The sequence below is a fragment of the Acomys minous genome (assembly GCF_964271855.1).
Source record: "Acomys minous genome assembly, chromosome: 5".
NCBI classification, from domain to species: Eukaryota; Metazoa; Chordata; class Mammalia; order Rodentia; family Muridae; genus Acomys; species Acomys minous.
This window is the reverse complement of record NC_140494.1, coordinates 120,330,413-120,402,085: the sequence shown is the minus strand read 5'-3', so window position 1 is coordinate 120,402,085 and position 71,673 is coordinate 120,330,413. Positions and strand designations below refer to the sequence as shown.

General features: G+C 49.9%; 1 long non-coding RNA gene across 3 annotated transcripts; it reads right to left on the bottom strand.

The window, feature by feature from the left end:
• Positions 1-32,808: 32,808 nt before the first annotated feature.
• Positions 32,809-49,390, bottom strand: LOC311597229. Of its 3 annotated transcripts, XR_014779142.1 has the most exons (7): positions 49,290-49,390; positions 44,418-44,511; positions 44,064-44,141; positions 39,999-40,078; positions 37,068-37,150; positions 35,103-35,210; positions 32,809-32,918 (listed from the first exon to the last, which is right to left on the bottom strand). It is a non-coding gene; the product is annotated as an uncharacterized lncRNA (long non-coding RNA). The 3 variants fall into 3 exon arrangements; XR_014779143.1 differs by lacking the exon at positions 32,809-32,918 and having other exon boundaries at positions 35,047-35,210; XR_014779144.1 differs by lacking the exons at positions 32,809-32,918; positions 44,064-44,141 and having other exon boundaries at positions 35,047-35,210.
• Between the last annotated feature and the right edge of the window lie 22,283 nt (positions 49,391-71,673).

Genomic DNA, 71,673 nt, shown 5'->3' with positions numbered 1-71,673 from the left:
TCTTTGCTAATATCCTCCCTGATGTCTATAAACCTCCCTGACCTGCAAGGTACCAGTACTTGACATTTTCTGGAGCAATGAGCATTGCAGGAAGCTTGCTGTTCAAACCGTGGCTAAGGCAGGAAGAGGCTAAGTATTGCTACATGGAACTTTCAGGCCAACGAAGGTGTTGGGCTCGGACATGGCTACACCTAGGAGCGTTGTCATAGTGATTTCTGCTTTTTTTCCTGCTAGCTTCAGCATCAGGGGCTGCATAAGCCAACCGGATGATGCCAACCGGAACTCACGAAGTCACGTGGCTTCCTACTGATTCCTTTTAAAGTTCCGGGATGTGGTATGATTGGACGGTGAACGCCATGCGGCTGCGTGGATGCCGCAAAGCATTCCTGATTGGATGATGCATTTTGGTTCATTTCCTGCTGCATATGCTAAAATGCCATGAGGGAAAATGACTTATAGAAGAAAGAGTTTAATTTGGCTTTCCGCTCCAGAGTAACGGAGTCTGTTGATAGCATGCGAGCAGGAATCTATGAATCACGTGCGGGAAGCAGAAAGAGCAAGCAAAAAGTGAGGGACACTAGAAACCCGAAAGGCTGTCGCAGAGATAGATGTACTTCCTCCAGCCAGGCTCTACATCTTAAAGGCTCCATAACCCTCTAAAGGGCGCCACCAACTGAGGACCAGGTGTTCACATACCTGAGCCCATGGGGACATTTCTCATTCAAACCACCACAGATCCCCTTAGGGTGCACGGCCACTTTACATCACAGCAAGATGGGAGCTGAGGCTGAGAGTGATGCCTCCTCGGTGCCTCCAGAGGGCATCAGAATGTGAGAGGAAAGTCGCCACCCGGAAGTCAGCAATCTCACAAGCGTGCCTCCGGCCTCTGCTGTGCCTGCCAATGTTAGTGTTGTAAAAGTCCTGCCTCCCTCCCGGGCGGGCGGTGGGCTCCAGAAGAGTGGTCCTGTCCAACCATCATCACGAGGAAACGTGGTAGAAGACCACACTCTCAGGCCCTCCCCTCCAACTGAAGGAGAGACTCAGGAGGGTGAGGTCTGGGAGTTGGCATTTTCACACACTTTCTGGACATGTCTGATGGTCTGAGGTCCGGGAGTCAGCATTTTAACACACTCCGGACACTTCCGATGGTCCGAGGTCCGGGAGTCGGGCATTATAATACACTCCAGACACTTGCGATGGTCCGAGGTCCGGGAAACGGCATTTTAACACACTTTCCGGACACTTCTGTGGTCCGAGGTCCGGGAGTCGGCATTTTAACACACTCCGGACACTTCCGGTGGTCTGAGGTTTTAGGACTTCTGCTGTAGAACAAGTGCTGCCCCATCCGCACACTCTTGCTGCCCTCGGCGGCCACGCTTAATGCTCTTTACACATCATAAGCAAAGACGGGAAGGCTGGAGGGTGGCCTGAGCTGCTCCTGTGAAGATGTGAGCCTTTATCCTGTAAGAACTTACAACAGCGACCCATTCCTGCTGTCACCAAATAGCCCGCCATCCTTTGTTATGGAGGGGCTGGGGAGACAAGTCAGCTACTAGAGTGCTGGCTGTACACACACAGGGCAAGTTCAGTCCCCAGCACTGACATAAAAAAAAAAAAGTATAGATGGTCATGCACATCTATAATGCTAGCAATGGGGAAGTGGATACGGGAGGATCACTAGGGCTCATCGAAGAATCAACCAATGGATGTGAAGGCATGTTATACTACACATGCACACACGTACACATGTGTGCGTACACACACACACACACACACACACACACACACACACACACACACACACACGACACACCTAGGCTTCCAGCTCTTCCTTCCTTGTCTCCAAAGATTCATACCCACATGACACGTGCACATCAGAGAGACCCTCACTCCTGCCTAGGCACAGGCCTGTTCTGTGCAAAACAGATGCCAGGCAACAAACCGCCATGCCATCTTCTTCATGATAGACACAGGCATGTGACACAAATGGCCTGGAAGCAGCAGGCCACTCATAGAAGGTGGTACCATGGCCGACTGCCCTTGGAGGAGAAGGCCAAGTGCTGAGCAGAGGTCTGGGGGCAGGATTAGCCCCGTGTCTGAAAGTCACTGGCTTGGCACGCCCCAGCCTGGGCCTCCCTCCCCACAACCTTATAATCTGTGGCCTGAGCCCCAGATGTCTGAAAGCCCATTTTATCAGTGTTTGTTCAGTGGCACAAACAGGCAGGCTCGGGGATAGGTTGAGACAGTGAGGGTGACACTCTGATTTGATGCTTGTTTACCGGACCAAGTTCCCAGGGCTCAGCTCCTAAACAGCAGTCCTGTTTTGTAGCATTGAACCTGGTTGTGTACTAGTAAAAAAAAAAAGAGAGAAACAGAATCTCAGGCCAGGGGAGGGGCGGGAGAGAGGCATCTCTCATCCACGTGTTCCTTTGTTTCATTAGCAGACACACTCACTGCCCAGCTGCTGCTCTAGCTTGCCTGCTTTGGGGGCCTGAGCCTTCTCAGACGCTCACTACCAATGAGCACCGGGCATTTAGACTGTGTTTCCACCCCTCACCCGCCAGGTAGGAGAACTCAGGCCAGATTCAGAACATGCAAAGGGTCAGTGGCCTGGCTTGCCGTGCCAAGAGCAGGTGTGTCTCCACCTGCTCAAAGGAAATGCCCACGAGAAACTAGAGGGTGAGTGGCCCCAGCCCCAGCTGGCGGGGGTGAGGCAGTAGGCACAGTCAAGGACCAAGGGCAAAGGCCGAGCAGTCAGAGGTCAAGCATCCACAGCCCAAGTGCAAGACCCGGCAACAGGCAAAGTTCAGCCGGCTGGGCATGGGGTGAGCTCAGTGGGTGGCTATGAGGGACAGAGGCCTGAACATTTGGCTGGAGAGGCGGGTGAGGATGAGGAGGATACTGCACTGTCACACCAGACATTGTGGTCAAGTACTTCAGGGGCAAGGAGAAACTGAGGGGCTGGGCTGAGTCCAAGGGGGGTGGGGCTCTGTAGGGTGGTGGAGTGAGAGACTGTTAAGGCTGCGGTCCATCCGTCCAATCAGAGGGCAGAAGGTAGGGACCATCCCAGGACTGAAGATGGCCTAGAACAGGCCAACGGTGCATGCTTGTGGTCCCATAGCTCAGCAGAGGAGGGGACCTCAGTGCTCACATCAGTCATGCGGACAGCAACACAAGAATAAGCTCGCTGGGGCACTTGGCACTGCGTTAAAACCCACACCCACTGGCTCGATAAATTCTAGCAGTGAATACATCTCCATATCACAAATGTGGAAACCAAGGCACAGGAAGCTTGGGCCTTTGCCACAGAGGTAGGAGGCAGAGCTGGATTTGGACAGGGGTAGCTCCAGTCTGACGTCCAGGCCTGGATGGATTCCTGACCTGTCCTGTACACATTTTCAAATATGTACGAGATAGCTACACGGTTCCTTAATGGAGTCTCAGCGGCCACTTTTGATATTATTTCTCTTTTGGGTTTTGTTGTTTTCATTGAAATACTGGAGTGCCAGGCAGGGCACTGTGAGGAACAAAACTGATAGAGTGAATATATATTCAAAGGAGATTTATTAGGCTGTCTTACCTCATAGGGGCTGGCTGATCCAATGGCAGCTGTCTGTACAATGGAGAGTTGAGGGGCCCGAAGCCACTCAGTCCACAAGGCTGGGCGCCTCAGCAGAACTAATCTGGCAAGAAAGGCCTAGAAGGCTCCTAGGAGCCACTGGACCTCAGTCCTCACTCCAAGGCTGAAGAAACTGGGCCCCAGGGTCAGTGGGACAGGCAGAGGTGACAGCAGCAACAGAATCCGTGGCAGTGGCTCTCAACCTTCCTAACGCTGAGACCCTAGAGGCAGAGGCAGGCAGATCACTGTGAGTTTGAGGCCAGCCTGGTCTACAAAATGAGCCTAGGGCAGCCAAGGCTACACAGAGAAACCTTGTCTTGAAAAACCAAAAAAAAGGAAATATATATACCTCCTCATGTTGTGGTGACACCCCAACCATAAAATTATTTGTAGCTGTAATTTTGGTACTGTTGTAAATTGTAATGTAAACACCTGGTGTGCAGGATACCTGACACCCAACCTCTGTAAAAGGGTCATTCGACACCCCCCACCCTGCAAAAGGATCGTGACCCACAGGTTAAGAACCACTTGTAAACACGGTTTGAGAGCAAGTAGACAAAAGACTTTCACTTCAGACCTCCTTGTATCTGGGCTCCAGGCAGAAGGTGCTGCCTGTGTTTAGCACGGGCCTTCCCACCTGACATCTCTCCTAGGGGCGCTGAAGCCTTGCTCTTAGCTGAGTCCTCTTAGTTAACCGACACAGCCAGGGATTGAACTAGGCCTCCTTGCACGCCAGGCAGATGCTCTGCCGCTGAGCTACAGCTTCAAGGTGCCCACTCTTCCCAGCGTTCGACCTGCAGACCATCTACTTCAGGAGGAGGCTGGAGATTTTAAGGCCAATGGCCGCCATCAGCATCAGCCCTGACCCCTTCAGTGTTGATGTCCTACAGATAGCATTCCCTTCCCTGCACCCGTTATGCCCCCGTCACACCGCACACTGTGCCATCTGCTTCCCAGCCCAGGATTAAAAGTTCTCTGGCCATCTCAGTAGCACATCTCTTGACACTTGATTTCTTCTACCCAAGAAGGAAGTAAGGGGGCTGCAGAGAGGGCTCAGGGATTAAGTCTGCTTGTTGTTCACTTGTGAGGATCTGAGGTCAGATCCATGCTGGGTGGCCCACAATGCTAGTAACTGTAGCTCCAGGGGATCTGATGCCCTCTTCTGGCCTCTGCCTGCAACTGCACACACATATGTGAATACACTCATGTACACAGGCATGCACATACACATAGACAAATAAAATAAATATTTTTTTAAAAAAATAACCAGATGAGATCTATCTCTTAGAGCAAATGCTCAATTATTGGACTCTCTCAGATCCCCATTTCCCCTCCCTCACTTCATGCCGATAGACTGTCACACCTTATGTAGGTGGGAAATCGAGGCATGCTGCTAGGTCTTTACATGAGCAAGGGACAAAGTCATGACCAGGCCCTGGCTGGGCCCACAGTTCACCGGGACTCATCAGAGCCCCACTCCTATTTATTCTTGTCTATTTTTGCACAAGCAGAGAAGTTAGTACGATGGGCATCCTCCAGCGTGTGAGTTCTCAGGATATAATTCACTTTAATCTTTTAAGCATTTGACAGTATTTGCTCGAAAGAAGGAGCAACAAGTACATAATTATTGCACTAATTAAGCTGCCAAAAACACAGGCGTGCAGGAAGAGCACCTTTGAAACGGGAGCCCGCGACGCATTAGCATCTGCTGTAAGCTTATTAATCACCTAACAGGCAATTAGCAAGCTGTTACTGTTTGAGGCTGCTATGTAAATAAATTCTTGGGTTAATTTCTTCCTCTGATAATAAAGAAAACATTATGAAAATTAGCTAAGCGACAATGTAAATGATCTTCACTGTTAATTATACGACAGTGTTACATATGCAAGGACCCCAGAGCTGATAAGGGCCCTGGCTCCCTCTCTCCCCATTGCCCACTGCCAGCCCCCACCTTGGCTGGAATGCTTTAAAAAATAACAGTGTTGACACAGGTAAGGAGTAGGGGAGCTTTGGGGACTGGAGTCACAGCTGTTGGCTTGAAGCTTGCCCAAAGCAACTGTCAACTCCACAAACTGGCATGCTCCATGGCCTCAGCCTTAAGTGTGGCCTTGGGTGCTGCATCAGTGGCTCCTTCCAGGAGCAGAACAAGGGAAGGGGACAGAGGGCCAGACCCAAGGTTCCCAACTCAAGGCTTCCAATCCCGAGGAGCCACTCTGCAGTGCTGGATGAAAGCCTCTGGGCTGGTATCATTGTCACTGTCCACCGTGTGGCAATTGGCATCTGCTAGACAGGTATGGGAGATAATGCGGTGTATACCCTGACACCCAAGTTCAAGTCTCCACCACTCGGGCTACAAGGCCTCAAAGGATAGTGCTTCCTTCGGTCTCAGTTTCTTCTACAAGATAGAGGTGATGGGCTGCATCAGGGTCGGGGTGCAGTGGGGGGTGGACCCCTTGAGTATAGGACTAGTTGGGAAAGCTCAGATCCTCAGCACTCACATGAATGCCTGGTGAGCATGGTGGCTGCCTGCAAGGCAGAGATCCACGGCACATGGTGTTGGTTAGATTAACTGAGTTCGTGAGCTCTCTGTTCAGTGAAAGACCCTGCTTTGAACATAAGAAGAAAAGCAACCAAGGAGGACACCTGGCATCAGCCTTAGGTCTCCGCATATATGTGCATGCACTTGCATATATACCATGTATGCACGCAAACACAAATACACACGTGCACACAACAATTACTACTACACCACACACACACACACACACACACACACACACACACACACACACACACACACACTGCTTCACTAGAGGTGATGGTAACACACTTCCACAGCATTGTCTGTGATGGACAGTAACACAGGGTAGTCTTCCCAGAGTCCTGTGGACAAAGCTGCCTGCACTCAGAGATCAGAACCAGTTCATTGTCATCAGCTTGGGTCTGGCCATTCAAAGTGACAGCAGTTCCACATCTGGCTGTGAGCAATGACAGGAGGAGAGAGAGAGAGAGAGAGAGAGAGAGAGAGAGAGAGAGAGAGAGAGAGAGAGAGACTGGGTGTGTATGTGTGTGGTGTGTGTGTGTGTGTGTGTGTGTGTGTGTGTGTGTGTGTGTGTGTGTGTTTGGTGTTATATTCAGCCCCACCTATCATTACAGCCAACCACAATGGGCAAAATGGGGACAAACAAAGCCAGACCTTGGCTTTCTGAGAAGTTGGGCCCTGGACACTGTTTAGGGGAGCCTGGAGAAGTCCTGTGAAACATTGCACAATGACTGAGAAAGGCTCTGCAGCACAAGGTAGGCTGGTCTTTGCTTACGAAGGCTCTCGGAGTGCACCCACTCATACACACAAAATGACATTCAAGCAAGCAGAAATATCAGATTCCATCTTCGCACTGGCAAACATCAGAAGGGTGCTGATGCTGCACTGGTGAGGACGGGGGAGGCAGGCAGCTCTTGCATCCCTCTGAGGGGGACTGTGGTCCAGCAGCTCGGGAAGGCAACCCTGATGGAAATACCAAGCGCACAGCCCCTTCTGCCTAGCTCTCTGTTTCATGCTTTTTTAGCCTAGCTGCTCAACTCCCGGGGCTGCAAAATGACTTATGCATGAGAATATTCACTGCCACCATAATTATAATACCAAGAGACTAGTGACATCCTAACGTCCATTAATAGGACACTGTAATAAATTACAGGCATCAACAGGACGGAGTGCCATGCAGCCCTCAAACACACTCCAGTGCTCCTTGTGCAGAGACACACTGTTATGTTCAACAGGGCCTGTGTCACAGAAGACCCCTATGTCTATAAAAAAAATAATCCTGTGCTGCATATATCATGCACATTATACAAGCTCACCCTCTATGGAAGGCTTTGCAAAAAACCAAATTTGCCACTGACCTAGGAAGTGGACAGCAGAGGGAGGGAGCCTTACTGGCCCTAATGCGTATGTCACAGGCCATCTTCAAGCAGTAATGGGTTCTTGTGTGCTCCAATCCGTTTCACAGAAGTACGCACCCCTTTGCCTCTCCTGTTCCCCCTTTCTCCCAAGCCCCAGCATCCCAGAGGACAATATCAGCACACTGTGCCCTGCCCACATATAGAATAGACCATATATAGCCCACTGGTGAAAGGGCCAGACCAATTTGTTCACTTGTTGTGGAAGTTTTGGGTTATATGTAAACATGTTTTTGTTTTAATCCCAGGTGTGGGATTTGTCCACTGCTGATAACTGCTTCCTGAGAGGGCACGTGATATTTGTCAGCTGTGAACTACCTCGTACAGGAGCATGGTCTTTGCCAAGGGGATAAAAGCCAGAGAGAGACAGAGACAGACAGACAGATGGACAGACAGACACACAGACAGACAGACAGACAGATGCACAGACACAGAGAGACTGGGGGCTCTAAGAAAGAAGAAGGCTGCTGGTGTTTCCCCCTGGTTGCTGTTGATGCAGATGGACTAGAAGAAGTTGAAGATCTCCTGAACCGAGGATTGGACTTGCCCCAAGGAACCTGACGACCCTGCACAGCAGGAAGTAGTAGCTAAGGAAAATTATGACCCCTCTCCCCACTAACCTTCCTTCTCTCCCACCTGGTATTGGGGTGTTGGAAGAGATTGGGATGAAGAAGGGAGAAAGAGATTTAAGAAACCCAAAATAAAATTACATTTTAAAAAACATGCCAACATTCTCTGTGCTGCTGATTCTGAAAAAGACTGTTAGTGTGGCTTTTTGGGGACTGGTGCCCTGCCATCAGCTGCACTTTCCTGCAGCCACTTCTGTCTTCGGTCCTCATTCTTAATCAAGGGACTTGGGCAAAGACAAGCTCTTTTGTGGTTTTGGATTTTTCCAGAGTCCATCTATTGATACCTATATCTGTAAATCACATATATGTACATATGCCATGCAATAGGATATAGCTCTGAATCCCCAGGAGACATCTGGGGCATAATACATATAGCCCCCTATCCTTGTTTGACCCTGCCTCCCCATTTTAAGATACACCACCCCTCACTGTTGAATCTTGGCTTGTTCACTGGGGCCACAGAACAGAACAAGCCTTTAGCTCCTGACAGCACCCTAATAATCCCAAGATGCATCTCACGCCTCTCATACTTGCCCTCGTTTTCCAGGCAGAGGTCTTTACCGCTCTAACAGGGTCTCTGGCAGGCTCCCCCAGGCCTTCCACAACTCAGTCGATCTCCTCTCTGCACTCTTCAAACCTTGATGTGCTTTTTAATCTGTGACACCTAGAAATAAGTGAAAACTCTGGAAAGCAGCCAAACAGCACAGGCCAAAAAAAATGAGGCTGTCACTCAGTGACTCGGGAGGTGAGGCCACTAAGAGGCAGGCCTCCTTGGGTTAACAGCTGGAAGAGAGAGAGAGAGAGAGAGAGAGAGAGAGAGAGAGAGAGAGAGAGAGAGAGAGAGAGAGTGCCCCAGCCTACCCTGTCCTCTACTTAGGCCTTCACGTCTTTAAACCTAAACTAAGGCCAACTCCCACTCCATCCAGGTTCAGATTCTATCCGTCCTTGCTGGACATTGCTCTAGTACAGGCCTGCCAGGGTTATGGAAGTCTCCATCCCAGAAGGGTGCTGTGGTCCTGTGCTGGCTTCACCACAAACCAAGGAGCCAAGGTAAGGATTATGTCTTTGTAAGGGAAGGAGAGGCGAAGTCCAGCCTGCCATCCGAACACCTGTGATTACCTCCTCTCAGGTTTATCACGCACACCTGATACTACATTTGCACCCACCAGAAGGAGCAGCCGACCCCCACAGGTGCCCAGGGGGCAAGGTGACATGGCCAGTGAGCTTTAGATTGAAGTTGGCTCAGCCCTTAATTTACTTGGCTTAGGTCGGGTCACTGAGCTATGAAAGTACCAAACGTTTATGAGCCAGCCTCTGTGGGTGTCTATCCCCTGCTCGCCCTTCTGTCTTTTGCTCCAACTGGCTCAGACTTGGGGAAGCACCCACTTGGTGGGCAGAAGTCTAAGCAAAGCAGGGGCTTGTTGGTTTCAGCTCTGCTGGGACTGTGGGCCAAACTCTATATTGATTCCATGTGCGTGTGTGTGTGTGTGTGTGTGTGTGTGTGTGTGTGTGTGTGTGTGTGTGTGTGTGTGTAGGCCAATGATTGGCATTAGGTGTTTTCCTCAATTACTTTCCACTTTACATTTTTGAGACGAGGGCTCACATAGCCTGGCTGACTTCTATCCCTTTGGGTAGCCAAGGGTAGTGTTGGCATTTGCTTTCTATTGCAATGATAAAAACCACGACCAAGAAACAACACAGGGAGGTCAAGGCAGGAACTTGGAGGCAGGAACTGAAGCAGAGACCATGGAGGGATGCTGCTTATTGGCTTGCTACCCAAGGCTCACTCAGCCTGCTTTCTTATACAACCCAAGACCAACTTTCCAAGGATGGTACCACCCACAGCAAGTTAGGGCAGCCTATATCAATGGGAAGAAAAAAAAACAAAGTTCTAAAGACTTGCCTACAGGCCAGTCTGCTATGAGCATCCCTCATCCTGGGAGAATCTAGCCTTGAACTCCTGGTGCCCCTGCCCACTTCTCCAGAGGTAGGGGTATGAGCACATGCTTCATTCTTGACTCATCTGTTCTCTTGCACACCTGTGTACACATATGTACATGTATGTGTATGTATGACCCCATATATCATATATGTTATCACAAAGCTTCTTCTACTGACCACAAGGAGAAGACTGATGGGTCAGCTGCTGGTTGCCTGAAAGCAACACTGGAAAGCTCCATATCAATGCCATTGACCTTGGATCAAGGAAAGGAACCGGCTCCCTTGTGTTGCCTTGGGTTGGATCTAGTTTTTACTCCCACTGTGTTTCCAAAGCTCAGTGCTATTTGAACAAGCATGCTGCGCACCTCAGGGAGCCCTGCTTCCCAAAGTAAATGCAGCAGGGATCAAGGAAAAGAAATAAAAGAAATGTATGTGAAATTGAAAACAGTACTGTGTCTGTGTATGTATGCACTTACACATGTGCGTGTGGGTGCACATGTAAACATGAGCATGTGCAAGCCAGAGGCCAACCTTGGCTGTCATTCCTCGGGTGTCATCCACATTGGTTTTAAAGACAGTCTCTCATTGGCCTGGCATTTAACCAAATAGCCAGAGAGCCCTATGGATCCGCCTGTCCCTCCTCCCGGCACTAGAATGATGTGTGCCCAGATTATTTTCATGGGTTTTGGGGCTCAAACTCGGGTCCATTTGCTTTACTCATTCTCTAGTGACTGAGTCATCTCCTCAGTCATCCAAATTAAATGTTTTAAATTACTTATTAGTGTGTGTGTATGTGTGTGTGTGTGTGTGTGTGTGTGTGAGAGAGAGAGAGAGAGAGAGAGAGAGAGAGAGAGAGAGAGAGAGAGAGAGAGAGAGAGACAGAGACAGAGACAGAGAAAGAGACAGAGACAGAGGTGGGTGACAGGTGAACCATGGTGCACGCATGGAGGTCAGAGGATAACTTTATGGGGTTGGTTCTGTCTACCTTCATGTGGGTTCCAAGGACCTAAGTTAAGTCACCAGCCTTGCTCAGCACATGCCTTTACCCGCTGAACCATCTCTCCAGCTCCCACATTAAAATTTTTACAAAATAATAATTCACCCTCCAGAGTATTTATCCAATAATAGACTAACCCAAAAGAACCAGTGGTCCTCCTCTGTGAGGCACACAGCTGGAGGATAGGGAAGCTCATACGCAGCTGCCCACGTGGTCCCTCTGGGCACACTCTTGGGCGTGGCCCTTCCCTTTCCTCTCATGTTCTAGGATCTTGCCTCTGGTCCTCTGGGTGTTAAGCTGGAGAGACTGTCAGGGGCTGCTGGCAAATCTTCATTCCACCAAGGAGGCCCAGAATATGAAGGCAGCTCCCTGCAGAATCTCTCCTTAGCTCCACCCACCCAACAGGAGACCATCACAGAGTGGTAACAATGGCCAACATACATCAAATATCCCTCCTTCTCCTGCCCGACTCTGGTGTCTCCGTCCTCTTGCTCTTCTTGGTCGGCTGTCTGAGGCTTCTAAGCTGGAACACGTGACCACAAGGGCCAGGAAAGGTCCTGTGTCCCAAATCACAGCACATCAGCCAGAGTCCTCTGGGTCCTGGGCCTTGAACACAGGAGCTACTAGAACTATGTTATTTCTAGGCCTTGATAATATTCAAGGTGTGGGGGGCATCAGTACTTGTGTGTTTGAGGCATGGTTTACGTCTTATAAATTGAGCCGTTTAAAAACTGTTTTATTGGTTCTTGTGAATTTCACATTATGCACTCCAATTCTACTCATCTCCTTGTCTCTTTGTATTCACCCTCTGCCCCTTGCAACCAAAACAAAAATCCTTGTAAAACAAAAACAAACAACAACAAAAAAACCACTTCACTGTGGAAGGTGCAGTATATCATACAGTATACTTTTTTGCTCAAACATTTTTACTTGCAAATTTTCATTGCAATTAGCCATTGGTCTGGTTTGAGGCCTCTGGCTTCTGCTACACGACCAATCCTTTCAGATATCTTGTTGTTACCCTAAGTCAGGAAAATCCTGCAGCTCATAGATGGTGGGGTGGGCCAGCTCAAAGCCCTGGATACAAGCCTTAGTGGTAGCTGAGTTGGTCAGCCTGCCAGCTCTCCTGCACCCCCACCTCTAAGGTCAGCTCTACTGTGCTGCCTAGGTGAGGTGGGGGGCCCACTGTCCTGAGTGCCACAGGCAGTGAGGGGAGGGGACAGCTCTCCTGCTCAAAATGAGCCATTTTTAAGCTCATCATCTAGCGCTATTATAATGTTCAAGACATTGTGCAACCACTTCTATCTAGTTCCAGAACATTCTCCTCCTCATGCCTAACCCTCCCCATTCTCTGTCCCCTCAAACCTCCTGCCAGCACTGCTCTGAGTTGTGTGTTGGTGAGCTTTTCTAACTCAGAGCCTTCATTTAGATGGGATGCTATGCATCATGTGACCTTTGGTGCCTGGTTTCTTTCACTCAACATACGTTTTTGAGGTTCATGCATCTTGCAATATGGGCTAGTGCTTCATTCTTGTTTACAGTTGACTAAATGAATATTTCACTCAACCTCCTCCTAATAGAAGAGGAGGAGGAGGAGGAGTCTCACCCAATAGTCTCACCCAGGTAAAAACACAGCAATTGGTTATCCAATACCAACCATTCAGCCTTGAAAAACACATTGTACAGATTGAGCAGTTATGTTTAGGAATATATATATACACATATATGAGCATAACAACAATTAATGATAAAAAAAAAAAAGAGGCCATGAATTTGAAAGAGAGCAAAGAGAGGTATTTGAGAAGGTTTGGAAGGAGAAAGGGGAAGGGAGAAATGATATAATTATATTGTAATCTCAAAAATAAAAGCAATAATTAAAAAAAGAAGGTTGGGCCCATCCTATTTTAGTCAAGGGCTTCTTCCCTGTGGCCTCATAGGTAGATGCAGGCAAATGTGGATGGAGTTCAAAGAAGGAAGGGAGAGGGGAAAGGCTGTGGGGGAGGGAGGGAAGATTGATTCTTACGGAGCTTGAGAGTGAGCCCCTATGTTGGAAAGAGAGCACCACTCCCACCAGAACTATGGGACAAACCAGGAAGCACAGGCAAAAAGTTACATTTGGTAGGCACCTATGTTTGGGTAGAAGGTAAGATGCCGTGTCCCCAAGGGGTAGGGATCTGAGTATGCAGCTGGGGTCGGGGAGGACCAGGGAAAGAGGGAGACTTTCTTAGCAAGAAGGTCACTGCTGTTGTGATGAAACACAAATGACCAAAAATAACTTGGGGAGGAAAGCGTTTATTTGACTTACTCTTCCATACCTCCATTCATCATCAAAGGGAGCCAGGACAGGAACTAAACAGGACAGGAACCTGGAGGCAGGAGCTGAAGTTGAGGCCATGGAGGGGTGCTGCTTACTGGCTTGCTCCTCATGGCTTGCTCAGCTTGCTTTTTTTCTAGAACCCAGGACCACCAACCTGGGCCATGGCCATACCAGTAAATAGGCTCGGCCCTCCCACATCACTCACTAGTGAAGAAAAATGCCCTACAGGCTTGCCTACCGCCCAGCCTTATAGACCCCTTCTCTCAGCCGAGGTCCCCTCCTCCCTGATGACTCTAGCTTGTATCGAGTTGGCATAATTTAGCTAGCACAGAGACCACACACACAAGAACAAGGATGAAGCCGGGTCCTGAGGCTGGAGTAGATGTGGCTTCCAAAGCACGTGAGCTTTGCCCACGACACCAGAGAGGAGATAGGAAGCAGTGGACACCTGGCTTAGGCCCACAGAGGGACAGGAAGCCCGAGCATCCCTGGGTTTTCACACTCATGTTCTTATCCGCTCAATTGTCTCTGGCATGATTTTTTTTCTCTAACCTTCTGCTGGGGACTCCTTTCAAGTCACTGTTGCCACAGGGACACACAAACACACACAGAAAGTTACAGGGCTTAGTTCTCTGCAGATCCAGAGACTCCAGGCCCAGTGCTGTGGCATCTGGGAGGCAGGCAGCCAGACTGCATCCTGCCAAGCACCTACAGCCTGCTGTTACCCAGGTCAGGGCTCCAAGGGGGTGGTCCACTCAACACAGAGACACCCCCCCCCCGCCCTCTCCACCCTGTCTCCCTGGACTGTGGAGCCAGCTCCCCACACCTGGGCCTGGTTGTGTCAACCCAGGAGCCTGACCAACTGAAATATTGACCTGCGTCAGCTCAAAAGCCTTCGATGGTTTGTTTTCCTTAAAAGGTTTGGAAATTCTAAATTCTCTTCCGCTTTTACACCAGCCTGCTGAGGGTCTTTGCCTAGCCCCACCTGCTTTATTGGTTGGTAAGTGTGACTCACAAGAGACATTCACACTGGGGCCTGGCTCAAGAATCAAAAACCGCTTAGTGAGCTCAGGCATGGAGTGTGCAGTTGAGTGCAATTTGAGGCTTAGGTTCAGGAGGGAGGGAGGGAGGGAGGGGGAGAGAAGGGGAGAGAGAGGGGAGTGCACAGAGCAGGCTGTTCATGAGGGGGCAAGAAAGGATTCAGTCACCTTCCTGCTTCCATCTCTCTCTCCCACACATCCCAAACCCTGCTGGCCTGGCCAAGCCTGGGCCACATTTAGACCAGGAAGCCAGGCCTGAAACCTCAGTGAGTCTCCAGAGGGCGGCAAGGCGTGATTGATTTTGAAAGTGTGACAGCAAAACAGTTAATAAAAACCCAATAGCTCTGTAGAGCAGTGCTTTCCACAGCGCCTAAATGAATGCTATTCATCACAGAGGGCCATGGGTACCCTAGCCCTGTGCACAAGGGGCGTGTTTGTGTGTGTGTGTGTGTGTGTGTGTGTGTGTGTGTGTGTGTGTGTGTGTGTGTGTGTGCAAGCGCAAACATGCAGGACCACCTTCCTGTCTGCCTGAGTTCTCTAGTGAGGAACTAAAGCCTGCTTTATTGAGTGTGTCAAGGGTGTACACATCTGAGCAGGCGTATACATGAGTGTGGAGGCTACAGGACAGCACTGAGTACTGTTCCTTAGGAGCCCTCCAGCTTTTCTTTTGTGACAAGGTCTTTCTTTGGTCTGACGCTCAGCAATTAGGCAAGGCTTGGCTTTAGAGACAGGCTCTGGGGATCAGCTCAGTGCTTGCAAGGAGAGCTCTTTATGGACTGAGCCATCCTCCAGCCCACAGTCTGCCTTCTTCACAGCGGGAGTGCTCCAGGTGTGGTCCTCAGCCAGTGCCAGCACTGCTGCAGAGCAGGCTCCAAGTACCCGTTGTCCCCTGCCCTCCTGCTCACCGCTCTGCCGCCCTGCAGAAGCCCAACTCTGGGTTCTGACAATCAGCTCAGAGAGAGGTCAACGGTGAGCTCACAAGCTGCAAAGCCCCACAGCAAAACTCAGGTTTCTGGCCATCTCTCCCAAAGCCAGTGAACAAACTCAGACAGCAACACGGGCAGAAGGCTTCGTCCTCTGTTGACAAGCGTCCGTGCTTGAGAAGAAAAGAAGATGTCAAACAGCCAGGGATTGTGATCTAAATAGCGGCTGACAAGAAAGCAGCTGAGATGGGAGAAGGCTAGGCCCAGGCTTGACCTGCTGCCTCCAGAAATCAGGGTGTGAGAGGATTAACAGGGCAAAGGTCAAGGGTATGTGCCAGATGCCGACACTCAGATCTGGACATAGCCCAGGCCAGCTGTGCAACCTTGGGCAAGCCACCGCCTGTTTCCACTGGGTAGTCTCCTCAGGGAGGATCTTATCTTGTAGGGTTATTATAAGATAGACTCAATGAAGGCAAAGTTCTTACAACAGGCCCCTTCCTCTCCACAGAAGAGCAACAGGGTGCCCTGGAGTTCTTTCCTCCCTAGGGATGGAGCCATGCATCTCTGTTGACTGTGTCCTAATAAGCCTGGGCTTCTTGGAAAAGCAGAGAGCCCACGACCGGGGCTTGAGGATGGTACCGTGGCTCCACCGATGCCAGGTTTACCGCTGTGTTGGCCACAGGTGGTGGCCCTACCCAGCTGCTCCCCTTCTGCCTGCCAGCTCCCAACAATGGTTAGCAGAGGGTACCAGAAAAACAAAACAACAACAAAAAGGACGTGAGGAGAGATGAGCGGAAGAAAGCAAGGAGACATAAACAAGGAAGAGGCTAAGTGGAGGGTAGGGGTGGGGCTGGGTCACCTGGGAAGGCAGAGCCTCAACCGAGGAATTGCCGATGTCAGGCTGGCCTGTGGGCGTGTCTATAGGCACAGGTGTTTTCTCTTGATTAATGATTGATGTGGAAGGACCCAGTCCGCTCTGGGCAGTGCCACCCCTGAGCATATCATCCGAGCTAAGCAATTTCTCAATCAAAGCCTTTTTTCTCTTGTGACTATAGGCTATGCCAAGTTGGCGGTTAAAGCCAATTAGGACACAGGGTCTTTCCTTGGACTCGAAGCTCAGCGATGGCCTAGACTGGTTGGCCAGCAAGCCCCAGAAATCCTCTGGTCTCTTATCTCCCAAGTGCAGGGAACACAGGCACACCTCACTGCGCTGGGCATTTCTATAAGGGCACTGGAAATCTGAACCTAAGTCCTCAGCCCCAAGGGTTATATATCTGTAATTATATTAAGTCCTGGGGAAAGTGCCCAGATAAGCAAGAATCAAATCAACCATGGCAGCGGCACCCCCAAAAAGCACATTTGCCCAGTTGTTTGCCCACAGCAGCCTCAGCCAGGTAGGTCCTGGGAACTAAAATGGAACAGGCCATGCCTCCTGTCTGCACAAGTGCTGGTATGAGAGGACTCTGGACCTCAGTAGGACACACAGCCACTCTGAGTGCTAAAGTGAGTCCCTGAGAAAGCCCCTATAGCCCTCTAAGACCCCTGCAGCCTTATGAAATTTCTGCATGATCTATCTAGGCCAGGGCCACAGGCTGCTGAATCTGACCCACAGACGTGGGATCTGCAGCCTGGTTAACTCTCTTCCTTTCATCCACTTCATCTCTTTAGAAAAGAGCCTGCCTGCTGGTGGGTGCAACCTTGCCCCTCTCACTCTCTCTTTTCTCAACTGACCCCACAGGTCCCGGGAGTCTGACTAATATCCAGGAAGGACCATGGCTTCAGGCAGATCCCTCGGTGTGTCTTAGTTAGGGTTTCCCTTGCTGTGGTGAAACACCATGACCAAAGCAACTGGGGAGGAAGTGTTTATTCTGCTTACGTCTACACATCACAGTTCATCATTGAAGGAAGTCAGGACAGGAACTCAAACAGGGCAGGAACCTGGAGGCAGGAGCTGAGGCAGAGGCCATGGAGGGGTGCTGCTTACTGGCTTGCTTCCACAGCCTGCTCAGCCTACTTTCCTACAGAACCCAAGACCATTAGCCCAGCGATGCTACTACCTATAATATGGGCTGGGACCTCCTACTTTAACCACTAATTAAGAAAATGTCCTAAAGGCTTGCTCACAGCCTGGTCTCACAGAGGCATTTCCTGAATTGAGACTTCCTCCTCTCTGATGACTCTAGCTTGTGTCAAGCTGACATAAGACTAACCAGTACAGCTGGTCTCGGGGGGACATTGTGAAGGACATATGAATTCGGTCACCCTCAAGCAGATGGCCAGCCCCTCAGCCGGGGCAATTCCTTAGCTCCGCCTTGGGACCAAAGAATGGGCTGGCCTGCTCCCCCAGGGGTGGCCTCTGGAGATAAAGAGCCTTTGTGAGTAGAGGAAAGGGTGAAAAAGACACCAGGTGCAGGGAGGATCCTAGGAAGCCTCTGGGCTCTTCATTAGCAACTAACATTTAGAGGCGGGCGGGTAGGGACACGGAACCCAGGGCAGTGAATTTCCTGGGATCTGTGACCCTCTGAGTTACTGCTTTCCAGGCTGCTGGTTTTCTGGCAATTTCCCTATGAAGATGAGCCATCTAAGCTCCAAACATGATGGGAAACCTGAAGTGGGACGTGGGTACATCTGTATGGGGTGGTGGTGGGTGACTTTAGTTTAAGGAAGGCAAGCTGCAGCCCCAAGGGGAAAAGGAGGCTGTGTGCAGAGGATCTCCAGACCTCCCTGCCTCAGGATGAGCTGGCTCCAGAAGACCTCTGTGGACTGACTCTGCTGACAGAGGCCAGGCTAGCAGGGAGATGGTCAGGGTGAGAGGCACCATCCCTTCCAGGCTCCCCCTGGGACAACCCTTTCCAGGTACAACCCCACCCCGACCCGATACATGCCAGATGCCTCTTGTTAGCTAGATGCAGATGAGCTACGTCAGTTAGCCTTTTATTTTTGATGAGCCTTAGGAAAGGAAAGTGAGGCAGGCAAGCGTGGTGGTGCATGCTTCTAATCCTAGCACTAGGCAGACTGAGGCGAGCTGATTAGGTGTCTGAAAGCCAGACCCGGGCTACATATTGAAAGAGATGGGGTGGGAGAGAGGGGCGTGGATGCATCTCAGTCGATAGAATGCTTGTCTAGCCTGCACGAAGCCCTAGCTTTGATCCCCAGCACCACATACACCACCATGTTTGTAATCCCAGTACTTAGCAGATGGAGGCAGGAAGACAAGAAATCCAAGGCTGTCCTTGGTTACATAGGGGCTCTGAAGCTAGTCTGTGCTACATAAGACTCTGTGTCAATATAAAAAGAAAGAAGGGGGGGAGGGGAAGGAAGAAGGAAAAGAGATTCAGAGACAGACATATACAGAGAGACAGAGAGTATGTATCTCAAGATGGGTTAGTGGATTTATTGCCACCGATGGGGCTAAATTAAAGTGCTGGCTTAAGGAAACAAAACCAAATGTTTATTCAGGTGGTATGTCGGTAAGCTTAAAAGCATGGTGGGACATAAAAAGGCCAGAGTTTGGGAAACCTAAAACGGTTAAAACACCAGACAGCGGCACGTCTCTGCAGCTGGACTGTGGGTTGTTAGGTTGGACTCTGCCCAGCCTAGCGCTTTAACCGAGGCTCCAGCTAGCAGGCACTAAGAAAGCGACCGTGAGCCCAAATTTATGGAGGGGTGCCTTTCATGTCTCTTTGGCAGCTTTATTAAGTCCTTCACTCTTCAGGGCATGTTTTTGGGGTGCTGGATTTCCTAAGAATCTAACTGAGCACCACTGTGTTATTGCCCCCCAAATTGCAACATGGGGGCACAGAGGTGCTAGTGTAAAGGCTTCTGAGGTGGGCTCTGCAGCCTGGTTGTTAAGAGGTGGGAGGTACCAGGCACCAGCTGCAGGAGCTGGGGAATCCATGCAGCCCTCAGCCTGTCTGAGAGGCCCTCAGACCCCAGGCTACAGAGTGAAAAGCAAGATGACCCAGGAAGTGCTTCAGGGATTCCTTAGTCCTCAGGTCACAGGCAGCCCTCTGCTCCATAACCCAGATTCTCTCCCAGAATTCCTCCCCTAGGGGAGAAGGGACTGCTGGGTAAGGACGGATGCTACCCCCAGCACTCTGCAGCAGGCTCGTGGCTGCAAAGGTAGCTACCCCGATGCATTAGCCTGTCTTCGCCTGGGAAATTACTTCAGCCCAGCATCATTTTTTATGTGCCTGTTCAATAAAATAATTATTGATGGCCTCATCCATTTAAGTCACAATCAAAATAGCAGCCGGGATGGGGCAGCCCCGTATTATATCACCCGAGTGAGAACTATTTTCTATCAATTCACAAATACATTCACATTTAAGTGAAAAATTATGCTATCTGGGATCAAATATATCAGAGGCTGGGAGCCAGGAGGGAGGGGGCTAGGCTGTGAGGGTAGCTTCATTATTCAGTAGGAGAGCCTGTGAGAGAAGGCAGTGAGTGTCTGAGGGGCCCTCTGCCTGCCACTGTGCACCATGGAGAGAGCTGGGACTTCCCCACCTGGTTTCATTAGGAGGCAGAGGGGAGATTGCCAGTGGCTGAACCTCAGTGAATGGGACAGATATGTCAACTGACGTGCCCCACCCCCATCCCATGTTGGCAGTCATGTGCCAATCATCCAGCAAGTGCCATATGTGTCTAAGATGGCTGGACAGTAGGGGTGGAGCAGGGCAAAGGCAGAGGGGAGGAACAAAGAGAGAAAGACTCGAGAGTGGGTGAGAACAATTGCCATTCCTTCCTCCTGTGAGCCAGCCCCACCCTGGGGGCTTGTCACTGAGCAGCCTTGGTGCCTCTAAGAAGCCACTGAGGCAAGTCCTAGGAGGCATCTCCTCTGTCAGAGTGAGGGTATGAGACTCATAGAGGGGGATTCAATCTCCCAAATGTGGCCAGCTTGTCAGGGAGCAAAACCAGGTTTGGCACCAGATCTGCAGGATGTCCAAACATGCACTGGAGATGCCTTGAGGTGCGGCCATTGATAGAAGTGGGGGTGAGAGGTGAGTTGAGTGAGAAGAGAACAGGAGTCATTGGTTTGGTTATTATGGCTTTCGTTTTGTCTGTGTTTTGGAGGGGGATGTGACTGTTCTGGTTGTTTTAAGTGAGATCTTAACAGAATTGGGGAAAAAAAACCCAAAGGTCCCGCTTATGGCTAGATCCAGCAAGTGATAAGGAGGTGGCTGGCCAGGCATAGGCAGATTGCTTTACTTGCAGAGCTTTCTCCAGAGCCCCGCCCACTCAAGGGTGGCCCCAGACAAGGTCTTGTTTTTGTGCTAGCCTTGTTCCACCCACCCACCCCAGACCCTCCACCAGAGACCTAGTGGGTGAGTCTCTCTCGATTGGCACGTGCTCTGCAAGCCTGGCCTCTAATTAGAACTTCAGACCTGCAAAGGGTTTTGAAGATCCGGCCGTGTCTATCATCACCGCCTCCCTCTCTCTTTATCTCTCCCTGTAGAGGCATCATCAGGTCTGTTCAGAATGGGTTGAAGCCTGAGGTAAAGTGTTCCCATGGTGGGGGGACAGTGGGGAAACACTGGGAGGAGGCAACTCCCACACCGTGGCAGCCAGCCTGGTATGTGACCTTTTCTCGCCTCTTTTAATTAGCAAGAGGCCCTTTGTTGGCACGAAACTACCTGTCAAGGAATTACGCTGTCAGGGTTAATCTTGGAAAATCCTGACCTCGTGTACACACATCATGTCTCCCCTTGGCCCTTGATACATGTCTTGCCCACTAGGAAGAGTGTCAGTGACTCCATCATGATCGTCCGGCCAAGGCCAACAAGATGGCCTAGTGGGCAGAAACACCTGTGGAGGAAGCTGAGTCCCACATGCGTAGAGCCTGTGTGAAAACCTGAGTGCAAGGCAGAGCACTGTGCTTCATGCTCTTAATCCCAGCACTGAGGAGGCAGATCTTAGTCAATATGAGGCCAGCCTGGTGTACATAGTGAGTTCTAGGACAGCCAAAGCTACAGAGAGGATCTATCTCAAAAAACAAAACAAAACAACAAAACAAACAAAGAAATTTAAAAAAGGAAAAAAAAGAGAGGGGGAGGGAGAGAAGGAGGGAGAAATAGAAAGAGAAAGGAAGAAAGAAAGAAAGAAAGAAAGAAAGAAAGAAAGAAAAGCAAGCAAGACGGATGCAATGGGATGCTTCTTAAATCCCAGCAGCTGTAGCTTGGAATGTGCAGAGCAGAAGGTGCAAGAGAGACCCTGCCTCAACAAAGTGGAACTTAAGACCCAACTCACACCTCCAGACACAGTCACATTCTCACATAGTGGGAACAGGACATTAACATCCGAGCTACGGACAGGAAAGGACAGTCACTCAGCCACCCATCCAGGAAACGGCAGCATTAGAGATCGTGCCCTGTGTCTCAGAGCCATATTCTACACAAGCACGTTGTGACATTTGTACAGTTATGAATGGGAACAGGTGGTGTGAGCAGCCCCAGCCTGAGCAGAGGCCACCTGCTTAGCATGAGCGCGACACACACACACACACACACACACACACACACACACACACACACACACAGCCTCCCCCAGACACTACCAGGCTGTCACTGACAAGAATAAGAGGCTGGGAATGCTGGGACATGAATAGAGGAACCACAAACAGATGTCTGAGGAATGTGCGTGGTGTTGTGTGGCCCTGTCTAACCACCAGAATGCGTGTAATACAGCATGCATCTTTGAAATGCCACCAAGACTGCATGTACTAAAGAGGTTTCTGTTCACTTCAAGAAGAAGAAAAAAAAATGCTGACTGAAGTCAAAAAGGAGGGTGATCACATCCTACTTTACACCATTTCAGCATAAATACATTATCTTTAAAAAGAGTTCCCTGCGAACTCTCTGAAGAGGCTCTCCCTCCCTCCCCTCCCCCTCCCCTCTCTCTTTTCTTTCCACTTCTCTCTTTCTTATGTTCGAGATGGGATCTCAATACATGCTCCAAGCTGGCCTCATCATCTTCTCAGGTGCGAGGGTTCCAGGCATGCACTGCCAGAGCCAGCCTTGTGTATATGAGGTGCATATGGGTGCACATTCATGTGAGTTCAGTTGCGCAAACCCACAATATGGGTGTGGAAGTCAGAGGTCAACATCAGGTATTGCTCCTCAGATGTCACCTACCTCAGATTGTGTTTGTGGTGTGTGTGTGTGTGTGTGTGTGTGTGTGTGTGTGTGTGTGTGTGTGCATCCCCACCCCAGCATGCATGTTGAGGTAAGAGGACAGCATCCACCTTGTATGAGACACGGTCTGTGTCTTGCATATACCAGGCTAGCTGGCCCGGGAGCTTCTGGAAATTCTCCCGTTTCTGCTCCCCATCTCATCACAGGATCCAGGATTACAGACACTTGGTACTACTGTGTACAGCTTCACATGGGTTCTGGGGACCTGAACTCACGTCTTTTCACTTGAGCCAGCTCACATCTCCAGCTTTCTGTTTTTCTTTATTAACCTGTAACAAAAGCCATGTCTGGGAAGAAGGCCCTGTAGAGCCAGCCTGACTGTAGGAGCACTGAGCTGTTCCTTAGTCCCTCATTGTCACCTGGCAGAAGGCTAAAGGTTCCTGCCCTCATCCTGCAGTGGTGGCAGGGGGATCCATCAGCACCTGCGGAGGCCTCTGCAGCCACCCAGACTGCCTTGGAGGCCACAGTGACTTGTAAGCCAGAAACCTGCCCCTGATCTGCATGCCTCCTGCCTGGCAGAGCCTCCGAGATGCCCAGTGAAATGGCAGGGTCCCACCAACTGCCAGAACCCACACAAACACCCCATCACCTGCATTCCAGGGCTGGATAGTAAAGCAGTCGGTAGAGGCAGTTAGAGACAGATGCGGCAGGGCCCACCTGGCCCTGGGAACTCCCAGGCAGACAGAGGCTAACCACGCGGGGACACAGAGAGATGCCTCCCTTCCTTCCGTAGGAGGACCTGCAAGTGTTCTCACAGCTGGTAGGAGAGGGCAGGCATGGTGGAACACGTTCCCCCTGGTGTGCACAACACAGTGCCTCAGGTTGGCAGCAAGAGTGAGACAAAACACCCTGGAAGGTTCTCAGAGGCTTGGCATGGCCTGGGCCTGAGCAGTGGTACCCACTCCTTGGGCAGGCTTCCAAGACCCTACTGGGGCCTTCCCCAGAGGTGCCAAGTCCTGGCTTGCTATAGGCCTCGTGTCTCCTTTGGCCTCTTTCCACCCTGCTGAGCTCATGTGGGAGCCCACAGGGCTCTCCCCAGGGTTCTAGCTGCCTGCCCAGGGCACCAGCCTGTCCCCAGTCCACAGGTAGCCGCATCCTCAGCACTGCTCCCATTTAGGGAAAGAGCGTTTGGGGGCTTTGGTTATTCAATGAGGACTTGGCATTTTAATCCACCAGGGCAGTAGGAATGGGTCCACAGCCTGGATCGGACCTTCTGGACATGACACTAGCTGTGAACAAGAAGCTGCCCAGTGGAGCCCAAGGGCTGCCTTCCCCCAGGCAGGTACCTCCTGGAGACTTGAGGCCTTCTCAGGCAGAGAGACCTGCCCAATGCCACACGGTTACTCAGAGGATAAATAACCACTGCTGCTCAACCCTGAGCTCCTTAGCAGAGCTCCCCTCTACTGTCCCTGAGGTGAGAGAATCTGAAAGTCATCTGTTCATCAGAGGTAAGGCTCTTGTTGAAATCTAGAACAGGGAGGTGGGTAGGGCTAGGTGAACACGGCACTTGGTGGCTCCTCCCTGGAAGAGGCATAATGCTCTCCATGGGGCCCTAGAGATGACTGTTTACAACGTGCTGCCCCACCACAAGCAGATGCCCTCAGAAAACGGACCAAATGCCAGGAGAGTTTGAGTGGCAGAAATGGCGAGGTGTCAGGGAAGTGGGGCCTGACAGGTTCAGAGGGTCCCAAGCAGGGTGGACATAGCCATTGTCCATCTTCATAGACATCTCAAGCTATGGGAGATATCTGGGAGAGGACGGCTTAGTTGGTAAAGTTTCTGCTGTGCATGGAGGAGGACCAGAGTTCAGATCCCCAGCTGCCACATAAACGCTAGGCATGGTGGAACACATTTATAGCCCAAGTGCTGGGGAATAGAGACAGCTGAATTCCAGGATTTCTATCCAGTCAGTGTGCTCTGGGTTCACTGAGAGACCCTGTCTTTAAAAGGGGGGAGGGGTTGCAATAAAGAAGATTCCTGATATTGGTCTCCAGCCCCGACACCTCACCTGCACTCGTGTGTGTGTGTGTGTGTGTGTGTGTGTGTGTGTGTGTGTGTGTGTGTGTGTGTACACAGCTACCAGTCCTTTGATCAGCTTCCCCTGGGTCATCTTGGTGCTCCAGGCTCCAAAAGAGATGCCAACCCAGGTTCTTCCTCCTTCTGAAATGCTCGAAGTGGGAGCAGCCCAGTGAGTGCAGCAGCAGAGCTGACCTGCAGCCCCGGAAATCCTTCCTGAAGCTGGAGGTGCCAAGGGGGCACCAGAAAAACATGCAAACAGAGACTGAATAAACAGTTTACACAGCGCTCTGTTAGCACTCCAAATCAGGCAGCCTGCTGCCCTGTCTGAGGTCTCTGACTCCAGCACGCGGCCCTGTGTTCTTGCACATCCTGAGCTGATGGGTAGGGAGTGCTCCTTCTCCGGGCAGGGAGGGAGGAGCAGAGGGTCCTATTCTTAGGAAGGCAAAGGCCCCAAGGTCAGCTCCAGACTAGGGCCTTTTGGAAATCACCGTTTCTACCCCCAACTTCCAAAGCAGGTTGGAAAGGAGAGGAATTCGGCTTCAAGAGCTGGGCAGGCAAGTAGCCCAAAATAGGGACAGTGAGTGACATCAGTGGCCTCAGTGCCCACAGCCGGAAAAGGGAGGAGGGAAATCCAGCCAGGGTATTTGCCTGCCCATCACCTGAATGAGTGTCAGGCCTCTCACCTCCTAGGCAGGGACCAGGCGCCTACAAGTAGACAGGATCCTGGGAAGATCGCCCGCAGCAGCCACAGAGCCACTAAGACTGCCTCGTGGGACTCACACATGCTACAGTGACATGTCACAAAGTGTTAAGTCAGGTCTGTAGCAATGGAAAGAAGAAAACCCCCCATGCTCACAGGACTTGTGTCTTGGCAGAGGGAGTTTCCATTAGAAGGCAGGCAGGCTGGCACACACTGGCAGCCCCAGCAAGCTGGAGGCGGGAGTGGGAGAATCAGAAGTTTAAAGTCAGCCGGGGCCGCATGAGACCCTGTCTCCAAATGCACAGAATCTTAAACTTTGAAGAAAGAAGTGTGGCCATACCCAGCCTACTAGCTGAATTCAGTGACACGGGCTCTCTTCTATTCTTCTGTCTCCCTAGAATCCGCTGGCAGACCCTTCCTTCTGGGAATGTCCAACCTCCAGCTCCAAGCACAAGATCCCTGTTTCAGAACCAAGCAGTCAACTTACAAACACAAATTGCAAGCATGATGTGTTGAGGAGGCTTGCAATTTTGTGCTGGGCTGAATTCACTTATTGCTGGTGGGGGGAGGGAGGCAGGGGGGGTTGGTGCATGCGGCCTACGGGCCACAGGTTGGATGTGCCTTGAAGGTTGACCAGTACTCCAAGGCTCAGTACTCTCTCCCCATCCCTGACATCAAATCACCTCTCTTCTTCTCTCCCTCTTTCCCCTATTCTCCTCTCTGCCCCACCTCCACCTGCCCCCTAGTCTCCCCACCTCTCTCTCTCTCTGCAGGAGCCAAACTGACCCCCCCACCCCCACCCCCAGAGGGCCTCTTGTCTGACACTTGTCAAACTGAGTGGGCCTGGCTTCCCGAAACTAGGGTACCATTGAAGTCAGCCCAGTGGGTCGCTTGTGTCACTAGACAGCACCTCTCCTCCCTGGTCCCCAGTGTTTTAAAACTTGCCTCTGTTGAGTACTTATCAGCCAGCATCAGGACTCTGGGCTAAGCCCTCAGAAGCCTAGGCTTTTTGATAGTGTCAGCCGCCCAGTTAAGCAGGTGTTGGTTTTTATAACTAAGAATGCCCTTTCTAGCTTCTAGGCCCCAGCTTTTGCCCCATTTCAGCTTCCCTAACCTTTTCTCCTTGGGAACATCTGCCTTCCATTGCTGCCTAGCAAATCCCCTAAATGTGTCACCAGTTATAGCTGAAGCTTTATCAGTCCCTAGGAGTGATTGCATTTCTAGGCCTCAGTGGTTTGTTGGTGAAGTGAGAATTTCAGGCAAACATGGACAGCAAAGCCAAGAAAACAGAGGCTTCCCAGAGCCCCCCTGGGCACACCTGCAGGAGGCCCCCTTCTGCTACCCAGTGAAGCCCATCCCTTGTTGTCTCCTCATCTTGGCTCCTCTGTAAACCTTCAGGTCCTATTCATTGGCACAGGATAAGCAGGGATGGAGACATCTGGGTACAGTACAGCATCCTCTGCTCCCACCTCCACATTCCCCTTCCTGATACGTAATGTATGCCTTGTCCCCTGTCATCGCTTCTTGCTCCCATCAGAGCCTCCAGGTCAGTGCCCAACACCAGAAGCAGGCTGGGCCTTGCTAGGTGAGGTGGAGGTTACTAGTTCCCACAGGCCCCCACCACCACCTAAGGTCGCCCAGAGGCCCCCAAATGGCCTTCTCTCCCAGTGCTGTAGCTGCTCACTTTCTGTCTCCCTGTCTAGCAGCAGAAAACACAGCAGGGGCAGTCACCCCAACATACACTTGCTCACAGCACACCCCAGTGCTGAAGAGGCCTATCCATTGACCAAGGGCCTCAGGAGCCCCATCTCTGTCCTCAGGTCCTAAGAGATGATTCAGTAAGCTAGGCCAGCAGTACTTGGGGCCTGGGGAGACCACCCAGCTACACACATCTGAAAAGAGGCCTGGGGACCTAGAAGCTCATGAAGACTGGTGGGACTCATTCAGTTCCCCTGGCATGGCAACGGAGCACATGGTGGCATTGCTGGTCCAGAGAACAAAGACCAAGCAGGGCTTCAGAATCTTCTAGAGAGAGAGGGGTGTGGGGTGTGGTGGGGAAAAGAGAGAGAGACAAGAAAGAAGGGAGGGAGTCAGAAAGGATGGAAAGAAAGAAGGGAAGGGAAGTAAGGTGAAAAGGAAGGAGAGAAATGAGAGGCAGGAAGTAGAGGGAGAAGGGAGGGGAGAGGGGGGAGAGGGGGAAGGGGGAGGGGGGAGGGGGAAGGGGGAGAGGGAGAGAAGCAAAAGAAGAAAAGAGAAAGAAAGGGAAAAGAAGGAGGAAGGGAATAAAAAAGAGGAAGATAGGATAGAGGAGGGAGGAGGAGAAGAAGGAGGAGCAGGAGGAAGCTCTCCAGACTCTTTCAGCCTCCTCACTTCTCCCTCATTCAAGTGAAATATTCTCTCTTAAACATACACTCACACACTCTCATGCATGCATGCATGTACATACACACACACCTGCACATACACATGTACACACCTGCACACATACTCACACAAGTCACAAATGTGCACACACATATACACATCACACACACACACACACACACACACACACACGCCCTCTGCCTTTCTCCTTTTCCTCTCTGAGCAAGAGCTTTGTAACACTAGATGGCTGATCCGAAAATAACTGTTTTGCCCTTAGACAGAGGCGTTCTTTTTTTTTTTCCACGGGAGAAGCTGAGATATTTTGAAAGCCGCCCCTGAGGCGAGAAAGTTGTGCACAAGGCACTAATTGCCAGCACTCCCAAGGGCAACTGCCTGGCAGACAAGGCAGGAGGCAGGCAGGGGGAGGCAGGGCCTCCAAGGTCCTGGGGGAGTCTACCTCCAGCAAGCATGTTCAGCCAGCCCGAGATAAAACCCAGAAGCAGGGGCGATCTTACATAAGCAGAGAGGACTGAACATTTTCAGCAAATTACCCCTGTGATGAGTTCTGCCATAAAATCGCCTCGCAAGTGAATTTAGTTTTTCTTTCCTGCGTGCCCAATCAATTAGCACATGAGTAATACCAAGCCCATTAGGACAAACTGATGCCGGGGGAGTTATGTCATCTGTTCTAGAAATGATTGCTTAATATGCCAGTTGGGGGCTGGGCATGGTGGCGCACGCCTTTAATCTCAGCATCCAAGAGGCAGAGGCGGACAGATCTTTGCGAGTTCGATGCCAGCCTGGTCTGCATATCAAGTTCCAGGCCAGTCAGGGCTACACAGTAAGACCTTGTCTCGAAACAACAGAAGAGTTGGCTCTGAGAAGCTCTCAACCACACACTTCTGGCCATAATCAATACCAACAGGCTCTCTCCAACCAGAATGCTGCAGGGCAGAGCGGGAGGCAGAGCCAGTGTGGGAGACCCAGCCTGCTGAATGGCCCCAAATACCAAGGCCCACCTCCACAGACTTCCTCCGCCCTTCCTGTTCTTTGTTCCCCATGGCTGGCCTCCAAAGCCAATAGAAGCCTAAGGGTAAGAGGAAAGTGTGTAGAGACAGGTGGGAGAGATGGCAGTGCAATTCTCCCTGGGAATTGTGGGAATTTGCATCCAGGAAAGAAAAAGAGATGCACGAGGAGCAACTAGAGACTTGTGCAAGTTTGCAGAGCCTGGAGGTGAGCATGTTTGTGCTCAACGGGAGTCTGTGAGTGAGAGAGCACAAGTTGGGGTACACTGGCACACGTGGGCATGAACAGGACAAGCAGCTACACCCCTGAGTATGTGTTTATGCATAGTTGGGTAGAGCCAGCAGACAGGCCTGTGTGTGTGCTTGCACACACAGGGACACAGATGCTAGTGGACATATGAGCCCTTATGAATACATGCCTGCTTGCAGATGTGCACTTAGGCTCACAATACTCCTGAATGCAACACCCCTCCAAGAGTCACTGGTCTTTTGTTCTGTCACACCTATTTGTTCTCTTATGCTTCTGGACCAAGGAACCTAAGAATGAAAGCTAATGGCATCTCCACTGACCTGATGTGCAGAGGCTGAGCTGTACCGTGAGCCCCCTAAGCATGGAGGAGAGCTGCTTGGGCTCTGGAGCTGGCTGTGTTTGGCTCTGGCCCTGCTCTGCCCACTACAAAAGCAAGCCCCTTAATCCCCCTGGATCATAGTTGCCTCATCTGTCAAATGGAGGCAGGAGCGTGCCCCAGAAGCTGAGGGGAGGTATGCAGCCAGGCCCTCGACACAGCACTAAGAGCTATGCATGCACCTGGCTGTAGGTAAGTGCTCACAGGGACTCACAAGGCCTTACCTGGCTGAAAGTCTGGCATGTGAAAGAGAACCAGGGGGTGACCAGCACCAATGGTCAAAGATGACAAAGGTCAAGTTAAGCTGTCCTTATGGTGGGTCAGGACCATGGCCTAAGTCCCCAGCCAAGCCCACTACCAACTAGCCAGGTTAACATCGAGCCTCATGCCCTCCTCACCTTCTGTGCTGGGCCCCCATCTCTAGACCTATCTCGTGTCTTGGGAGGAAAACAGCGTCTACCCAGGGCTCCCATCTAACAGAGAGAAGTAGAAAGACTCAGAGCTGAGCCCCGCCGAGAACTTCTGCACGGTGACTGGTATGAAGCGGTCCTACCTCTTAGGACTTCACTCCTGAGGGGACCCATCACTTCCTAGGTCACTTGGGCATGGGGTCCAGGCTGTTGGCTCCATAGCCTGGAGTGTGACTCCTCTGCAAGCCTTCCTCCCGCCACTGAAGAGGGAGTCTGCTTTTTGTGCCATGCACCATCAAATAAGTGAAACTGAGTGGGCAGGGCCTTCAAGAAGAGGTAGATTATCAAGCCAAGCTGGCGACACCTTGTGAGCCGCAGACACACATTACCTTATTCACTTTGGCAGACAACATGACTTTCTTCTCCTGAAAAGCGACTCAGACCCACCAAAGACTTCTTACACTTCGATTGCCAGTTTGCCTGATTTCTTCCTGGTTTTGAGTCCTAAACACAAAGAAAAGGTGATGGCATCTATTAGTGACAACCATGTCACTTAATGTGATCTCAGGCCTTGGGCTCCTCTTCAGGAGCTCCAATGAGAGAAGAGGTCACTTGCCTTGGGAGGAGCCGCAGAGGCATGTTTGGGTTTCAGCCTGGAGGACAGAAGGGCTGAGTTCTGGGCTCCACTGTGCCCTGAGGTTTTATAAGCCACTAAACTCTCAGGACCTTGATTTTCTTAACTCCAGGGCAGGCACATTGCCAACCATCCCAACTGGCATAGAAGTCTTCCCAGAGAAGAATCCACCCTTAACCCCAGGCTTGCAGCAGAGTAGAGCCAACATGACCTTCTAGAACCTTAAAGGGCTAGAGGAATAATCCAGCGGTTAAAAATGGTCCCAGCTCTTCCAGAAAACCCGAATTCAGTTCCTAGCACCCACACTGGACAGCTTACAACCACCTGGAACTCTAGCACTGGAATTTCTCGTGCCCTCTTTGGGCCTCGGAGGGCACTACACTCATGAGCATATACCCCACACAGACATAACACACATACAGATAATTTAAAAACAAAATTAATGTTTAAGAAGGACTTTAGGAAGAGAAATAAAGAGAGGTAGGATAGCTCAATGGTAAGTCTTCGGTCTCTGCGTCTGAAAGAAGGAAATAAATCTTTCCGTAAAGCCTTTTCACCACCGTCATTATTGTTATTGTTATTTTACAGTACTGAGGTTGTGAACATAGGGCTTCATCTACAGTAGGCACGTGCACTCTATTCTTGACCTACACCCTCAGTCTCTTGAATCTTAATGCCGATCGATCGTCAACCTGCCCACTGCTGGGTCTTGAACCAGCTATTTCCTGAGCCTGCTTCTCCAGCGGGAAGATAAAACCTGCTCCAAGATGCAGGAATTAAATAAGCAATGGAGGCTACTCAGTGATCCCCCCCACATTCCTGGGGACAAACCAACAAGTGATAGGTCCCTGATGGTGGGAAGGGTACAGGGTTTTCAGACCTCATGGTAGCCAGCCCCCAGGATGGGCCCTGCACCTGCTGGAGATGACACCCCACTATAGCCCTCACCACTAAGCACCTTGACTTCTGTAAATGAAAAAAAGTTGGAGTGACTTCTACGGGTCACATGAGATATGGCACTTGGTCCCCATTCTCCACATCAGTGGTGGGAGAAGTCAGTCACCATGTTGTGAAGCTACCCGAGCTGCCCGGAGAGTGTGTTTCATGAGCTGAGTCCTTCTGCCAAGGCCAGCACCAACTTGCCAGAGGTGTAGAAACCCCATCTTGGGCAAATCCTATGGCTCAGACAAGCCTCAGAGAATCTAAGCCTGCATGACATCTGGACCCCAGACATTTGGAACAGCTCAGCTACTTTTGAGTGACACCATGCTAAACAACTCACAGACTCAGCTTTGTCGGCCACTTTCAACACAGGTCACTGAAGAAAATGCTTTTACGTTGCCGCACAGGGAGACGCGGTGTCACGCCCAGATGTGACCAGGCACATAGCTGCCTCCAGGAAACACAGCCTGTGGCTGATAGGTTGATTCTGCTTTACTGTTTCTTTGTGTCATTTTTGTGGGAGTGGGAATTGAACCCAGGGCTATGTGCATAGAGGCAAACATTCTGACACTAGCCTACATCCCTAGCCCGTGTTTCCTGCTTTAAGCTGCGATGCTTTGCGGGTAACTTGTTATAAGGCAGTAGGTAACCTACACTGATGCAAATTCTGCCCTTCCAGATTGGCTTTTAGAACAGTGGTTCTCATCCTGTGGGTTGCAACCCCTTTTTGGGGGGTCCCATAAATCAGACATCCTGCATACCAGATATTTATGTTACGATTCGTAACAGTAGCGAAATTACAGTTGTGAAGAAGCAACAAAATAATTTTATGGTTGTGTGTGTGTGTGGGGGGGGGTGTTCCACAACATGAGGAACTGTATTAAAGGGTCGCAACATTAGGAAGGGCGAGAACCACTGTCTCAGAAGAAAGAAAAACGTGGGCAGATGGCCATGAGAGGCAAGGTGTGGTCAGAAACCAGTGTCCCCAAGCTTCGTAGAGGGGACAGATCATCTACGTGGTCACTGCTTGCAGAGACCTGAGAGGTGAGAAACTGTCCTGAAAAACAGACTCCATGCAAAGGGTTGGGCTCCAAAATAAGGGTGGTGTGACTCCCAGGGTCTGTGGCAAGGGAGAGTGAGTTAGAGCGCTTGCCCACTTCTGATGGGCACAGTCTAACGTGGGGCATGGGTGGGCTGGCACACGGAATTACGAAGACCCTGGGCTCCTGCTTTACTGTGTTTTCTAAGAGGAGGAAATGGGCTCTTTTGCTCTTTTAACGGCCGGGCTGCTCTCTGATTTTCACAGGTAATGGGGCAGGAAATTGCCCTCAGTGAATAAGCGAGACCTGTTACCTGTGGGTGGAAATGGGTAATGAGAATTTAAACCCAGGCACATCACCGGATCACGTTAGGGAGCCAGCTAGCAAAAATGATTAGGAGGGTTTTAATATGCACCGACTGGATGGATAGCCATCCCTGCAGCGGCCTCGGGCTCATTAGCCTAGCAGTCCTGTACAGGCAATCAGTCATTCGTGCTTGCGAGTGGCCTCCGTCCCAGAACTCTCGAGGGGGCACCCAGGACCTGGAGACGGGAAGGAATTCAAACACTCTTTGGCATGGTGCAGTCAGGTGCCCTTAAGTACAACTCAGATGAGCTGCCAGACCTGGCCTTCTTACCAGATCTAACCTTCCTATCTCTCTGAGAATAGAAGGCTAGGGGCAAGCCGCTGGTCACCATACCCACCCCATTTCTCTTTCTCAACTAGGGCTCGGTGCATCCTCACAGATGAAGCATTGGACCCATAGTCAGAGTTCCGGGGTCCTAGAGCTGGCCCATTGCCTGTAGACAGGTTTCTCAGGCATGTCTCTTCTAAGACCTCTTGTGTATGGTCTCCTTTGGGCCAGTTCTCCTCTGGCCCTCTGTCACTCACCACCTGTGAAACGTCGCCACATGTCCCAAAGGAAGCTCCTGAGGTGCTTTGCATTGTCAACTTTACAAAGTCTGGAACCACCTGGGAACCAGACCTCTGAGCATGTCTATGGCAGATTTTCTTGGCTGTGTTGAGGTGGGAAGATTGCCCACTGTGGGTGGCACCATCCCCTGGCTGGGCTCCTGGGCTGTGCAAGGGGGAAGCAGTATGTATTCATCTCGCTCTGCTTCCTGATTGGAAATGTGGCATGACCAGCTGCTTTGGCCTTCTGCTAGCTTGACTTCATCCTTGACCTATGAGCTAAAATAAATCCTTTCTTAAGTTGCTTTGTCAGAATATTTTATCTCTGCAATGGTAACTCACCATCGTCTCCATTTTTGTGTTCACTTTCTTCCTTGCATCTCCCAAGTCAGTGATTGTATTTTGTTTTTGAAAACACTTAATCAAAGTTTTTTTTTGTTTTCTGGGTTTTTTTTTGTTTTTGTTTTTGTTTTTGTTTTTTTAAGCAAAGAAAACCAAAAAGGCAAAAAGAAGGCTGGGATGGAGGCTGGAGAGAGGTCTCAGTTGGTAATGTGCTCACTGTGCAGGCACGAAGACGTCAGTCTGGTCCACAGAACCCAAGTTCTTAAAAAAAAAAAGTCTGGTGTTGTAGTGTGGGTTTGCAGTTTCAGAGCTGGGGAAGCAGAGACAAGTAAATCCCTGGGGCTCCATGCCTAGGCTAGCTCTGAGCCAGTGGGAGATCCTGGCTCAAAGAACAAGGCAACCCTCTGGAGGAACAGCCTAAGGTTTCCTGTGGTCTCCAATGCATATATATGCAAATGTGTGCACTCGTGTAAACACACACACACACAAGAAGGAGGAGGAGGGGAAGAAGGAGGAGGGGAGGAAGAAGAAGGGGAGGAAGGAGGAGGAAGTAGGAGGAGAAAGGAAGGAAGAAAGGACGGAAGGAAGGAGGAGGAAAAAGGAGGAGGAGGAGGAGGAGGAAGAAGAAAGGGGAGTGAGGGGCTTGATCCCCGCCATCCCTGGTCCCTGCCTTAGGCTTCCTGTCCACTGCTTCTTTACTCATTTCCTTAGACCCTGCTTTCCACACCTCATCCTTCTGTTTCAGAACCACCAGGGACCAGGCTAACCACCAAAGTTCTTCATAGCGCCCCAGCCTGGCAGCTTGACCTCTGAGCTCACCTCCAGCACACGGCCTCAGCTGTGGCTGCCACCCACCCTATCCAACCTGCTGACCTGACACCCCCACCCTCTTAGCTTCCCTCACCCCTTCTAGCAACCCCTCCCCGCCTCAGCTTCTCTCAGGTCCCTCCTCAGTGGGGAGCCCCCAAACCCCTGCGACATGCAGACATGCTCCCTGCTTCATGCCCAGCCTTCCTTCTTTTGAAGGCCACGCTTCTATTTAACCCTATGTTTCCTGCACCCTGATGGGGATTTGTGACAGCACTGTCACCCTTGTCCCCTTACAGTTCCTGGAGCATGCCTTGTTCTGCGTAACTGAACGGCTAAGGTTTCTTTTCATCTAATGACTTAAGGCAGGGTCTCCCACCCTTCAGGTCTTCCTTGAGGAATATTCTAGTAACTTTGTATCCACAGAATTTAAGAGATAAAAGGAGCCCAGCTGTCTTTCTCTAAATGCTCCAGATGAAAAGCCAAGCCGTGTCCTCCCGACATGTTTACAAGGCCAGACCAGAGGCAAGAAACAACACTTGCTGCTTTCTGGAGCTCAGATACACCATACCAAAACAATCCTAAAATGTCATCAGCTACGGCGTCTGAACTTGGGTCTAAACTCTGCCGTCATATGCCGTTTGACTTTGGACACGTCACTTAACCTCTCTCGGTGAAATGACTAAACACACGCAGGTGTTCACTTGGTTTTCTCTCTCTTGCTCTCGCTGTCGTCTGTCTTTGAGCTTTAGTAGGTGCCACCAGCTCCAGGTCTAGACAAGTAGGGAAAAAGAATAGTTAGTATCTTACACTTGACCCCTTGAACCCAGCAAACCTATGCTTCTCAGTGATGCTCACTGTAAGCGAGGGCACAGTGAGACCACTGAACTGGACCACTCTTTGGGTAGAAAAAAAAGGTTCACTGGGGGAACAAACTACCAGTGTACCTTGAGAAGAGAGGACAGCAGCTTGCTCAGAAGGCAAGTGGGTTTTACATGGTAGTCAGCAAGGTGGGGTCTGTGCTGATGCAGGCTGCTTGGAGGAACCGGAACTAGTTGCCCTTGCCTGATGTAGTTAACCACTGGGGCAGATCAGGGAGGTAGTGCTTTCCTGGGAAACAGAAACCTGCCTTAAGAGATACCTGAGGAATGCTGGGTTTGGGCTTCTGTTTACCCAATCACAATCATGTTTACCTGATCAGAGGCCTCCTGTTTAGGACACTGTCCACCAGTGCCATGCCATTTTGGGGACCTGTGTTTTCTTCTCATGTGCATCACGGCCCCACTGCCCTTACCCGCTCTGCTGCCCTTGGCTGGCCAGCTCAGATCCTGCCATCAGCCAGGCCAGCATAGTTGAGGAAAACCCAGGCTGTTTGGGATCTTCCCCATAAGCTGGTGGAGGTGGGGTCCCTTCCAAGAGGATACCCATAGATAGCCACAGGACTGAGAACCAGTAAGCCTTAACTGCCATCTGAAAGGCCTCAAGATGACAGAGAAACCGCATCCCTTCACAAGCGGCAGCTTTCCTGCCCCAACTCCATCACTGCTACAAGGAGCCTCCGGACTCCCAGACTTCCAGACTCAGACCCTTCTGGTCTCTGCTCCCTGCCCTCCACTAGTTTGGCTGTGTAGCTGCACCAGCCTCAGAGGGCTGCAACGTCTGTGGGAACAGAAGATGCCCTGTTTGCAGATATAAGGGGGCCAGAAATCAATGAACACCAGGCAAGAGGAAGTTCTAGGCCCACTGAAACCTAGAGGTACTTTACTGGGGGAGGGGCCCTAGCACATTCCTGAGCTGTTTGCAAGCTGGCCCTTGGGAGCCCAGCACACTAGCTCCTAGGGTCTTTAGTCCGATTAAAATGGCTGCCCATGATTAATACATGAGGTGGAAGAGGCTGGCTACATCCTGAACCAGCGCCCAACTTCCAGAAACATGGAAGGCTATCAATTATTGATCCTCAGGCTGGAGAGATCATTCCACGGGAAGAAGAAGGCCCCGGGACCATTTCCCACGCAGAGCATTTCCCAAACCCTCGGGGACACTGACTGTGGGGTGGGTGGAATGGACCCCCCCCCCACGGGTCTACTTCCTGTGCCCCTCACGAGAGTCAGATAGATCCCTAGCTAGAGACCTGCTTAAAGCCGAATTATACTTTTTTTTTAAAATAGCATTGCCATTTACTGAAAGGGAGCCCCCACCAAGCAGTCGGCCTTCCTAATGGAGCCACCTCATTAAATTTCCATTGTAACTCAGCCCGAGCTTTGAGATCAAGAAAAACTGGGTGCTGAAAAGGGAGCAGACACCACCCTGTCCTTATTCATGACGCAGAGTGTTTTATGTATACGAGAAGGTGGCCATAATTTGCTTATAAATAATTGACTTCTCCTAGATTGAAATCTCTAGAGGGGCTCCGGGTGTATTCGCAAGCCGGTGCTTTTGCCCACCAAGTGCCTTAGGCCCCTTTAAAACTCCTCTTATCTCAGCCCCCAACGCACGAAGAGTGATTTTCCCCCCTTCATCCCCTGTAATAACCTTCAACTAACCTTTAAACCGGAGTGAATAATTTAAATCTTATTTTCATATCAATGGAGGAGTCAAGCCAAGCAATTATCTTTTATCTGTGTACTCACTCTGTCGTCAGGGCGGCAGGCATAATCAAGTTTTCCCCAGCGAGCCAGATGAGACAGAGGACTGAGGAAGTGAGAGATGTTATCTGAAGACATTAACGCAACAATGAATTATTCAATAATGAGTACAAGATCTGTCATAACACACAGGCGTAAGCACACACACACACATACACACACACACACACACACACACACACACACACACACACACACACTACACCAAGCTCTACATCTGCTGAGTGTTGCAGGCCAGGGCTGGCAGTCTAGAGGAGGGGGTGGCAGTTAGGGGGTCTGAGCTAAGCATGACAAATCGGCTGATGATCTGCTCAATTAGGGCAGAGAGCAGGTGTGCCAGGCGGGTGTGTGGGGCAGGAGGGCTGTGTGGTGGGCCAAACAACACAGGGAGGGAAAGACACCTAATTCATGTACCAGTCATTTAGAACCGCTCAGCCTTGTGATTTTTTTTTTTTTCAAAAATAAAAAAAGGTGGGCCAGCTAGGAGGGAGAAGGGAAGTTGTGTGTGTGTGTGTGTGTGTTTTTTTTTTTTTTTAATAATAATAAAAAGCAAGGGAAGGTTGAAATTCCCCATGGTGCTCATTAAAATTCTACCGTGTGCGAGAATCTTCCCAGGGTCCCCCTGGACTGCCCGTGATCATTTTTATTAATTCATAAAATATCGCACCAGAGATTGAGGCTGATGATTAGTGAAGCCGACTGAGGAGCTGCTGTGGTTTCTATCGGATCTCACCATGTGAAATCTACCCTCCTACTGGGCCTTGGGCAGCCAAGCTGGGCTGGGAGGGGCAGGCCAAGGGATCCATGTGTCTGTGTTGCTTGTCACAAGGAGGCTGCCTCCCCTGTCAAAACACCCAGTGGCGCTGGCAGATACTTCCTGTCTCTCTGTTATGGGGAAAGTCCTCCTGGAGGCAGAATGCCCTTTAACCTCCCTGGGCTGTGTGCGAGGTTTCCCAGTGAGCTCACAGCCTCACTGAGCATGAGCTATAGCTTTGAAACTAGGGCTCCTGGACACATCCAGAGTCCTCTGGAAATGTCTGTGTCCCATATCTTCCTCTTCCCAGACATCTGCTCCGTGGCTACGGACTGACTCCATCATCAGCTGCCTATGTTATCACTGCCCGGTACAGGCCAGGAGAGAAGGCTGTCAGCTCTTCAGCCAGGCCTGCGGGGTGGGGGTGGGGCCTAGGGAAAGAGCTGAGGCAAATTCTGAGCTCAGTTGATGACCTTATCTGCATAGTGCCACTGTGCTTCTTCCCTCCCTCCCTCCCCGACCTGTGTGTGTGTGTCTGTGTCTGTCTGTCTGTCTGTCTGTCTGTCTGTCTGTCTGTCTGTCCGTCCGTCCGTCCATCTGTCTATCTGTGAAGGTGCACCTGTAAACACAAGCAGAAATACATCCTTGCCCGGGCAGAGGCCAGAGGACACCATAGAACATTTCCTCTAGGTGGACACCTGTCCACCTTATTGAGTGAGACAAGGTCTCTTGTTGGGACCTGGGGCTCGCTCACCAATTAGGCAAAACTCTTTGGCCAACAAGCTCCAGAGACATTCCTGTCCCTGCCTCCTCAGGACTGGCATGACAAGCATGTGCTACCACCATGCCTGGCTTTTATGTGGGTGCCAGGGTTGGAACTAGGGTCCTTATGTTTATGCAGAAGGCTGTTCTCCTTTTTCATTGACCCTGGAGTCTGGATTTGTTTCCATAACCCAAGGCCAGAAAACCTTTCAAACAAACAAACAAACAAAAAACCTCAAGGTCCCACCCCAGCGATTCAGATCCCACTGCTCTGGGCTGAGGTACGGCATGCTATTAGTCAGAGATTTCTAGGTACCTGCTGAGAAATGTTCAGATCTGACAGAACCGGAACCATAGCCCAGCCACCCACCCCTTCATCCATAAGCCCGGAAGCAAAAGGGGGTGAAAATGGGGTGTGGCTCAGCTGGGAGAGCAATGGTGCGAAGGCCTGGGGTCTGTCTGAAGCGCCGTATGGTGGAACGCCCTGCATTCCCAGCTTTCAGGAGGTAAAGGCAGGAAGATGTTAGGGCCATCCTCAGCTACATAGCAAGTATAAGGCTAGCCTGGGGTACATGGAACCCGGCCTTTAAACGAAAGGTTGAATGAGTCACTTTAAAATAGTCATGATCCTGTTTGTTTACAGCTGGGCACAGAGTTCAGGGCAATTTCATACATCAATAAAATACAAGAGGGTTTTTCCCCCCCTTAGAAAACAGCAACACTATGTACAATCTGGAAAGCAAGATATCTAAGTGCTAAACTCAGAATCCCTTCTGCTTTCTGCTCACACAGACACCAGGCTTTCTCAACCTGCAATCTGCGTTGAACGTTGTTTGTATGGCTTTTACTGGGATCATTTCAGAACTCGAAGCTCCCACATCTAGAGGCAGCACACAAAGGCGCTTCTCACTGCGTAAGTTGGTTTTCAGGGGAAGGCCTTGCTTCTCCTGAGAAAGCCATTTAATTTTAGACTTATTGGCAATGTGGGTTATAAAACTGACTGCCAAAATGACTGCTTCTCCTAATAAGGTTGTACTGCATACATATGCGCGCACACACACACACACACACACACACACACACACACATATATATATATATCCGCCTTCATTTCCCTTTTTTACTTTAGGGTACAAGTACATAAATAAGTACAAAGAAAAATGAAGATAAATTAAAAATCAAGATAAATGGCTACTATATTCCAACTCCTAGACCAGAAGACCATAATCTCTACACCTATAGGTATCAGGCAGGCAGCGCAGGACTGGAACAGGCCTGGAGTACCCCCAGAGAAGCACTACAGGACTGCACAGGTCCCAGGACCTAGTAACCTGTCTATGGCCGTGATAAAGCACCATGACCAAGGCAACTTATAGAAGGAAGGGTTTACTTAGGCTTACCATTCATTCCACTGTGCTGAGGGAGTGTGGTAGCAAGTAGCATGGAGACAGGAACTGGGTGCTGAGGGCTCACACCTGAGCTGCAAGCACAAAGCAGAGAGAGCAAACTGGGAATATGACAAGAGTTTAAGTCCTTAAAGCCCTCTCCTTTCTTCCTGGTTTCTCCAACAAGACCATACACCTTAGGCCTCCCCAATTGTCCCCATCAACTTAGGGCCAAGTGTCCAAATGCATGAGCCTCTGGGAGACACTCTCATTCAGGCCACTTACTAATATTACATTAATAATCCATTACTAACAATAAACCATCACTAATATTACATCACTAATCATTGCGAGGCATGGAGGTGGCTCAGCAGGTAGAGGCAACTTGGTACTAAGCCTGATGACCTCAGTGCAGTGCCTGGGACCCAGAGGGTAGGAGAGAATGTCTCTGTTGCTGTCTGTCTGTCTATCTGTCTGTCTGTCTGTCTCTCTGTCTCTTTCTCTCTCTCTGTCTCTCTGTCTCTCTCTGTCTCTCTCTCTGTCTCTCTCTCTCTCTCTCTCTCTCTCACACACACACACACACACACACACACACACACACACACACACACACACCACTACATGCACTAGAAGGGATAACCATTGTTATCCATTGCAAATACATCTGCAAGCCACTTTGTGCCCCACTGGCCACAGTGTGTCCAGGCCATGGAGAATGCCCAGGGCTGCCTAGACCCCAGTGACTCTGGGACAGAGATGGGAGAAACCCCCTTTACAGAAAGCATCTGTTTACACTAGCTGTCAGCCCTTTATCTCTCAACTTTCGTGTTTTGGGATTCTATTCCAACCTCAAAGAGAAGAAAAATACCAAATTCCTGACTGCAGGGGGCAGAAGGCTGTACTGAGGAAATAACTGGTGACTTAGTAAGACTCATCTTTTCTACTTCTAGAACAATGCCCTGGAGTGCAGGGTTACCTCAAGCTCATGGTGGACAACAGGGACACACAACTCACAGGAAAAAGGAAAAATATCCTTGTGTAGGTGGGATACACCAGTAAGAGGAGATCTCAGGACCCACCATGGTGTACTGGAGGCACCCATGTGCTTATATAGAGCTTGCGAAAATGTTGACTTTTATTCCCAGCTCACATTTTTCTGCTCCTTGCTCCTGGCGGGGTGGAACAGAACCATTTTTTCTAAATTGTTTTCTTAAGCTCATATGGCCAGTTAGATATAGGAATTACAAAATCTCTTTCATATAATCCTAGTGCTCAGTAGGCTAAGGCAGGAGGATTGCAAGTTTAAGGCCGTCTTGGACTACATACCAAGACCCTGTCTCAAAAACCAAAACAACAAGGGCTGGGGAGAATGCTCGCTTGTAAGAGTGCATGTTGTGCAAGCATGCAGATTTGAGTTCAAATCCCCAGCACCTGTGGAAAACCCTAGGCATGGCAGTACACTATTACTGCCTGTGTGTGTGCAAGGGATGATGTCAGAGGTTGCTAAGCAACCTAGAGGCAGGCTAGTGGATCTGCTTGTGTACTCACATGTGGTCATAATAACACTAGTTATGTAGTGATACACACAGTCAAAAGTCAACAGCTACACTTCAAGTGAGTGGATTTTATGTGTGGAAAGTATACTTCGATGCAGGTATAATTTGATTACAAATAAAAATAAAGGGCTGATGAGCCAGCTCAGCACGTAAAGGCACTTTCCACAAAGCTTGGGGACCTGAACTCCTTCTCTGGGACCCACTGGGTGTAGAAGGAGAGAAGCAACTCTTGAAAGTTGTCTTTTGACTTCCATCCAGGCGTGTGTGTGTGTGTGTGTGTGTGTGTGTGTGTGTGTGTGTGTGTGTGTATGCTTGTTCGTACTCGAGAATCACATATAAAATAAATCTTAAAAAAAATGGTAAAAACAATATTGTACTATTCAGGTACTCAGTGAGTGCTGAAAGGCTGAAAAGAGAATGTCACGGGGTTAGTGGTTAGTGACCGTTAAAAAAAACAAAACACTTTTTATATGTGTTTGATGTCTTTTGCCCAAATGTGTGTCTGTGTACCGTGTGAGTATCTGGTGTCTACAGAGGCAAGAAGAGGATGTCAACTGGAGCTGCAGATGGGTGTGAGCTACTATGCAGATGCTGGAAGTAGAGTCTGGGTCCCTGGAAGAGCAGTCGGTGACACTTGGTGGCTTTTGTTTGTTTGTTTGTTTGTTTGTTTTTTGTTTTTTGGTTTTTTTGAGACAAGGTCTCTCTGTCTTGGCTGTCCTGGTCTAACTTTGTAGACCAGGCTGGCCTTGAATTCACAGCAATCCACCTGGCTCTGCCTCCCGAGTGCTGGGATTAAAAGCGTGCACCACCACTGCCTGGCTCTTTTTTTTTTTTTTTTTTTTTAAGTTGACACATAATAAAGCCCCAACAGCAAGGCTAACTTATATGCACCCATACGAAATGATAGACATTTATTATATAAGCTAACAGGTATGCAGCATATTATTATTTCTGTGAAAAAAAATACACATTTTTAAATGCATTTTTAAAAATCAAGCTGGTGCACAGATGCATACACCGAGAGCTTCCCTGGGAAGGAGATGGTGTCACAGAGAGGGGACACCATGAGAACTTTAGTCTCGTGCTTTCTTCAAGCTATTCTATCTTTTTATGAGTGTGGTTTAGTTTTGTAATTAGAAGCTTCAAAAACCCAAGGCAGTTCATTCCCCCTCTTTTGTTTCGAACCATTTTCTGAGTCATCACCACTATGAGAGCATGGTTCTTAAGCTTGGCAAGCAAGGCGCTCCGGGCTCTAGTTCAGTCAACAGCCTGCTCAGTATCCAAGATGCACTCAGGTCTCACATTTGGTTTTCACAGCCTCCTATGAAGTGAGCCCAGATGACCCACTGCTGCACTCCTAGCACCTAGCACAGAGTCTGACGCATGGCGGGTACCTCAGCATTAATAGCAGAGTTGCCGCCGGAACACCTCACCACTTTCTATTACAGACCTCAAGTTCCGACTAATCTCACCTTTTAGATCCGCTGCCTCTGTGTGTGTGCAACCATCAAGTGGGAGGAAGTGGGAAGAAAGGATGAGATGCAAAGATGATTGAAACCCGAGCTCTGCTCCTGTGGCTGTGGAAGGCGGAGGAAATGGAAATACAGCTTCCTAACCAGACCATGTGTCCGTGGGATTCCTCCAAGTGTGACATGGCTACAGAGGATGACCTGGGGCCTGTGTGGCTGGGCTTTCTGGTGTGCTCTGATATTCTCCTCTGTCCCGGGTTCTAAAGACCCTCAGTGAAGACCTTAACCGTCGAGACTTCTGGATATTGGTTACAGGTTTCTCCCCTTTCCTCCTTAAATACAACTCCAGAATGTTCTTTGTCTCTGTTCCAAAGTCTATTTGCTAAATCTAGAATCTGGGAGCGCAGCTGTTAACCCAGGGGCATCTTTGCTTAACATGTTGAACCTCCCGGGGCAGTGAGCAGTGATTTCTGCACAAAGAGTATCCCCATTCCCCAATTTCCCCGCGGTCTAAAGGCGACCCTGAGCATACCAGCTCACTGCCGTGAGAACCAGATTTGCTGAGCTGGGTGGTGCGGCCAGTTTGCTGCTCCTACCACCAGTTTCTGAGTCCTGAGCCCCTTCCTTAATTGGAAGGCTGTAAGTTCCTAGACAGCCACTGAAGTCATGGCCTTAGCCCAGCATGATAGAAGGTCCTCAGCTAGGGCTAATGTCTCGAGCTGTCCTGGCTGACTACTGCTTCTAGAAGATTCTTCTCGCTGCTTCCGACCATACTCCGGGGAATGTTCTGGAAAGAATATTATAGGAATACCATGGAAGTGTACAGACAGAGGCAGGAGTAAGTGGCTTCAAGGCCTAATGATTTTTGGACATCGAAATCGAGGCGCTCAGAAGGAAGGCACTTAATAAACCCATCTCCCTCAATACCACACAAGACCAGATTAGAAGTCAGTCCCTCCGGAAGTATGGGCAGGGAGGGACCTCCTGGGCACTAGATTGCTAGGAGCCAAAGAAAAAGTCTCAAGCTGTAGGTGCAACAGGGATGGGTGGGGTACCTGGGAGGATGATCAAGAAGGGCACGTCAGGACTAGAACATGCTAGTGACAGGAAGCAACTCAGTCTTTCTGGTAACACTAGGACAGACAGAAGGACATGGCGGGGGAGGGTTAATAAGTACCTCTTCTACTGCAGTCTTTCCCTTTGGACCCCCTCCCCCTCCTCCTTCAGAGGACAACTGCACATATGCCCACAGGTGGGCCCCTACCATAGCCAGCCCCAGCGCCCAGGCTAGCCAAGCAGGCATGGACGCCTGCTAATTATGCCATTCTTAACAGGAGCAGTGAGGCAAGAGCTCTTGTCATTCCTACTTATTGGATGGGAAACGGAACCCAAAATGTCAAACAACTTACCCAAGGGCATGTGTCCAGTGAGAGTGGAGACTAACCCAGATGCATTCAGGCATACTGGGGGAGGCAAATGGGCATGTTCCCCACGTGATCACGTCTAAAAGGTGAAAGGGGTAGGTTAGAATCAAGAAGACCATTCCCTGCCCAATACACACGTGCAGATTGACAGCCCAGGCAGGCTTGAGGGACCATCCAAGAATGGTCACGAAAATTAACATAGTAAAGGCAAGACTGCATGGTTGCTTTTATTCTCACCTAAGCTCTTTTGATAAGGGACTAAAAAGTTCAGAAAGGTATGAGTCAAGGCAGGGGATTCATTGCCAGTGATTTCTAGTCCCCATTCTGCCTCAAATTATGTAGTTGTCACTTTAGGGTTAGAGACAAAAGTGGCCTGTAGTCAGAGGTGTCAGAAGATGCTGAGGACTTGAGAGGGTGGTGCAGAGGTAGGGGGACTCCTTCCTGGGAGGGGCTAGGCTTTGCCTAACATGCGTGTGTCTTGCAACATCAAGGTATTCCTACAAGTCTCCCACCCTAATCCAAGGTGTCCCCTCTGGCTCCGTGAAGTCACACCTGCTGTTTTCAGATTGAGGCATGTAGCTTACACCAACAGCAGCACCCTTACCTCCCAACTTGGAGCACAGTTGGAACCTCCCACAAAAGACACACCACAGACACATGGGTTGACCAAAGATTCATAAGCTACGTGGTACAAAGGCATATTCACAAATGGCTCCCAAGGGGTCTCAGATGGATTTAGGGCCCTACATCTGATTGGTGGTTGAACATGATACACGTTTACAACAAAGAGAGGGAGGGGAGGACGTCACCTCTCGACAGTGTGACAAGGTGCTGTCAGATTGCAGGCACTGCCTCAGCTTTCACACAAAAACCAACTTGGACTTGGAGCAGACAAGAGCCTCTCGTCCTTGAGAACGGTCCCAGTCTCCCAGACCTCCCTTCCCAGTTTCTTAAAGACTGGTCTCCATGCCAACTTAAATATTGCATTTGGTTGGGAGAGAAGAAACCGCAAGCCCAGAATGGAAGTCAAATTATTCCACAAATATTGCTTATTTAAATAACATTTTTAAAAATACATCATGTTCAGTGGTGAAGAACTACTAAATTATTGAATTCCCCGAAGCATCCTACAGGCTTTCAAGTGGCTCAGTAAGCCCTATAAAAGAACGTGATAAATAGTCAAAAAGGAACGCTGGGCTCCACGTCAGGAAGACTGGATGAGCCAACGTGAAACATCTTCATGTAAGCTTTCCACTTAAACCAACGATTAAACAGATTAAACAGATGATTAAACAAATAAAGATTAATGAAACAAGTAAAGTAATCAAATCTGTATGGGTGTATAAACGAACGATTCCCAACAATATTAGAACAAATTGTCTAAAACTAATAGGGAAATGCGTCAGCTCGGTCCCAACAGCTTTGTTGGGCTCGCGCTTGGATGTAATCAAAACATTTGTTTAAACTAAGATGGATATGAGGCGCTAAGATGTCAGTTTCTTGAAAGAGAAAAATAAAACAAAAGCAACGTCTTTGGTGAGGAGATTGGCACCAGCGACGGACGGGGCTGCACTCTGAGGGAGCTGTGAATACGGGAGGGAGGGACGCAGCTCTGTCTGCTTTAGAAAACAGGCTGAGCACAAATACTAAGTACCAGCAGGCCGGAAGAAGCCAGAGGTAGCTCGACGCTCAAGGATTTGAGCAGAGAAAGTCCGGGCCTTTAGAAAGCACCGTTTAATCATCAGCCATTGATACGCTAATTACAATGTGGGCTTAAGTCCTTTTTCCTGAGTGCAGGACTATTCTCCCTGTATGCCGAGAGAGAATAACTTGGGGTTTCTTAACAAGGATGGCCTATTCAGATTTTTTTTTCATTAATTAATTAAAATGAGTGAGTTGCTTTAGGTTTTGTTTTTGTGAGTTTCTTCTTTTTCCTGCTCGGGATAGATGCTGATGGACCGCGGGGGTTTTCACTGACAACCCATTTGCTAATTCCTTGCATGGGAAATCTACATCGTTGCTGTTCTAAGTGTGGTCCTTTGAGCCAGCAGCGCCCAGCATGCCACAGAGGCCTATTAAAGATGCAGATCCTCTGGCCCTGCCCCAGGCTGCCAAATCTGTGTCTGCATCTCGCCTTTTCTCAAGGAAACGTTTGAGGGTGGCTGAACTGCATGTCCAAGCCACAGTGATCCAGTGGTTAAAGAGGTTAAAGTGTCTTTTTCTTTAAGGTGAAACTGTGCAAAGAAGGCTTTTGGTGAGGCCAGGATGGGCCACTGGGAAGAAGGGCTCTGTGTGTGTGTGTGTGTGTGTGTGTGTGTGTGTGTGTGTGTGTGTGTGTGTGTGTTGGGGGGTGGGGAGTGGTGCTGCTATAAAGTGTCAGCTGCAGCCAATGGCATCTCCTTGGCAAGTAGAGTTGCCACCTGCTCTGGTTGGGCAAAGCGGACCGTGTGTGTTGATGGGGCAAGGGACAGAAATTAGATTTGTCTGAGCAGAAGATGAGTCATAAGCTCGAGTGGGGGAGGGGCTCGGTCAGTAAAGAGTTGGCCTAGCAACCATGAGAACTTAAGTTTGATCCCCTGAGTCTGTGAATAAGACCATTCCCCCTTCCCCTTCCCCTTTCCCCCATGCCTCCCCTCCCCCCGCCCCCCGCCTACCCCTACCCACCCACCCATCCGTCAGGTTTAATGGCACCGACCTTTAATTCCAGCAGCACCCAAGAGGACGAGGAAGAGGCATTTCTGTGACTTTGAGGCTAGGGGCTAGTCTGGGTTACATAATGAACTCTAGGTCAGCCAAGGCTACATAGTGACACCTTGTAAAAACAAAACAACAACAAACAAACAAACAAAAAATAAGAAAAAAGAGCCCAGTATACCTGGAGACAGGTATCTCATCTCCCTGGGACTCATTGTCAGTCAGTCTAGCCTTATTAACAAATAAGACCAAGGAGAAACCATATATATATGGCTCTTGAGAAATGTTATTAGACACTTCACACATACACACGAACCATTACATACATGTGCACGCACACACACAAACACACAGGAACATGCAAACATCCACACACATCCACACACAATGTGAATCACTTGTGCTTTGTTACTGAAAAATCTACTGAGCACCTCTCAGAGCCCACGGGCAAGCTGCTGCTTCTGAAAAAAAACCAGGCTGTGGTCCCCAGCCCTCAGGGTTCACCCCTTCCCCGTCCCTTCTTCTGCTTCTCTCTCAGCCCCTATTTTATGCCATCCCTGCAATCCAGCTGCCTCCCTGCATACAAATTGCAGAAGCCAGGTCACCCCATCAAACACCCCAAACCTCTGGCTGCTTAGAGGCATAGTCTCTGAGACCAAATACCAAGTCCAAGGTGGGATACCAAGGGTGGCTTTGTTGGAATAGTGGCCACCCAGCCCAGTGATAGAGAGAGCCCATGCCAGGCAGCCACGCTCACATAGAACTTGTGTATGGTATGTGTGTGTATGTGTTGTGTGTGTGTTGTGTGTGTGTGTGTGTGTGATACATGAGAAAAGGAAGAGGGGGGAGGAGAAACTTGCTAAAGGCGCAGAGATACAGGAGCTGGAGAAATGGCTCTGCAGAAGAGCCTGCACTGCTCTCCCAGAAGACCCAAGTTTGGTTTCCACCATTCACATCAGGCGTTTTGCAATTGCCTGCAACTCAGACTCCAGGGGAGCCAACGCCCCCTTCTGGCCTCTGCAGGTACCTCACAACTATGCACAAACCCACACTCACACATACGCACACAAGAACAAATAATAATGCAGAAGTCTGGAGTTTAGGGAGTGCTTGCCATGAAAATATGAGGACCTGAGTTCAGATTCCCAGCTCCCTGTACAAAGAAACATTACAGCACCTGCCTGTAGTGCCAGTGCTGGGAAGATGAAACGAGAGGAGCCCTGGGACTCTTCCAGCCAGTCTAGACAAATCACTGAAAGGCCCTGCCTCAAAAATAAGATGGAGAGATGAAAGAAGACACCCAACATCAACTTCCAACCTTCATAAACAGGCTTACACATATGCCCATGTGCACAGGCATACATATATTTGTGCGCATGCTCTGGCCTGATCCTGGGATGTATAGTTCCTAAATTCCCAGTGACTTCCATCTCCCACCCACAAATCAACATGGGCATCCCAGAGAAGCACGGGTCCGAACTTCTGAACTAATCAGCTTGGGGCCAGAGAAGGTGTCTAATTCCATGCTCGTAAGGAAGCTATGCATACTTCAAACAAAATAGGGGAAGGGAGGGAGGGAGAAAAAGAGGAAGGGAGAAAGGGAGGGACGGAGGAACGGGAGAGAGCAGGAATGCATTAGGAAAGAAAAACCTTGAAGTAGAGCCAGGCGTGGTCGCTCACGCCTTTAATCTGCACTCGGGAGGCAGAGGCAGGCAGATCGCTGTGTGTTCAAGGCCAGCCTGGTCTACAGAGCGAGCCCAGGATGGCTAAGATAACATAGAGAAACCCTGTCTCGAAAAAACAAAAAAACAAAAACAAACAAACTCCTAGAAGTAAGAGTTGCCTTGTGCTCGGTTGCTGGGATGAGGCCAAGGACCCAGAGCGCCCCCATCCCTGGCTCAGAGACCTAGCCCCCACACAGGCCTAACACGCAGTGAGAGAACGATCAAAGCTCTGCCGAGTCTTGCTTCCCTGCACAAGACACTGCCCATTGCCAGCGTGGGCAGGGCAGAAGAGAGGGAAGGGACCAGAGATCGTCACTGTGTGGGTGAAGATGCAGGGTCAAGAGGAGGTAATCTGAGACCACATGGCTCATGGGCCAGAGGTTTAGCCATAACCTCCTGTCCATGTTGGGGCACGGCAAAGCTCTAGACACTGTCTTACCGGGTAGGCCTCAGTAGATCCTCATCTTGCCCACCTCTGGCACCTGAGCAACCTAAGGCCTCGTTTGTCTGTGGGCTCAGGTGAGCAATGGGCATGCTGAATGGTTTCCCTGACAACAAGCCAATCATAAGGTGAGGAAATCACAGTGGCTCACAGAACCAGATTCTCTGGAACCTAGAAGGAATTTTGGAAACAAGACAGTGAAAATGAAACCTTATTTTTAACCAAGGAAGAAACAGAATCCAGAGCTGGAAGAAGCCTTCCCAAGGTCACACGGCTACACAGCAGGAGACTCAGGCTCATGTGATAAAGTCCATGGCATGGTTGCAAGGACCTGAGCTGCGATGCCCAGCACTCATGTGCCAACTGAGGATGATGTCACATCTCTGTGACTCCAGCCCTGGGAGACAGAGACAGGCTCTGCGGACTCTCCGGCCAGCCAAGTCAGGCAGAGTGGCAAGTGCCTAGTACAGTGAAAGACACTGTCTCAAAAGCAAGATGGAGAAATGATTGAGGAAGACAACCCACTGTCAATGTCTTGCCTGCACATGTGCTCACATGGTAGAGCACACACACACACACACACACACACACACACACACACACACACACAAACACACACCCCTCTGGGGCTGAAGAGGTGGCTAAGAAGCTAAGAATACATACTGCTTGTCTTGTAGAGGATTTGAATTCAGGACCCAGCACCCACATCAGGTGGCTCACAACTACCATAACTCAGCTCCAGGGCATCTGATGCCTTCTTCTGGTCCCCATGGGTACTCACGCACATATATGACCCTACCTCAGCATGCACACATAATTTAAGAATAAAAATAAAATCTTTCAAGTTGCTTGTCCAAGGTGGGTGTTCATTCTAGCCCATCCTCCTGAGGGAAAGTTGGAATAACCTCCCCCAAGGCTCAGCTGTGGGCTGGCCTCTGGGAAACCCTCCAGCCAAAGGTTACCCTTCCTTCGTCCTGGAAAACGACATCTTTCCACACCACTTTGTAATCATCCATTTGCTGTCCTGAAATTACTGCGGCATCATTTGCTTATTTTAGCTACAATGGTTCTGAAATTTATACTCAGCTTCTGTGACTTGCCCAAAGCCAGAATCAACCCCTGGGCCAGTTTGCCTTTGAGTGACCAGAAAGTGCAAACTGCCTGTGCCTCCTCTCCCTCCTCCACACACACACAAAAAAAAATCGAAGAAGATGGGATTTAGTGTGAGTTTCTGTACCCTCCACATTTCCTGGGTCACCAAAGAAGTGACTTCCATTAAGAATTCTCACTCGTCTGTAGCCCAAGAAATACATCAGGTGCTCGCTGACCTGCATTTGCGGAGTGGCCTCCTCGTTGGGCACCCGGGCAGGAGTGTGGTCACCGATATTTATGGATCTGGTCAAGCAATGACATGGTAAATGTTTTGGGGACAGAGGGCTTTGCGGGCTCCACTTCAGTGGAGGAGAGGGAACTACTCAGAACAGTAGAGTTGAAAGACATTCTAAGCAGCCCTGGAAGACACTGAGGGCAGAGTGAGAGGTTGATAAGAACTCACAGAGGACTGGGGGAAGATTTGCCTGTGTCTTTATACCCAGAAGGCCTTGCAGCATAGGGTGGCTGTTTGAAGTGTGGGTCATGCTTTCTGATTTTAACCCATTGTCTGTATTCCTTCCCAGCATAGTACTGAATATCTACCAGGTAAGTGGTAAATGCTGGCTAAATGAATATGTGTGCTCTGATCTCCATATGTATGGCATGGCATATTCTCTCTCTCTCTCTCTCTCTCTCTCTCTCTCTCTCTCTCTCATAGCTCTGTTGGTAGAGTGCTTACCCAGCATGCACAAGGCTGTGGCTTCCATCCCCTGCACTGCAGAAACCAGCACAGTGGAACATGCCTGCAATCCTAGCACACTGGAGGTGAGGATTTCAAGGTCCATAGTGAATCTCAGGTCAACCTGGACTATATGAGAGTCAAGAAGAAAACAAAGAGGAGGAAAAGAGGAAGAGAGGGAGAGTGGGAGGTGGGGGGGTGGGGGAGAGAGAGAGAGAGAGAGAGAGAGAGAGAGAGAGAGAGAGAGAGAGAGAGAACACAGGATGATTTAACATTAATAGCATTAGATCCTTTACAAAATAAGGGGTCCACATTTTGCCCTGAGAGCAGAGCTCCACCCAACCAGGGGGCAAGGCTCTGGGTCTGTGGGTACCTGCTGGGAACAGGTGAGCTGGCCAAGGAAATGAGGATACATGCTTGATGTGCTGGGGCTTTGACATCTTAATGTGCCTTCCCCGTCAGTCCTAGGAAACTGTCTGCCTGGAGGGAGGTTAGACTTTGTTTCAAATGACAGCCAGAAGGAAATATTAGGGAGTATTAAGTTATTGACACACAAATTATAGATTTGTGTATGAATTATTCATGGGCAAAGTCTAGTAAATTGTGTTTTGTCATCCCCCCCGCCCCACCCCTAGCTCACTAGAACAGCAACTGCCAGGACCTGGAAGCACAGCAGGCCTTCTAGAGTATGGGTAAGACATGGGCCCTTTGCCCTTAAGGTAAGAAAGGGAGGGGTCATGGTAGAGTGAGCCTCACTGCTTCTCCTTCCAGCATCTGCTGCTGGGGGGAGAAGTGAGCCCCTAAGCAAGGCCTGAGATACGCACAGGGCTGGTGAGCGGGCTACAAGACTGGCAGTGGAGGAGGTGCCAAGCCAGCCAAGGGGGTGGAGTTAACTGCAGAAGGACAAAGCCCAGAGAATGGTCATACATTTTTATACATTTCACAGAGGATTTAGTAGACTGGCTTAGGAGATAGGGGTTGGGTAGTCCAACAGCGGTTGTCTGTATTCAAGAGAGGCTGAGGACCCTCTGGATACCTCAGCAGTCCCAATTTGATGACGAAGGCCTGGAGGGTTCCTAGAGATGCTGGTTTCTGATGGCAGTAAAGGACCTCATCAGTAGCTGGAAGATGAGCTAGACTGAACTTACTAGCAAGAAGGGAAGGCAGGTAGGCCAGCAACATATTTCCCATAGTCCTCTTTCTATCTGGACCTCCATTGGAAGATGCCATCCCCTTTGAGAAAGGAGCTCTTCCCTTCTGTTGATGGGGAGAGAAAGACCAAGTCCCAAGGCCATCATGAGTTCTCCTGGACTCCACTGTGCCTGGGTTAACCTTAGACTTCATAGTAAGAACCACTTGCTCCTGTTTTCTCTTTTGCCCCCCTAAGCTAATTTGAACTTCATTTCTCATTGCCATCAAAGGCAAGCCTTACATAAGCAGAAACTCTGTTACTATACCTTGGGAGATAAAAGGTTGCTAGGGACAAAATGTCTTGGCCCATCTCCTAACATTAATATATTGAAATATAATTTCAGTACAATGGTATTTAAAGGTGAAATGGGGGGAGGTAGGCTATGAGGGCGGGAGCCTCATGAGAGGAGCTAGAGTCCAAGAAGAGATACAAGCAAGATGGTGTCACTCTGGCTTATGACCACACAGCAGAAAAGGAGCACTCTGGGAGGCAGGAAGAGGTTTTCTTTAAACTCACCCCAGGGGGCAGCCTGATCTGGGACTTCCCTACTTCAGGCCTGGGAGCACATATTTGTTACTAGAGCCACCCAGTCCATTATGGCATCTGAATGCAGTGAGATAAAAACCTCTTAGGCTGGTAATCAGCGTGGATAACATGAGAACAGGACTAAGAAAGTGGGCACAGGTGCCCATGGAGGTGTGTGGTATTCAAGCAGGATTTGGGGGGACAACAGTAGAACAACATTAGGCTGAGCCCCAAGTATGTAAAGCAAATAGCACCGAGAAGAGGGCCTCCTGCCTATTCTCTCTCTCTCTCTCTCTCTCTCTCTCTCTCTCTCTCTCTCTCTCTTTCTCTCTCTCCTGCAGGCAATGGAGGTCTGTGAAAGTTGTTTGAGTTGGGGCTAGAAATATGGGACTAGTCCAGGGAGGCCTCCTTTGAACTTGAGGCCCGAGATCCCAGGCCAAGGAAACTACTACGGCTTCCAGTTGGTCTTTCCCCAAGTGTTTCGTCATGTTGTCATCTGTGGCCATGGTAGGAACAGTGTGTTGTGAAGGACTTTAAAGGACATTTACTTCCATTCCCATTTTGGGTTACAACTTGTCTCAAGTTGATAAAACAAACAATCAGCACTTGGGATGGGTCAATGGGTAGAGTGCTCGCCTCGGGTGCGTAAAGACCTGGTCTTGATAACCAACACTGGTAAACTGGGCGTGGTGCTGTACACCTATAACCCCAGCTCTAAGGAGTCTGGGGCAGGCAGATCAGGAGTTCAAGGTCATCCTATGCTACTGTTCTAGCTTTGTTTATATTGATGTGATCAGATACTCAGAAAAGACAACAAAGTATAGGAGAGGGGTTGTTTGGCTTATTATTACGTCATCATACCAGGGACATCAAGGGAGGGACTCAAGCAGCTGGCTGAATAACCTCCTCAGTCAAGAGCAGAGAAACAAATGCACCCATGTTGTCTGCTGCTTGCTTGCTTTCAGATAGCATTCTTTACTTTTACAGTTCAGGGTTTCCTGCCTAGGGAGTAGCGCTGCCTGCAGTGGGCTGGACCAACTAGCAATCAAGACAACCTCCCACAGGCATGTCCGCAAGCCGACCTGATCTAGATAATGCCTCAACTGAGACTCTTCCCAGGTGAGTCTAGGCTGTGGCAAGTTGCCATTCAAAACTAACCAGCAGAGCTACATAGTGAGTCTGAGGTGAGGCGGAGAAGGAATAAATGATAGAACCTAGATCTGAGTCTGGTCCCTACCTGCCTAGACTGTGGGGTGGGGGTGGAGGGAATGGCAGTGAGGCCGTATCCCTTTCAGGGCCCAGAGGGAAGGCTGAATACTTTCACTCGTTTTCCATTGATGTACCTTATCAGCAGCATTACTTTGTGCACTCGTAGGCCTGTAAGTGATAAGTCTGAGACGCTGTTGCTGGGTCCCCTTCAGGCACCATACAACTGAGGTGAAAGGGAGTGGCTAGGCAAAATGCTCAATAGAGGTTCTTGAGGAAGCCAGCCTCAAGCTTGTTCTTCTTGGTAGAATCAAGCTCTTTAGGGTTGAGGGAAGATGGGTTTAGACATCTTGGGAGAGATGACGTATCTCTATTTCTCTGTCATGAGCCACTAGGAGTTGGGCACCTTGTTTCTTTGATCCAGTGTACATTGGGAAGGGCACAGTTATATAGACGACAAGCCCGTCCCATCATTTCAGATTAAAACCAGGACTCAAAGGTCAAAGCAAAGGTTCCTGGGCCAAGGCAGCTGCTTGAGATCAGTAGCCCTCAGCTTCCTGTCTTCGTGGAGAACCAATGTGTGGTCAGATAACATCATCTGTGATCCACAGGGGTGGACCTCTGCAAGTAGCTCCTCCTGGATGCGTGACACTCATTAGTAAGTCAGGCCTATTCCCGGGGTTTGGTTTTGTTTTGTTTTGTTTTGCAATTAATATATGGACCTCTACAAGGCTGCACCATCCTGTACCCTCCTGGGACAGTGAGCTCTTGCCACTGTGCAAGCCTAAAGGAGCCATCAAAGTGATGGTCCATGTACCCTGCTGACCGACTATACTGCTGCATAAGGACACAGCACCTCTTGGGTCACTGGACAGAGACAAGGGGGTCATGAATGCAGTCATCCAAGTACCTTTCTGTCAGCAAATTTGTTCACGAACCACGTGACTGGATTTATTCTGAAGTCAGCCGGTTTAATCAATTCCTTCACTGAATGCTTGGTAGGACCAAGGGTAGAAAAAAAAATCTACTCAAAAGCAGAAATCTTGAAGGAGTCGTGGTAGAAAGAACCACTAGATCTGGCTGCCCTTGTCCCCCCTATCCCTACAGGACACCAGGAAAGCCTGCACATTGGAACAAGATACTTGCTACCACCCCACAGAAGGATCTAGAAGGCCAGAACCCCTGGTGAGCCTGACCAGCCTGGTAAGATGGTTGGCTACCACAGTGCCTTGTGCTTCAAGAGAGGCCTGACTCATTCTTCCAGGCTCTAGCAGGTCGACTCAGTTCTCAGCAGTTTGGTCGGGTTGGTTTTTTTTTTTTTTCTTTTAAGTCTCATACATTTCCAAGAAACTTCTCCAGACAACTGTCACGACGCTGCACCTGCCAAACAAACACAAACAGAGCTCTCCTCCACCAGATTAGTTACTTAATTAAGAAGAGAAAGAGACAAGGCACATAATGTGGAGATAATTACCCATCTTGCCAAGTCTCCAAGTGGAGCGTGGCGCGCGCGCGCAGGCAAATTGCAGCACTGCCGCTGATGCATATTCATCCAAAGTTGTAACTGCTGTGAACATTTTCCACACAGACAGCAATATGTTCAACCAACAATCTCAGCTCCTACTCCGATTCCAGCATCTTCCCACACCCTTCCCTCGCCTTCCCGGGCTCCCTCCTCCCCTGCTCCCTGTGAAGGAATTTGCTAAACAAAGCAAATAAGAAAACAGTTACAAGTGAGTGTAGAAGTGCAACAACCTACTCCACCAGATTTGGCCTCAAGAATGAGATGTTTCGATTTTTTTTTTTTCCTAACCTGATGGTTGACTCACTTGATTTGGTTTCATTGAATTGAATACCAAAGACATACTAAAACATGCGTTTATTTGATGTGTGCGCTGCTGGGTAAGGGGTGCTTGTCACGCATGCAGAGTCAGAGGTCATGCATGTAGAGGTCAGAGGTCAAGTATCAGGGGTCAGTGCTCCCCTTTTACCATGTGGGTCCAGGAATCAAACTCAGGTCTTCAGGCTTGGCGACAAGTATGTTCATTTGCTGAGCCATCTCGAAGGCACCCGACTATTTATTGAGCATTTATTGTGCTGGACAGGAAGGCTGTCAAGCTGTGAGGTACAGAGAGTAGCATAGAAGGCCTCATCCTAAAAGCCACACCCAGGGAAGAAGCACTCCCCCTCTTAGCTAAGCAAGATGGGTCTTATTTTTTGTCCCTTTTATAGATGAAGAAATGGGCCAAAGTGATTAAGTTGACAAAGGAACAGAATAACAAAATCAGTGCTCTGGGCCCTGAATCCTTCTAGGTTATTCGGCTCCAAAGCTGATGTACTAAGCAGACAAGGAGAAACTCTGCCTTGACTGCTGAAAGAGCGGAGCTCGGAAACTTACAGAACCTGTGGGTTCTGACATTTACCAGCCCTGCTGCGTTAGCCAATCGTTGAGCTGTGAAAATGATCACTTTCCTCCTTAGTAAAATATAGATGGATCCTGGAGGAACAGATCAGAGGGCAAAGTGCTTGCCGAGCACGATTGGAGACTGGGTTCAGATCCCGAGCACACACGTAAACAGCGAGTGGGTGGCCTTGTAAGGCCAGGACTTGAGAAGTGGAGAAGGAGGGGTTCTCACAGCAGTTTGGATGAGTAGACCAGCCAAATCGGAGAGTTGGGTTTCAGCTGAGAGACTCAGCCTCAATATATAAATAAAACAGCGCAATTAAGGAAGACACCTGAAACAAACCTCCTGGCTTCCAGTTCCACACAAAATAAAATAAAATGCAGATGATGAAACCCCAGAACTAACACTGCCCATTTTAAAAGCAGCTTGCTAAAGCAGTAGCCTACAACACTGCCTGGCACCTGACTATGCTTAAGAAGTACAGGGGTCGGCAGACTTCCTATAGTGTGGCTTATAATCTCTGAATGGTGCAAGGACAGGCATGTTCAATAGAAGCCAGTAACTTTTGAGCCCTTCCCAGCCTAGCGTGGTGCAGTACAGTGCTCTCTGATGACACCTGCAGAGGCAATGAATTGCAACTTCCAGACTGGGCACGTATCCGTGAGGGCCAACAATCTATATTGTGCTGTTGGCTGGGATAAGTGTATTAAACCCATTGTGGACTTGCGGTGGCTTCATTTTCTGTGGTTTATCATGGTGTAGTCCCATCATGAGCCAAGGAATGTTTACAGTCCTACGTTCCCTTTGACTGTAACAATAAGAACACAAGTTCAGTGGAGATCAGGGGCGTGATGGGACCAGGACACAGTTGGGGATGGGGAGGTCTTTCATGTAGGTGCACTCTAATGGCACAAACAGAAATGCAAGCAAGGACATGCTAGTCAGTGACAATGAGAAGACAGTGGTAGTGTGACCAGAACCTGAGGAAATGCAGAGGAAAGGGTGATGTAGGCCAGGGCCTTCCTTGCCTTGTGGTGTGGCAACCATCCAGGCAGGAACGAAGATTTTTCTAAAGAGACACTTGCACTCTTCTCTTGATTACCAGAGACAATGGACCCCACAAAATTGGACGTCTGCCAGGGATCTCATGCTGGGAGAAAGGAGGAAGTGAGTAAAGCTTGGTGCCAGCCAGAGGGAGCATTTATCTATGGGCAAGGGATGGCACACGGTGCTGGCAACTTATCAGACCACCATGCTGAAGAGCCCAGAGAGAGCCCATAATGACCGTGAGCAGCACCGCACCTTGACCATGATTCTGAACTTTGACGGCCCTTGTTCTATTAAACCGAAACTTTAAGTTGGGCTGGGGGGCGGGGAAGGGGGCTCACTGGGCCTCTTTGTTCCCCTTGTCAATGCAGATGCATTGAATAAACGTTCTTTTTCTTTTCCCCCCTGCTTTCCCACCATCATTTGTTTTATTAGCTTGTTGAGGGAAAGCACGTAATCCTGGCTCAGTAGCATTGCCAGTAACATAACAAGTCCAGTAACAGTGTACAGCCTTGACCAGAGTTAGGACAATCAAGGACATTTGGATATAAAGGGGAACAGGCTGAGGTGGGTCACCCCACTTGCAGCTGGCAGTTGGGCTTTTAAAATCTGGAATGTTCCCATAGACTCAGAGAATCAGATATATTACTTTTAGAACTTGCTCAAGGAATAGGAAACTCCTAGGCTGACTTCTTCAGATGTATAACATAGCTAACCTTAGCTGGTACTTCACATCTCAGTCAGCATCCTTGCCCTAAGCCAGTGCAAGGGCCAGTGAGGAAAAGCACCCAGGCTCTAAGAAAGATGAATGAGTTGACTCCCATTAAACAAACATAGCATTGCCATTCCACGTAATCCACCTCAGGTTAGCAACTGCAGCCAGATAAAGCAACTGCAGCGGAGCTCTGTGACCTCACCTCAGGAGCAGAGCTTCACCCAACTCACCCATCTGCCCTACTGTCAGGCTCCCACGAGATGGCCAACTCCACTTGACCAAGACTGACTGGGCTAGTGTTGGAACACCGAGGACACAACCTAATTGGTTGTGTGCTGTATTGATGATGCTTGTCAAGGGCATCATTCAGAAGGAATGTCTGCATAGGTACTTGCCATTCTGATCAATCATCTCTGGTCATTTGGCTAGTTTATCTGGACTCAGTTGAGCCACTGCCAGTGACTAGAGATGAGAAAACGAATCAGAGAACCATAACGCGATGTTAGAATAAGAGGAAGTGGCTTTGTTTTCAAATGGCCCTCCCATGAGGAAAAGCCCATCTGAGAGACCCTCAGCCTTTGGTGGGTAGCACAGTGTCCTGGTTTTGTTTGTGTTGCTGTGATAAAACACCCAGACAAAAAAAGAAATTAAGGAGAAAGCGTATTATGTGGCTTAAAATCCCAGGCTATAACCCTTTATTGTGGGAAGTCAAAGCAGGGACTTGAAGCAACCAGTTATACCCCATAGTCAAGAATAAAGGCAAATGAACTCATTCATGCTTGTCAGGGTCTTCTGACTAGGGAATGGTGCCACCCACAGTGGGCTGAGTCTTCCCACATCAGTTAACAATTAAAATAGTGCCCTCGTAGACATGCCCACACGCCAACCTGATCTAGACAACTGAAAGACTCTTCCCAGCTAATTCTAGGTCATGATGCGCTGACAATTGAAATTAGCCATCCCACATGCAGCAATCTGTTTGATAACTGAAATGCGTTGGCTCCCCCACAGATATTTGGTTTCAGTTGACCCAGGACAGGAGTAGGCATCCTTAAGTTGTTGTGATGTGTGGAAAAGTTGGGAATCTTTGTGCCTATCACAACCACTCTATGTCGATGAAACAGTGCACAGCACATGACAGTGGCCCTATTGTGAGGCTTCCAGCTCTCCAAATCTCTAAAGGCTCCAGTCTTCGGCCTGAAGGGACACTGAGGTCAGCTCCCAGTACCAGATGAAATGTAAAAGAGAGGCATTCTGCTGGTGTAGTTAAGGATACTGTGCAGTCAGGGACTGAAGTGTGCCTTGGGAGTGTGAAGACCGTGATTTCTACAACAGGAGGCTACACTCTCAAGCACAGGCAATGAGCTGGTGGGAGATAGCTCAGTACGTGAAGTTCTGCCTTCAGATGGATGAGGACTTGGGTTTGATCTCTAGCACTCACGTGAAACACTGCTGGGCCTGGTGCTACAACCCCAAGGAAGTATAATATCTCACATTCCTTTGTAAGCCCAGTGCTGATGGGGGTCTAGGAGGATCTCTAAGCATTGCAAGCCACCCAGGTCTAGGCTAATTGGTGAGCTCAAGGCAAGTGAGAGACAACGGAGGGCCTAAAGATGATGAATGAAAGTTTTCTGTGGCCTGCACACACACACACACACACACACACACACACACACACACACACACACACAGTATAGGCAACGACTGGAGCAGAGGCCCCAGACAGACATGAACAGTCTTGAGACTGAGTATATGCGGCTTGCAAAGAACTTACTGAAAAGCTGAGGTCTTGAGCCTGGGACTCTGGGTTGGCAGAGCACACGCTCTCTCTGGCTCTGTCTGCTTCTACAAGCCCACATTTTGGCAGTTTCCAGCTTCAGCTACTAACTCTTCGACCACAAGCCTACCATGAAGTGTAACCCCCTCCCCCTCCCATCCCTGGCTTCAGAGACAGACTGAATAACCTGCTCAGAAGAGTTCCAAGCAGAGCACCCGGGCTCCTCCTCGGCTTGTTGTCTCTGCTTGAGCACCCCTACTCATCCCGCCCCCATTGTGTGTACCTGAGTCTGTCAGGAGCCTGTTGTTTAAACTTGGCACCTGCTGATGTGTTGCTTCTTGTGTCCTTTCCTGTCTCCCACCTGTTCACAGGGACTTCTAAATTAGTCAGCTGTTGCCAAGGAAACTCACGGCTCCCCCAAGGTGTGAATCCTGAGAGATTTAGAAAGAAGGGGAGGGGGAGGTGATCTACTGGGCCTGGCTTGGTCCATATACCCATCACTGCCTGACAAACAGAGGCCAAATTTGTGCTTTCTTGTGTGTGCATGTGCGTGTGCGTGCGTGCGTGTTGTTGTTGTTGTTGTTGTTGTTGTTGTTGTTGTTGTTGTTGTTATTGTTGTTTTTGAGACAGGGTAGTCTTGACCTTGAACTTCCAATCCTCCTCTCTCTACCTCTCGAGTGCTAGGATTCCAAGTGTGTGCTAGCATTCCTGGTGCACAATGTTAGCTATTGAACGAAGCCAGGGTTCCAGGCATGCTAGGCAAGCACTCCAATGAGCCTTACCACCAGCCTGATAGTGCTGTCTTGAGAAGTACGTGCCTCCTACTCCCTGCATTAGCAGCCCTAGGGAACCGTGCTAAAATGCAGATCCTGGGGCCATCATGACTTTCTGCGTCAGTATCTCGACTCTAGATACTAGGTCAGAGCATGGGCCCCAAGGCTACTTGCAGCCAAACAGGAGGCCTTTGGGGGACCAGGAAAATAATCTCAGGCTTTGCTGATATACACAAAACAGTCATGGGCTGGAGAGATGGCTCGGCCATTAACGGCGAGGTTTATAATCCAAACGTCAACAGAAAATACTCACAGAGGGCTGGGGCATGGAGGACTTGTCTGTAGTCAGGTGTTTCCTCGTTTGTAGACTGGGGGTGGGGGGAGGCTAGAGGCCTAGTTAAAAAGATGCAACAACGCAGAAACCCAACCCCGTGCTCTGGCACATCTTCTCTGGGCCCCATGAGCTACGTGCAATTTCCAGGCAAGCTGCTTTGAGCTCTCAGGGTGCACAGGGTATTCCAAAGCTGTTAAAGGCAAATCAGTATCTAATTAGATCCAGAATGGAGACAATGGCAGTGGTTGGCGTCACCTACGCAGATGGCACTCACGTGGCCTCCCTACAGCCTTGCTTGTTTCCCCAGAGAAGCTCGAGACCTGTTCGCCATGGCTGGGTGAACCAACAGCTAACTAGTGTGCTGTCTCTGTCACCTCCTTCTTCTCCTCTTCCCCCATCCCTCCTCAATGTGCTTTGAGAAGCGTCCTCTTCAAATGCACGGGAGGATTACATTACAGGCATTTCTTCTCTCCCATGGCTCTCTGCAAGCATTCACCCCAGGCCAGATGCCTGTCATATGTGCCTTGTGCTGTCATTAAGAAGGACCTTGCACACGTAAGACAGACTTCACATGACCTGCCCCCGGTCACGGAGAGTGAGCAGAAGGCTCTGAGTGTTCCTGAGAGACTCCCCCTCTCCACCACCTCCGGCCTCTGGTGCAGCCTTTTCTCTCTTCAGCCGAAGCGGAAGATTTTTCCAGTGGTGAGTGACATCCCGCCTGACCCTCACTGTGTGCAAAGGAGCAGTGACATTTTCGGAACCACTCAGCTTCCTTCCTCCTGGAGCCCTGGGAAGGCTGGTGCAAATGTCCCATGACACAGGACCTGTGCTCACAAGATGGCCTTCATCCTCCCGTGCCTGACAAAGGATTTGAGATTGTAAAAAAGGGATGATTAAGAGAAAGGCTGAGTACCAACGGTTTAGGGCAGACTCTGGACGGGACTGCAGGCTCATCCCAAAGATGGCAGGCTAGCAGAGAGAGCCAGGTGAAAAGAAGGCTCCTGAGTTTATACAACTGACTGGACATTCCTGCACCCTGCCCAGGGTGGGAAAGTGCTACGAATATGAGGCTTTCTCTGGATGGGCCAGTCCAACCAGGCTGCCCTGGCCATACTCCAGTAGAGGTCCTGCCAGCTCTGAAGATAGATGCCCACTCTGTCTCTGTTTAGAAGCTGTGTCCCGGAAATCTTCCCTTAGTGTCACCATGAGCAAGGGTGCTTTCTTTGTACAGCGATGATAAGGGCAAAGGTAACGGCAGGAGTGACTGGTCACACTGCTGTCAAGTGGGACAAGCAGAAGGGTGACACCTAATGTCATAGGTGGGGGAAAGTGGCTCTGCCAATAAAGTGCTTACCCTGCAAGCATGAAGGCCCGAGTTCAATCCCCAGAATCCAAGAGAGCAGAGTGTGGGGGTAGCCAGGACAGATGAGGTGGCACAGGCTTGTAATCCAAGCACTGAGGAGGTAGAGGTAGGTGGATCCCTAGTACTCATTAGCCAGTGGCACCACTGAATCTGTGACCTGTAGGCCAGTGACAGCCCCTTCCTCAAAAACAAACAGAAAGTGGACAGAGGCAAAAGAAAGACACCAAGATAGCCTTCTGGCATTCACATGAAAACACACACACACACACACACACACACACACACACACACACACACACACACTAAAGTAATAAATATAAAGACATAAATCTTGTGGGACTATCTGTCTCTGGGCTGGCTCTGACTCATAGATACTTACTGCTGTGGAAGATTGGAAAATTCCTTCAGAATAGTCCTGACTATACTCAGGCAAGTGGCACAGACAGGAGATGGGAGTTCTCAAAGGGCACCCCAGACACTCTGTAACCCAGCTGCAGGGTTCTGATAGGACAGTGCTCCCACACTGCTGAGAACACCTGGACAGACAAGGAACTCTAGTCTAGCCATACGGTCAGAAACAGACTCTGTGCCTGCTACGCCCAGCTGACAGGCAAACACAACGGGGGCCTCCAGACACTCCACTCACTGTACCGATATTTCTTCACTCCCCTTTGGGGACCTGGGACTCACTGTCTATGGTCAATGGTTGGAACAAACCCAATGGTTATTTAGCCGATGCTCTCTTTCTGGGCCGTCAAGGCACTTCTGCTGATGTCAGCCCATACACATTTAGATGTCAGCCTCTCCACCTATAGAGAACGGGGAAAGTTTCCTTACACTTAAGCCTCTGTCTCTGCATCCATATAATAGAGCTGTTCAAAGCACCAACTTATCTTATTGTGGGGCTTAAAGGGGAGCTGGGCAAATAGGGGACCTCACCCAGTGCCCCGCACAAAGTCAACACATCCGCACAGTTCTCACAGGAGAGGTGGCATGAGCTCAGGAGGTTTGGAAAGAACTCATCTCTGACACACCTCAGGTTCTGCCATAACCCAGAAGCAGCCTCAAGATGTGGTCCATGGAGGAGAAGTTTCTGCATCCATGGAAACACAAACTCTTCAGTGCATTCCAAACCGATGGGATAAGAATCGGCATCTCTGGGATGCGGACCGGCCATCCACATGACCTCTGAGGGATTCAAGTGCACACACAAATTAAAGACACCCCCTGCCCCCCCATGCGGGGAGACTGAGCAAGACTTTCACCCCACCTCCTATAGAGTAGGGACCTCCCACTTCCATCCCCACTGGGAGCAAACTCCACAAGCCTGTACAATCTCTTGTGAAGAAATCTCCCCTAGAGCTGAGAGGACTGAGTGCAAAGAGGCAACTGAGAGTGATAAGGGAGTTAGCAGCCCCTGGGGGATAGTTATTTTGAGTAAAAAAAATTTAAAATAACAGGAGGTGAATCACGCCTTCGTAAATTCCTAACACGGCTCCCCTTACCTCCTTCCTATGGTCCTCTGCTCTGGGTCCCAAAGCCCAGGTGAATGCAAGTCAGAAAGCTTCATGCACTGTGTTTCTCCTACCCATGCCATGTGCTACCATGAGTCATGATGAGGAGACTGCCACAGTTAGAATAAATAAATAAATAAATAAATAAATAAATAAATAAATAAATAAAAAGAGTGGCCGGGCGTGGTGGCGCACGCCTTTAATCCCAGCACTTGGGAGGCAGACGCAGGTGGATCGCTGTGAGTTCGAGGCCAGCCTGGTCTACAAAGTGAGTCTAGGACAGCCAAGGCTACACAGAGAAACCCTGTCTCGAAAAACAAACAAACAAACAAACAAACAAATAAATAATAAATAAAATAAAATAAAATAAAAATAAAAAGAGTGACCAGGGCTGTAGAAATGTAGCTTAGTTGGTAGACTGCTTGCCTACCAGGCGCTAAGGCCTGGGTCCATCCCAAGCACAAGATAAAACAGGGCACAGCGAAACACACTTGTAATCCTGGTGCCCAGGGATCGGTGCAGAAAAATCAGCTGTTCAAGACTATCTTCGGTTACTCAGCTGCATAGCTAGTTTGAGACTAGCCTGGACTCTGTGCAATACTGTCCCTAGAAAAGACGAGGGAGACTGAGTGTTTCCCAGCCTAGGAAGGGAAGAGAGAATCCTTAGGTGGTTATCATTGGGAATGGGGGTGGAGGGGTAGGGGTGGGGGCGGAGTGAGGAGGAGAGGGGGTGGAGGAGTAGGGGTGGGGGCGGAGTGAGGAGGAGTGAGGGTGGAGGGGTAGGGGTGGGGGCGGAGTGAGGAGGAGAGGGGGTGGAGGGGTAGGGGTGGGGGCGGAGTGAGGAGGAGAGGGGGTGGAGGGGTAGGGGTGGGGGCGGAGTGAGGAGGAGAGGGGGTGGAGGGTATGGGATATTGCCCAGCCTGAAACGAGCACCTTTAAAACTTCCCATTTGAGTCCTCGCCTGACATGAAAGCCAACCCACCCCCTCCTGTAAACATTTGGCTTCTTCTAAAGAAGTTACCTGAGTCAGAGGCATCACACATTCCTGGCTAGAAGGAAAACCTTCAGAAGAGCAGGGTGAGAGGCTAGCCCCTTCTACTAACAGTACTAGTCCAAGGTCCTGCTATGGGGGCCAGGCCCTGTGCCCCTGCTGCCTCTGCCTGGCATCAGGACACTGCTACTGCGCTCCAGGGGACCCCCCCCCCCCCGCCCGTTTGGCCCTTCCAGCTGTCAGGAAGCGGCGCCACCCACCTGTGCCAGCTGCCAAGCTGGCCTCTGCATGTTCAAAGCCTGGAGGCTCTGAACGGCAGCAGCAGCAGGTGGGAGCCCCACTGGGGGAGGCAATGAAACTCACAGCCGTAAACGAGTTTATTATTGTTGTTAACTCGGGAAATAAACGTCTTCGGCACTAATAAAACACTGCGCGTTCTGTCTTTATGTCTCAGAGCCTAGGTTTTCCCAGCACCTGGCTTGCTGGAGCTGCAATAGCCCTCAGAGTCCCAGGCATTGGCCAAGCTGCCTCCCTGTGGCTCCTCTTCCATCAACCCCAGCTCAGCCGAGGGGCACAGCACAGCCCTACCTACTCCATCAGGAAGATGGAACTGAAGGCACAGCAGGCACTAGGAAGTGATCTCTACACAGAGGGAGCGAGTGTGGGTGTGCAAAGGTGCTATGGAAGTGCTCCTTCTCTGTTTTCACGCTGAGGTGGCCCCTGCACGTCAGGACGGGATGCCCTCCTGCTTGTCCACCGGAAGCTCCTGACAGGGAGCCATAGTGACAGGACAGGTCTGTGGCTGCTCCCTTTGTTCTTTCATTTCTGGAAAACAAAACAAAACAAAAAAATAAATAAATAAAAATAAAAAACAAAAATGATGCCAAAGTCCAGGGCTAAGGCTTTCCTGGTGAGGAGGGCTTAGGATCCAACTTAGATTCTTCAGCGCGGAGGGCAGGGTCTCCCTGGCCAGGAGAGCCCAGGAGAGCGCAGGAAAGGGTATAACATCTACAGCAATCTTGGGCTCATCACTGGCTGTGGTCACGTTTAGTCAGCGCAAACCTAAGTGACTCAAATGAAGTCACTGTGGGGCAGGGGGCTTAGCACAAAAGCAATTTACTTCCTGCTTCTCGAGGGCACCTGGATGTGGTGATCCAGCCTCTGCCATCCTGTGGCCCTGCCTTCTCCTAAGTCTTTGCAATCCTCTGCATCCAAGGCAGATAAGGAAGGATGGCTAAGTGCAGGCACAGTGGCTTAAAAATCCTGGCCGGCTCATTCCCACTCATAAGAACTAGTCACGTGGCCCATGGTGTTGCCAGAGTGCTTGGGAGAGCCTGATGGAGCAGGGAACGCACACACCCATGCCCCTACACAAACACAAACATACCTGTGGACTGGAGGTTATGAATTTCCAGTGGACAGTTGGTCATCTCTGCTGCAGACTATCTGTTTACTGGAGCCCTGGGCAAAGAAGTCAAGGTCGTAGCTTCAGCGGCATCTGCCTAGCCAGGAGACATCACTGTCACTGCTGGAGCAGGGTACAGGAGAATGAAGAGTGAGTCCATGCAGGTACTCTTGGGTGCCTCAGTTTCCCTAACTGGAAGGTGGTATTATAATGAACAACTACCCCTCAGGTCAACAGGCTCTTTAAATGAAATGATGTCCAGCCCCCAGTGCCTGCATAGTCAAATCTCAGCCCATGAGAGTACCACAGAGTCTAGGATGGCCTTGTGAGATACAGCTGCGGGTATGTGCTTGGCTTAAAAATCACCCTAGCAAAAACAAACAGATAGCAAACACCTTCCCTCAGACAGCGAATATATATGCACACAACCACCCAGGGAGAGAAGAAACAAACAGATTAGCAATAGACGCAGCTGGTCTATATTTAGCGTGGGCTTGGTACACGCATACACCTTGCATTACCCCAACTCCTAAAGCAATTATCCTGCTAAGAATTCTCAGAGAGAGAGAGAGAGAGAGAGAGAGAGAGAGAAATAAGAAGAATAAATGCCTAGCTTTCAAAGAGCCGATGGTGGGGATGTGAAGAGAAATAGCCCCAGAAAGGGCTATTTAAATAAAAATGCCCTGGGCTGGGGATGCTTGCCTAGCATACATGATGTTCCGGGCTCCATCCCCAGCACCGCATTAGCCAGTCTTGGTGGCACATGACTAACCTCAGCACTGGAGAGATAGAGACAGGGGACTCAAAAGTTTAAGGTCATTCTTGGCCACAGAGTGAATTTAAGGGCAGCCTGGGCTACATGAGACTGTGTCTCAAGATCGAAATAGAAAGGGGGGGCTGGAGAGATGGCTCAGCGGTTAAGAACACTGACTGCTCTCCCAGAGGTCCTGAGTTCAATTCCCAGCAACCACATGGTGGCTCACAACCATCTATAATGTGATCTGACGCCCTCTTCTGGCCTGCAGGGGTACAAGCAGGCAGAGCAATGTATACATAATAAATAAATAAATAAATCTTTAAAAAAAAAGAAATAGAAAGGGGAAAAGGAAGAGAAAAAGGAAGAGAAGGAGGGAAGGAGGCTGGAGCCTATGTGTTCAGACCTGCTGCAGCACAGGTTGAGCAGGATGGTCTAAACACCGGTCCCTCTGCCAGATAACAAAACTCCACCTTTCCTCAGTGACCCCTATCTTCATGACAATGGTCTGGAATGGGGCCAGGAAGATGCCCTGGTTTCCATCTGTGCTTTCTGGGCCATTTAGATGAAGTGGAGCTATAGAACTCAAAGGTGGTTTGTGTAAAGCCACACCCAAGGCCTGATAGAGAGCTATTCCACAGCCATTCAGTGTGTGTGTGTGTGTGTGTGTGTGAGAGAGAGAGAGAGAGAGAGAGAGAGAGAGAGAGAGAGAGAGAGAAGGAGAGAGAACCCCAGGGCTGTCCATGGCATCTGGCAGCTACTGGATCCAGGAGGTCTTTAGTATGTGGCTGAGTGAGACTGTGACTCTTCCCCCCTCTTCTCCTTGCCTTCTCCCCCTCCTTCATCTCTTCTCTTCCCCCCTTTCCTCCTCTACTGAACTCTCCCACCCTACCTGGGGTTATTAACCAATCAGAAGCCAAGGGAAGGTGTAGGTCCCTCCTCAGACTGCTAGAGCAGTCACCATGAAGATGGTGTTCTCATAGACCCGTTGTTATCCCGGTTCGGTTCCATCACTGATTCCTGCTCACCTGAGGTACGACACAAGCCTTTGGAAATCTTGGGTCCTACAGGTCCAAATGGAGAAAACACACCTGAAGAATGATATGAGGGTTAAATCACACAACAAACCATAGCACCAAGTTTGGGGTTGTATGGGTCACAAACAGTGGCCTGTCCTTCAGGTCACAAACAGTGGCCTGTCCTTCATCCCACAGACCGATTGTGAGGACCTGCTCACCGGCTCCTGGGACTCTCTTTTATTCCCATCATAGGAACTTTGTCCTTTAAGATGTTGACCCCTGGAAAACTATAACATGGAAAAGGTACACATAAGAGTGGAAGGTGCCAGAAGCAAATTCCTACAAAAGTAGCTTGACTTAGCTGGATGGCAAGTCAATTCATCCTCCTGATTGCATCCAGCCAGGAGGAAGCAGGCTGAGGCTGCCATTTTGAATATTCTGAGGTTGCCTAACGGCTTGAACAGAAGGATGCTGGTTACCTGGTGGTACGGCCAATATGGAATCTTTGTTGTAGGTGTGGGAGCCTGCTGCCTGGTTTTTCCTTTCCACCAACCTACCCATGTCACTGTTACCCTAAGGACCGAAGGCTTTCCCCCAGCATGACTGCCCTCAGCTCTGCTTTCTGCCTACTCTGAGTCCAGCTGCTCACAGCCAGAGGCAGCCTTGGCTCCTGGAGGGAAGCAGATTTGAGCATGCAAGACCATGCCTAGGCATCTTTCTCTCCAGGCCTCATTACGATATTGTCGATATTCCCCGCAAAAGGGCATCTCTCCTGACGCCTCTGCGGTTTTATTAATGTGCGTGAAGGCAAGTCAAGCCTGATTAGCATGAAGACAATTGCTGCAATCCCTCCTGGAGAAGGCTCTCCCAGACTGCGTAGGCGGTTTAATTTCAGAGAGCCATTAATTGGCAAAATTGCTTAAGCAGCTGCTCTCTGTGTCATTTCAGGACCACTTCGTGAGAAGCGGAGAAGGGAGAGGGAGGGAAGGGTACCGGCTTCCCTGCAGGCCGGCCAGCCTGCCTGGGCAGCAGTGTTCATGCTCACCTGAGCAGATGGGCACAGCACTGTGGGAGGCGCACGGTGGCCTTGGGCTTTCCACTCCTCTGTGTCCTTGTCCTCCCCATCACTTGGCCCTCACTCATCGGTGCACACACCACCACCAGCCTCTCTGCTGTCTTTTTTCCCCCCTCTCACCACTTTCAGCCAGAACGGAACTCCCACCCATCTGCAACACGGAGTTTAGTATCAACTCCTTCTGGAAGTTCCCAGGATCAGCTCCTGGAAAGTGTTTCTCCTTTCCTCTTTTGTAAGGTGTGTATAGGTGGTTTGCCTGCACGCATGCAGTGTCTGGGTTACTGCTCACATGCCTGGTGCTCCTGGAGGAGAGAAGAGGGTGTTAGATCCCTTGGCACTGGAGTTACAGATGGTTGTGAGCCACCATGTTGGTGCTTGGAATTGAATCCAGGTGCCCTGGAAGAGGAGCCGGTGCTCTAACCACTGAGCCATCTCTCTGCCATCTCTCCAGCACGCCCCTTTTCTTTTTGACATCTTTGCATCAATACTTCTGCTTTGTCCCCGGTCAGGCTGGACCATGGGCAGGGCTTGCCATGGGCTAACTTTAATTGCTAAATTGACCCAACCTAGAAACACCTGAGAAGTGGGTCTTGATGGGTGATTGTTTGTATCGTGTTGGCTTTGTCCGTGGGGGGCTGAGTTCTTTGAAATGAGGCCCCATCCTGAAGGTGTGCGGCACTGTTGATGGGCTAGGCTGTAGAACAGGCAGGAAACCCAGTTGAGCACAAGCAAACAGGTAAGAAAGGATTCCTGTTCTTGACTGTGGTTGTGATGTTTCAAGCTCTTGCCTCAACTTCCTTAAACTAACGAACTGAACCCCGGAACCTTAAGCCAAACAAGCCCTTCTTCCAGAAGATGCTATTTGTCACAGCAACAGAAATGAAAGCAGGACAGGGATTTTGGGTCTGTCCTCTCAGCCCTGAACACTGAGCCTCCTGTAAGAAATGGGCCAGTAGGGGTTTACAGGGAGCAGGGCATGGGTTGTGGGTCCTCAAGCTGCCCAGCACTTAATGAGGACATAGCAGGTATTGGTCTAAGGGGAAAGTGTGGGGCTCATTAGGGGCAGAGAGGGTCTGTAATGTCATGTGCAGATGGCTGGCTGGCTGGAGGCGTTCTGAGGAAAGAAAGATGAGGGAGATGGGCACATCCAGCACCTGAGAGCAGAGAAAGCTGAGTGGGGAAGAGGCCCACCTTGAGCCTCGGAGGTGTACAGCAAGGCTGGTGATTGTTGTAATGCTAGAGCTTTCTCCAAAGTGAACAAGTAGAAAGAAATAGGGGGAAAAAAAAGTACGTGTGTATGAGTATGTGTATGTATGCTACGATTAATTCCCAGAAGACATTTAGATCTCGGAACACTCATGCCGTTTAACACTTGTCCAGGGCTGCAGCAATGGCGCAGCTGTGAAGAGCCTGGACTTCTCTTGTAGTTCCCAGGACCTATTATCGGGTGGTTCGCAGCTACCTGTAACTCTAGCTCCAGGGGATCCAGTGTCATCTTCTGGCCCCTGCAGACACCTGCACTCTCCTGCGTGGGCACACACACACATTTTTTACAAGTAGAAATAAAATATAAATAAATCAGTTGTTGGGGCACAGCATATGAGATAAGGCACAGAAGTATGTGCCTCACTAAATTCTTATATTAGTCTCACTTATCACTTTTATCCATTCCCTTGATGCCATGCTAGAATGTTCCTGGCTCCCCAGAAAGCTCGTTAAGATGTTCTCTACCCCGGGAGCAGCCTCTGTGTTCACTTTTACCCCTACTGATTAGTCAGGATTGGACTCCTGAGGTAACCCGTCACACCAGGCCTCTTCACTTGACCTTGTTTCCCTAAGACCTTTCCATAGTGAGCATCACCATCATACCTTCTAACAAGTCCTCGTATGGCCCATCTCCAGCAAGGGCCTCTTGTTTCTCACCACAAATCCATTCCCCGCCCCCAAGTCTTTCATTAGAAGAACCCAATTTCCATGGGGGTGGTCCAATGTTCAGTTTAAAATCTGCATTTCCCAAGCTCTCCTCCAATGACAAACCAGAGGATACCACTCAGCAAGACCCCTGGGGAATCTTTATCCTGGCTTCTTTGCCCAGGAGATCGCCTTCACTTTAACGCCAGGTATAAGGTGTGGTTGGAAGTTGGGCAGCCACAGAGGGCCATGAGATTGTGGCCGTGTGATGAGCGTGGAGAAGCAGAAACCTAACAGAGCCCAGGTCAACTAGCGGTATCCTAAAGCCTGTGTGTAGGCTGCCCTGTCTCACCCCTCCGTCTCTGCAGTGAAGGAGATCACTGTGCTTAGAGCTCCAATAACACGTAAGCAACAAGTGAGTGTCAAGAAACCATGCAATCAAATAGAATGCTGGGAAAACCGGAAGGAGGGACTGAGGATGACCAGGAATGCTTCTGAAAGATGAGGGTAACTGTAGGAAACAGAGAAAAGGGTGAAGAACTAT